The sequence below is a fragment of the Garra rufa genome, chromosome 1 (assembly GCF_049309525.1).
Source record: "Garra rufa chromosome 1, GarRuf1.0, whole genome shotgun sequence".
NCBI lineage: Eukaryota > Metazoa > Chordata > Actinopteri > Cypriniformes > Cyprinidae > Garra > Garra rufa.
In genome coordinates this window covers 6,406,609-6,478,697 of record NC_133361.1, presented here as the reverse complement: position 1 = coordinate 6,478,697, position 72,089 = coordinate 6,406,609, and the positions used below count along the sequence as shown (strand labels likewise).

At 35.8% G+C, this 72,089-nt stretch overlaps 3 protein-coding genes and 1 pseudogene across 3 annotated transcripts in view; 1 reads left to right on the top strand and 3 right to left on the bottom strand.

The window, feature by feature from the left end:
- Positions 1-6,549, bottom strand: part of LOC141336182 (uncharacterized) — a 12,745-nt gene extending 6,196 nt beyond the window's left edge. The window contains exons 1-4 of the mRNA XM_073841758.1: positions 6,489-6,549; positions 6,165-6,206; positions 5,880-6,059; positions 5,462-5,776 (exon numbers count right to left, since the gene is read on the bottom strand). Coding sequence (XP_073697859.1) covers positions 5,462-5,776; positions 5,880-6,059; positions 6,165-6,206; positions 6,489-6,549 — 598 coding nt within the window. The remainder of the gene's footprint in view (positions 1-5,461; positions 5,777-5,879; positions 6,060-6,164; positions 6,207-6,488) is intronic.
- A 17,622-nt stretch (positions 6,550-24,171) lies between these two features.
- Positions 24,172-33,101, bottom strand: LOC141336096 (uncharacterized). Its single transcript, XM_073841647.1, has 5 exons — positions 32,634-33,101; positions 32,025-32,351; positions 31,569-31,920; positions 24,823-24,975; positions 24,172-24,502 (listed from the first exon to the last, which is right to left on the bottom strand). The coding sequence occupies exons 1-5, from the start codon at positions 32,692-32,694 to the stop codon at positions 24,304-24,306; spliced, it is 1,092 nt and encodes a 363-aa protein (XP_073697748.1). The 5' UTR covers positions 32,695-33,101; the 3' UTR covers positions 24,172-24,303.
- Positions 33,102-44,027: 10,926 nt separating this feature from the next.
- Positions 44,028-48,256, bottom strand: LOC141343246 (uncharacterized; annotated as a pseudogene).
- A 10,574-nt stretch (positions 48,257-58,830) lies between these two features.
- On the top strand, positions 58,831-62,602 carry LOC141344053 (GTPase IMAP family member 8-like). Its single transcript, XM_073848783.1, has 3 exons — positions 58,831-58,990; positions 60,929-61,576; positions 61,713-62,602. The coding sequence occupies exons 2-3, from the start codon at positions 60,931-60,933 to the stop codon at positions 62,600-62,602; spliced, it is 1,536 nt and encodes a 511-aa protein (XP_073704884.1). The 5' UTR covers positions 58,831-58,990; positions 60,929-60,930.
- Positions 62,603-72,089: the final 9,487 nt, after the last annotated feature.

Genomic DNA, 72,089 nt, shown 5'->3' with positions numbered 1-72,089 from the left:
TTCATGAAATTCTAAGCATGTTATCTGCCTCGAAAAGACAGGAATGTAATTTTAAAGTTTGACACATTGCCATGGCAACAGCATTTGATTTATCATCGACCCCTTTACATATTCTCATCGTGTTTTGACATTATTCTGATGAAGTTTGAAATAAATCGAGTAAAATTAAGAGGCTGATTTCAAAGCATTTTGAAAATGACACTTCCTTCTGCCAGTTGGTGGCGCTACAACTTTGACTCATAATAGTCACGTTTATGTAATCGGCATCATACAACGAACAAAATGGTGAAGTTTCATCAGAATCAGGCAATGTGTGCAACAGTTATTAGACACTTCCTGTTTCTCATTTCTCGCCATAACTTTGTCAACCTTGTCACGGCCAAACCGTTCGAGATATCAAAAATCCCCTCGCAATTTAGCGTCCCCAATGTCTTGAGATCATGCTGACCGAGTTTAGTGACAATCCTATGGAAATCCTGGTGGGAGTACGTTAAATTCCAGAGCATGCACTTTTTAAACAGCCCTAAATATCTCACTTCCTGTTGGGTGGAGCCTATGACATAGAGTTTCATATCAATACGTGCAAGTATGTGTGCGCAGTACATCAAGTTTTCAAACTGTATTCCAGGGGGCGCTGTAGAGGCCCTGAACCACGCCCGGGTCCCAGCCTCTGTGGCGTCCGGACGACGGCAGATTCCGACATGTGTGCAAATTTTCAAGAGTTTTTGAGTATGTTAAGGCCCCCATAAGTGCCCGGAAGGTTGAAAAAAAATACAAAAAAAAAAAAAAAAAAAAAAATCCTTAGGAAAACAAGAGGGCCTTCGCCCATTCTGGGCTCGGGCCCTAATAATAATCCTTAGAAGAACACTAGGGCCTTCGCCCTTTTGCGCTCGGGCCCTAATAATAATAAGGTAGCTTAATATGGTTTTAGAACAGCATCTGGTTGACTAATCACTGGTTGTGAAGGGATAAATAAACTATGAACTATGAGAGTGATTGAGCAAAATAAGAGTTAGGTATAAAAGAGCACATAGTTATTGTGTTGGGGTGCCTTATACCTGGAATTTGCTTAGGGTGTGTTTAGGAGGCGCTGCTTCGGTGTTTACACTCAGAAAACTGGACCGAAGTGAGTCGTGAAATTTATCCATGTCCGCTCTTCTCTTTCTCCGTTCTGAATGAATCTCCTCATAAAACATCCCTCCCTATATCATTGTCATCTTGTTTTTATTCGTTGACGAAAATGTCAATAGATTTTCATCATAGATTTTGTCATTCCAAATGAGATTTCATTTCATTATAATCTCGTTTTTGTCTGTGAAAAAATGTTGACGAAAATTATGATTTTTGTTCAACAAAATGAACACTGCTATATCGTTACTGTAAAACTTGTAATATCTTTTTTTTTTTTAAATCTTCAATTGTTGCATATACATCAAACCCCATTGCACACTGTTTCCAAGAAACATGTCATTAAATCCGAAAAAACGTAGCAAAATATTGCGCACCAGTTAAAGCCTGAACCTGCCCCTGAGCTCTCCTGCCTCCTTTGGTAAAAAATAAATAAATAAATAAATAAATAGCCAATCACTATTGAGTGTTCACTTTAAAATACGTTTATTTAAGTGTGCTATTAGTATACTTCTTTCAAAATAAAATAGCAAAGTATACTTTCAGTTTTTATGTTCTTCTCAGAAATGCGTTATATACTTCTCAGAAATATACTTAAAATGACATTTAAGTATACTTGACTTATTCTTTAAAAAAAGTCCAAGTTACTTGTGCTCTGAGAATCTGTGTTTTGATTGTTATACACTAGGGGTGCTGTTACACATCCTCTGAACAGAATTTTCAAAACAAAAGTGAAGAAGAAACCGAAACAACAGATGCTTCCACTTGTAATCTAACACAATCGTCAGACATAAAACAGCATCAAAACCATAGATATGGAAAACTGTGTAATGTTATGGAATAAAATGCCCACCCATGAAGAGGTAATAATGACTGTCAAGCTTTGGGCTGTTGATCAACTCCATCTATGTTTAGGGTTTAGTACAAACTGAAAACAGATGTAAACTAGTTGTGTACTCAAAGTTTACTACTGTTTTACTTAAAAGTATACTTTTATATACTAAGGCCAATTTATTCCCAACCCAGCTGTAATGCCACGCCAGCAGAGGGAGCCCTCACCCATGCACTGACTGTTCCTGTTCCCTCTGCTGCTTCATGGCTAACTTCGTGTTTGGTGGCCATTTAAGGAGGCCTACACCAAACAGGCCCCGCGAAGTACTGTTTTGCTGTGCGGACTCTACTAAGCATTTTCTCTCGTCTCATTGCCTTGTTTTTTCCACCGTTTTGTTTCATGTCATAGTTTTGCCTTGTGTTTAGTTCTGTTTCTCTTTAATTTTGCTTACTTTCATAGCCCTGTTTATTTGTTACTTTTGGACTGCTCACTTGGATTTTTGACCTTCTGCCTGTTTAATTGGATTCTTCTTTTGTCTTGCCTATGTGTTACTGTTTGTTTGGATATCGACCCTGCCTGTCTTGACTACGCTGTGTTTATCAAAGCTCGCACCTGGATCTTACACGCTTCCCTGAGTCCTGTTACACCAGCCAACATTTATATGTGGGCCCCATATGGGTTATACCTGGACAGCATGGGTTCTATGTGGGCTAAATAATTTTACACATAAAATACTAAATTAATCTTTATTTGTGTTCTGAAAATAAATTCATTTCTTATGGAAATTGGAGTGTCATGAGATTGATTGCAAATAACACTGAATTTTAATTTTTGGGTGAATTAAGTTTAACTGTAAACTGTCGATTTGTATGTTTTGTTGGATCAGTTACATAAGACCAGTGGGTGATAGTATGGCTGCTGGTTTATTAAAATGTTATTGTTGATGCCAGGCCCCATATGAGATTCATATATGTTATATCAGATGGGGCCCATATGGAACCCATGGACAAACCCACGTAGGACCCATATTTACAGACAAATGATAGAATGTTGGTTGGGAAGGAGTATTGAAATGGTACACTTAAAATATAATAATAATAATAATAATAATAATAATAATAATAATAATAATAATAATAATAATAATAAGCAGGGATCCCCAGACCAATACAATTAGAATACCTCCTCTATTTTAAATCCCACAATGCTCTTTACATTATATATATTACGTTTGGCCGAGATACATCTATTTAAAAATCAAAAAAAAAAAAAAATTAAAATAAATAATAATAAAAAATAAATAAATAAATAAATAAATACTGAGAAAATCACCTTTAAAGTTGTCCAAATGAAGTTCTTAGCAATGCATATTACTAATCAAAAATTCCATTTTAATATATTTACAGTAGGAATTTTACAAAAAAAACAAACTTCATGGAACATGATCTTTACTAAATTTCATAATGATTTTTGGCATAAAAGATAAAACAATTATCTTGAGCCATAAAATGTATTTTCGGCTATTGCTACAAATATACAAATATTAATGTATATTTAATATTATATATATATTATATATATAAGAAAATACTATCATAAGTTAAAATAAAAATACCAGGATTATATATATATATAATCCTGGTATTTTTATTTTAACTTATGATAGTATTTTCTTATATATATATATATATATATGTTATGTTAATGTCATGTGTTGTTGTTATTCTGTTTTAGATGTTTTAAACTGTATGACATTGCTTTGTTTTTGCCTTGTATTTGCAAAGGTGATAGAAGTAATTTGAAACATTTAAGGTAAATAATGTACAAACATGTATTTTCACTTTTGCACCTTAGTGATGGCGTTGTACCTTTTGTTTCTGAGATCATACGTTTATATTCAGCTCTTTTGTTTTAATGGCAAAGAAAAGACAATATTGATTGCCATTAAAGAGAAAGTAATGTACCTAAACATGAGAGCGTAATATATATGCTCATTTTAGAAAAACATTTTAGATTCTACGTAAGGGCTTTCCCATTTATACTCTGCATTTGCTTTTAATGTTAAACTTAAAATATTAATATTCTGAATATTTTACAGTTGTTTTATAACTGTATCCCAAATGGGGGCAAGGTTTAATGAATTTAAGTGGGTTCAGTGTAATAAAACATGTTAGAAATGTGGTTTCAGCACCATATATAAAAACAATAAAGGCATAATCAAAAAAAAAAAGTTTTGTGCATTATAGGGAATACTACTATAAATAAGTTACAGTTAATTTGATATCTGTTGATTGAATTGTGTTGTTGTTTAATAGATTTATATCATTGTATACATTCAAAGTTGTGTAAAATTATTACAAACCACATAAATGGCTTATTCCAAAAGCAGCGCTATGTGCGATAACAGGGATTTTTTTTTCCTGAACATTTTAGTATTGGTTTTAGAGTATAATGTCATGTCAAAATGTCAGTTAAAATGTTTAATTAATTCAGATGGTTAATTTAAATATCACTTTCTATTATTGAAAATAAGCCTTGTGTGTCAGTATTTTGTCCTGTCTTGTTCTGTTTTCCTAGTGTTTTTCCCCCTCTGTTTCCAGTTCCATTGGTTTAGTCATGCCCATATTTGTATTTCCCCCTCGTCATCCTGTTATCTCCTTTGTATCTACGCCTTGTTTTCTGTGTATTTAGTCTGTGTCTGATCACACCCCGGTGTCCGTCGTTAATGTTACTATTGTTTCATGTGCTCCTTCTTGCTCCCGGTTTTTGTTTGTTTGTACTCATTTGCAGTGTTTTATTTAATAAACTTCTTTATATTCATCTACTCCGGTTATCCTGCTCCTTCTCCACTCCTCAACCCAGCCAGACTGTGACATTGTGCAACGAATAGGTCATATATTTCTGATTTAGTTTGGGTTCAAAACATATGCGCAAAGAGTTTCATTGGTTTGAATCCAAATGTCTACTGAATGTCAAACGTTTTACTGTACAAATAGCATTGAAATAGCAAGTTTCTGTTACAAATAGCATTCAAGTGAGGGGTAATAAAATGCATGTTTAGTGCTGATAATGTTTGTTGATGTTTTACTTTATTTACCAATATTACCAATATTTCACAATATTTCTTAATGTAATGATTTATACACCAATATGACTCTGTCTCTCTCTCTCTCTCTTATCCGAAAAATACATTCAATATGTCAACACTCACAGCCACATTAAGTTTAGCCCGAATCACCGCTGCTGTAGAATATGGCCATTATATTTTACCTTTGATCACATTGCATAATAAAATATTTTACATTTCTTCATTATTTACAGCGGCTCTTGTTGGACTGATAAACTTACAGTTCATGAGTTTGCAGCAGTGCTTTGAGTTTCTCTTCTGTCAGACTGAAAGAAGCTTTAGTGCCTTAGTTTGTTCTCCTTCAGCGATATTAATAGACCTTAGTGTTACTGACATTAAAAGAAACAAAAACTGATTGATGACATTTTCCTCACCTGAAATCTTGACAGTAAATGTGGCTTTGGTCTTGACTTGATTTCCTTGAGTAACATTGCATCTCCACTCTCTGTTGTCATCTTCATTCAGGAGTGTTGTAGTCAGATTGCTGATACAGTGTCCTGGAGCTGATATCTGATATCTGGAGTCTGATATCGTCAGTTTAACACCAGCCTGATTCACCCAGAACACCTCAATTCCCTCAGAATGACCCGAATCATCACAAGAGACTCCAGTATATAATGAATACAACTGACAGGAGAGAGACACAGAGCTGCCTGGACTGATCTCAGTCTGTGAGGATGATGAAGAGACTGAAACACAAAATAACACACAAATCACACACTTTTCAATCAGCATGAGAGTTTAAATGAAGAATTTGCTCTTTTTAAACTGAAAATATAATTGAAAAATTACCATGAAGAACATGCAGATAAACATATGTATCATTTCCATGTTTCTGGTCTCTATTCACACCCGTCCATTGTTGGCAGGAGTATAATCCATAATCTTCTTTTGTGACGTTCTTGATGTTCAGAGAGCAGTCAGACCCCAGACTCAGTCTCTCATCTCTCTCTGTGTCATTCTTCTTTATCCCTAAACATATCAGTTCAACTGTTGCTGAATGTCTGTTATTATAGTTCCATGTAGTTGATTTGCAGCCATGAAGAGCATTATTACAGGGCAGATGGACATTTTCACCAGAACTGATGAACACATGAGCATCATCCACTCCACTGCTACCTGAAACACAAGAACATTTGAATGATAATTATTTATACATTAATTATTATATATAGCGAGAAAGACAGCGGGAGAGCAGTTTGAATCACTAACACACTCTTAATATGAAGATAATTCAGCATCTGATGTTTGAGTGTGAAACTGTCTAGTTTTAGTTCATTCAGGAATAATCCAGAATGGTCTGTATATAACACAAAAATAATCTAAACATATTCAAATGAACTCTTTCCCAGACGAACTGATGATCTGAATGTCTTATTGAAAAAGTACAGCTGTGTTTACCTGTGAGAAGTGAAGAGAGGAAGATGAGTCCCAGCAGACACAGATGACACTTATCAGACATTTTCTCTTTCTGTCAGTCTTCCTCTTCATTATATGCTCACAACTCTGTCTTTAAATACTAGCAGCTCTTCCTGTGTTTAACTTCCTCTGATCTGATTGGCTGAGTGTTTAAATGCTGTTAGTGACAGAATGTCCGTCATAATGGAGAAGTGAGAGAACTGAGATCAGCTCAGGCAGTTTTAAGCTGCATTTGTTCTCTAAACGCCTCGATCGGTTAAATCTTCCCTCGAGAGCTGAGCGTGGGCTGTTACCGGTGTTGGGTTGAACTCTGTTTCTTCTATATTTGCTATGAACTGACTAACCATAAACACTAACCAGAAAAAAGCAGCTGTGAAACATGTTCTTCAGTGTGAAAACTGCATGTTGCTGCTAAAACCACATTTGCTCTAAAACCAATCTATAGGCAGTTATTTGCATTACCTTTAGTTCAACTTCTTTCTTTTAGCAGCTTCCTACAAATAAATTAATTAAAATATTACTGATAAAACTGGTTTGTTACTGAAAAGTTATTTACGTGATAAATGGTTTTTCCAAATATCTGACCAATGACTTCGGAGGAGTTCAAAAAAGTAGGCTTTCAGATATATTTCAAAATGGTGGACAGCAAGTTTGACTATGGCATTATTGATATTGTTATTAGTTCGATTCAAAGAAGGAAGTCATTGATAACATTAACAAATGTAATGGCCTGATGCCAAAATGATTTTATCCCTGCAATAAAAAAAAAATATTTGTGCAAAGATGTATTGTAGATGTAAGATGTCTAAACTGCATACATGTATGTATTTTGTACAATTACAGAAGCACCAGAATTACTAAACACAGTTATATAACACACACTCATCTGTAAGTGCAAAATGCTTAAAATCAAAATGTGTAAAAGAAGTTGTGTAATAAACGTGCAATTTTACAGCACTGTAAGCTTTTTTCTCCTCTTAATTCAATTCAAGTTTATTTAATATCTGTATAACACTTTTCATGATACAAATCTTAGCACTAATGTTCATCTTTTGTCTCGTTGTGTTGTGGTTTGTGTGCTAGTGTTTTCAGAAGCGTGTCACTGCTGGTGTGAGAACTCAGTTTGACCACACTGGGTTAAACACACACAAGTTTGGACAGATAGCTGTGAATTTTCACACACCCAGATCACAGTTCCTCTTCTTTTTTTAAACTGGTTTTCTACACCTAAAACTTTTTCCATTGTATAAATGTTAGCTGCAATCCAACTCACTGGATTTGTTAGTTCCATTGGTGCAGTTGATCTAAAGTCTTTATTTCAGTTTTTTCCATATCCAAACACCTGGCTTTGATTTTTAGGTAAAGTCAAAGACCTCGATTAGTTGATTTAGGTGAGTTTAATTAGTTTTAGTTTAGTTTAGTTAGTTGAAAAGAGTCTCTCTTGAGGAACCTGATGTAGCACATATATTTCTGCACATTTCCAATGACCAGTGGTTCCCAAAGCAGTTCCTGGAGTCTCATCAACAATGTTTCTACCACTGGAGTCTCTATTGAAGAACTGATGACAGAATCAGAGAGAAATACAGTGGCCTACTGCGATCTTGCATCTATCCAGCATTGCTCAAATACTGGAGAGTTGAGTAAGACAAATCAAGATCTGCCACAGAAAGGGCCACACTGCAAAAAATGCTTTTCTAGCTTAGATTTTTTTGTATTGTTTCCAGCCAAAATATCAAACAATTCTTAAATCAAGAAGGATTTTCCAGGCGAGTACAAATTATTTTCAGACAAAACAAATCAAAATTAAGTGAGTTTTTGCTTAGCAAAAGCAAAAAATCTTATTTCAAACAGAAAACAAGATTATTTTTCTTACCCTCTTAGCAGATTATCTGCTTGTTTCAAGCAAAAATGCACTTAATTTATTTTTTTTTTTTTTATTTTTTTTTTAAACAAGACAATCATTTTAAGAATTTTTAGATATTTTGTCTGGACAAATCTAAGCTAGAAAAGCATTTTTTGCAGTGCAGATGAAGAGGCATTCAAGCTAAAATGACACAATGTTTGTTGTTTCTTTAAAAGGAGAGGTGCTGCAAGTGTCAGCGCTGATTCTGACAACACTGTGACAAGTGTGAACGCAAGATGCATGAATGAGGAACTTGAAAGTTTCCACACATTCAAGGCTGTAAATATGTCTCATGCATGTGACGAAGACCATCAGAAAATAGAGGTATTTAATGAACACTTTTTTTAATTTCTCAGACAACATTAAGTGCAGGCTACAGATGAGAACAGAATAATTTCTGCTGCAGCTGCTCTTAATCTAAGACGTGCACATCCGATATAAGGATGAAAAACTTTGCACAATACACAGAACAATCTCACAAACAGTCCTATGCTCTTTAAGGAATTTCACAGGTTTAAGTGTCAGGAGAGAATCTGAGCAAAGTGTCTCCCTTCGGCCCTTTTACCTGCCCAGGGAAATTTTGACTGGACACTTGACATTATTTTTAGTCTCTCCCACAAGCTACAGTGACTGTCTCCTGATGCCCCTGAGTTTATCTTAGGAGATTTTAATAACTGCCCTGTGAAAAAGTGCTTACACACATATTATCAGTATGTGGACTGTCCATCCAGGAAAAAAAAAAAAGTTTTTAGACCCATGTTATGGGTCTGTCGAAGATGCCTACTCTTCATCATTGCTCCCACCTCTAGGGGCATCTGACCACAATGTTGTTTATCTCCGGCCCATATATCAAAGGCTTCTGCAGAGGAAGAAGCCCCAAGAACGTTCAGTTAAAGTATGGTACAATGACAGTATTACGGCCCTGCGAGGTTGTTTTGACTGCACAAATAGGGATATTTTTAAATGCCCTGCATAGACGAACATGTAGAAACAATATCTGACTACATCAATTTTTGTGTAGACACAGTCATACCCATAAAAACCATTAACATTTTTCCAAGCAACAAGCCCTGGATCTCCAACAAATAAAAGCATCTAATAATTAAAAAAAGAAAAAAGCATACTGGAATCAGGATGACACAGCCAAAAGGGACATACAGAGACAGATTAAAAGACAAATACAGCTGGACAAGTATAGTTAGAGACAGGAGATTGAGGCAACTCTGGCGTCAGGCAACCCCCATGAGGTATGGCAGGAGATCAAGACCATGACCAATGTCCCACACAAGCGCAGAGGCAAACCTCCTCTGACCCAGCCCAGAGGTGAGGGTCTGGAAAGGGCAAATCAGCTAAACAGCTTCTTCTGTCGCTTTGAGAGTGGCAGCCATGCCGGGGCAGGCATTGTGCTGCCCACTCCACCTCCTGTATCTGTCCTAAACATCAGACAATCGGATGTCTTTCACCTTTTTAGTCGCTGTGATGCACAGAAAAGCCCTGGCCCTGACAAAATCTGTGGTAACATCCTCAAGCACTGTGCAGAACAGTTAGCCCCTGTGTTCACTGACATTTTTAACTCCTCTCTTAACCTTTGTAAAGTCCCTATCCCTATCCAAGACCCGCAGAGCCAAATGACTTCCGACCAATAGCACTGACATCCCTGGTCATGAAGTGCTTGGAGCGTCTGGTAAAGAGGCACATTGTATCCCAAACCCACCATCTTATGGACCCCCTTCAATTTGCCTACCAGCTCTGGAGGATGCAATTTTGACATTAATGCACCTTTTGCACACTCACCTTGAGAAACCAAAAACTCACGCTAAGATTTGTGGACTTTTCATCTGCTTTTAACACCATGCAACCTGAGACTCTTGTAGAGATTTTAGCCAACGACTTCTATCTTAATACAGCGATTATTCATTGGATCATGGACTTTCTTACCAGTAGAGTCCAGCGGGTCAGAGTGGGCTCAGTTCTGTCTGATGCGATGACGATTTCCACAGGCTCTCCACAAGGATGTGTTTATCTCCTTTACTATTTATTTTATATACAAAATCATGCACTAGTACTTTTCAAAACAGGCACTTTATTAAATATGCAGATGACACAGCCTTAGTGAGTCTGCTACAAGAAGGGGAGGGAGATCAAGGGCCTGTTTTAGACGATTCTTTTTAGAATGGTGCAATAAGTCACATTTAATTTTAAATACCAACAAGACCAAAGAAATATCCATAGATTTTAGAAAATCACAGCAATCCACCGACACGGTTATCAATGGGGAGACTATTCAGGTTGTTGCAAACTACAAATACCTTGGCATTGTACTGGACAACAAGCTTAAATGGGACTCATGGACTGATCTTTTGCACACTGAGGCACAGCAAAAAATGCATTTTTTAAAGAAACTGCTTGTTTTTAATGTCAACAACAAAATGCTCCAAATGTTTTATACTGCTTTTATTGAAAGTGTTTTAACTTACTGTATTACTTGCTAGTTTGGAAATGCCACTGAGTCACAGAAAAAGACAATCAGAAAAAAAAAGAAAGAAAAAAAAATGCCAGCAAGTTACTTGGGATAACATTACCGAGCATTGAACACATTTACAAAGATAGACTGGTGAAAAAGGCCAATAACATTATATGTGACTATACTCATCCCCTGGCCTCTCATTTTAAACCACTGCCATCTGTGCGTCATTTATGTCCACTCCTCTTGATTAAGAACAGATCTAAATTCTCCTTGATGTATGGACTAATTGTTTGGTGTCATATGTCTGATGTTATGTCATAAAATGCCTATGTGACTGAGCCGCAAACCCAATTGCCCCACGGGGACAATAAAGTTATCTACTACTACTACTATTCCAGGGTCAAGTCCTTCTTACAATCTTGAGATGGTTGACAGCCGCTCTACACTTTAGTGACTAAAATAGTCTATTAATTATAGCAGAGGTGTGATCTCACTGTTGTGGTTTGGAAACTTGCTATTGCTGGGAGCTTGAACCCTTGAGTGTGAGTTAGTTTGACTATAGTAGAGCAAAGGTCATCTCTGAACTGAACATTAGACTGATGATGCTGTGAATCTAAATTATTCTGACACATTTCCTTTTTTCTTTCAGTGAACTGCTGTATGCTACTAAACTCCTGTTTAAACTGCAGACTGTTAATAATCTGATTTTAACCCTAACTATAGTGAAATTAATCTGAATTCAATGTTATTTAAATTTTTATAAAACTTATTTATTAATAATAAATAAGGACTAAAGGGGAATCTGCTTCCAAGTATCCAAATAAATAAATCATCAAAATTTAACTTCAGGAAGAATATTATCAAGAGTCTGTTTGTCATCTAGTCTCATCTTTAGACAGCATGAACACACTCTGTTGGTTAAATATAGTGGCTGGAGATGACATCAGTTCAATCTGATTGGCTGCTCACTAAATACAGATTCCATTGGTCAATCTGTGTCTGAATGGGCGGGACTTGAATTAGAGGACCATCAGGCTTCAGCTGTATAGTGTTTACCAAAGTATAATAATTTTTAATAATAATATTTTTATTAAATATTTTAATATATTGTTATAATATTTATTTAATAATACTAAATAATTTAATTATTTATTCATCTTTGTTGCTTTGCTTCACAGTTTATCACATCCTCACATTACCAGCTCATGAAGGGTGTTTCATAAAACAGGTTTATCAAGTAGGTCAGGCTTATTCCAGTTATTTTGAGCCAAATTAAGGTGACAATAAGTCAGACTAACTGAAATAAGCCTGGCTTTTTTGATAAACTTGTTTTATGGAACACCCCCCTGTTTTTTGAAACGCCCCCTGATCTGTGTAACAAACTCCACTGAGGCAAACCAGATCTAAACCAAAGTGCAGTGTATTATATTCAAAGTTAAACTCATAGAAAATAATCAAAGGCTTATCAATGAACATTAAGATAACATGACAATAGACTCACCAACAGCAGCTCCACAGAAACACAACACACAACAGAGAAGCAAATACAGGGAACATGTGATAGAAAGCAACCAATGACTGGACAGAAATAATGAACAGGAAACAAATGAACAAACAGAACTGAAACCACATGACAGGACCATGAACCAATGAGAGCATGACATGGACTAAAGGAAGACATAACAGGAACACTAAAGGGCAAGGGAGAAACATACAGCAAATTATAAAATAAAAGACATGAACAAAAACACACCTGAAAATGTGTAAGAAATATCTCAGCAAAGATGAAACATTAAACACAACCGCAGATGTTTTATTAAGAATGTTAGTAGCAATCATTCACAATAAAATAATAATAATAACAATAATAAATCACCAAAACAGAGAGAGGATTATTCTACAAACTATCTGTACATCACTGTAACTTTTGAACACTGCATGCAAATATCCATAAACTCCATATGAATGAAAAGAAAAAAAGGTCACATGGAATTTGTCTCAAAAATAAATAAAAAAAGGATGTTATCACTATTTTTTCAGGTTCTTCAGGTCAGAGTTTTTTTTTTTTTTTTTTAAACAGTGTTTTCTAAAAAGTAGATAATATAGCTGCAGCGAGCGATTAGGGGGCCAAGCACACCAAAGGGAAAATGGGGAGTGAAGTGTGACGCACCAAATCAACTGAAATAATGAGTAAAGGAAGCCACTTTGAGGTGATTTTAGTCAAAATGGGTGAAAATTCATTTAAAAAAAAACTACCACTAGTAATATGATTTAATCAGTTGTCACTTTTGACCACAAGGTGGCACTGTCTCAAAACATTTTGAGTACTTTCAGGTCATGGTCTTGGTGGTACATACAAAGGTTTGTAATGGTACACCAATGCATTGCTCCACCAAGAGGCACAATCACACAAAATTTTGTGTGCTTAGAGTGTGCCCATACATATGTGTGTAAAAAATTGGTGAAAATATCTAATTTTGTTTTGGAGCAAAAAATGATTAATGGCTGACTTTGATTGCATTTTTTTGCCACTTACTATCAACATGTTGGCAACTGGGCATTAGCATTTAGCAGGCACGCTATGTTTTCGAATTTCCTGGTTTTGTAAACAGTATCAGAGTAACGGTTTCTAAAATATTGACAAATGTTTTTAAGCACTAAAATGCAATGTTGCACAAACCATAAGAAAAAAACCTTGCATGTTTGGTCTCTACTCTGTAAAGATTCAGGAATATAAAAAGGTGACTCCCGTAAAAAAAAAAAAAAAAATTAAATAAATAATAATAATAATACACACACCCAAAAGTTATATGCACGTGAATATTTGATTTAAACACTAGGTGGCGCTGGCTAGAAACTTCTCCTTCAGGGCTTCGTGCTGATGACCCATACCAAGTTTTGAAATGTGTCAATGCATTCATAAAATATAGCATTTTACTGCAAAATGCACTGAATCTTAAGAGTTTTTATTTTTTATTTTATTTTTTTAGATTTTTGGCCAAACCATTGAGAAGTTATAAGCAAAAATAGCCATTTTTTGCATCTTCTGACCACTAGGTGGCACTGGGCCGAAACAATGCAAACCGTTGCAGAGATATAGGCTCACATCCATTTTTGCATGCTATTTGAGAACAGTTTGATTAATCAACTCTCTTTGCACAACTTTTTGCCAGCATGGTCTGAAGATGTTCTGAGCCAATTTTGGCGAAATCAGACAAACAATCTAGGATGAGTTTAAAAAATTGGTTTAACAAACTATTAAAAAAAAATAAAAAAAATCGTATGATTTTTTTTATTTTTGGGCTTCATTTGACTCTGCATGACCCAATGATTCTTAGAAGAAAACAAAACGATTTTTGATTCTGTGCCTTACGGATCATCAGATGAGTCCTTCGGATGAGACGATAAACCGAGGTCCTGACTCTCTGTGGTTGCAAAAAATCCCATGGCACTTCTCGTAAAGAGTAGGGGTGTAACCTTGGTGTCCTGGACAAATTCCCTCCACTGGCCCTAGTCAATCATGGCCTCCTAATAATCCCCTTCCATCAAATTGTCTATATCACTCTCTCCTCTCCACCTGTAGCTGGTGTGTGGTGAGCGCACTGGCGCCGTTGTACTGTGGCTGTACATATTGTTGCTAAAACCACATTTGCTCTAAACCCAATCTATAGGCAGTTCTTTGCATTTCTGTTTGTTCAACTTCACTCTTCTAGCAGTTTTCTAGAAACAAATTAAATTCTAGAAACAAATTAATTAAAATATAAGTGATAAAACTGGTTCGTTACTGAAAAGGTATTCACTCAATATCTATAAAAATATATTTTATGCAAAGATGTGTTGTAGATGTAAGATGTATAAAGTGCATAAAATGTATTTTGTACAATTACTAGAAGCACCAGAATTAATAAACAGTTATATAACACACACTCATCTGTAAGTGCAAAAAGCTTAAAATTCCAAGCGTGCCGTAGGTGTCCTGAAAAGTGAAGCCAAAAGTTTTCTGGCTGCAGTATAGGTCATAAACCCCGCCCTCTCCATGTAATCTAATGTTTGGACGTGAGCCAAACTAAATAATCGAATTACACGGCAAATATTTTTTTCCAAAGGTGATTTCCATCGTGTGAGGTAGTTCTTATAATGCTGATTCATGCTCAGGTGTTCGTTTTTCTAATAAGTTTGCTTTTAAGTAGTTATTTGATGCTATAAAAACGGGGTGTGGTGTCATGATTGTGATCGTGCGATTGGGTCTGCGGGAGTTTGGGCGGGACTTTGACACCGCGGCTCCGCCTCACGACACTACTGCGCATGCTCTGGCTCCAAACGAACCTCTACTGCGCATGCTCTGGCTCCAAATGACGTAACTTCCCCCAAGATGGTAGCGGCCATATTGAGCTGTTTTGGCTTCACTTTTCTATAGTGGAAAGAAGCGGAAACGCGTTGTCCATCTTTTTTTACAGTCTATGTAAAATTCCCATGAAGTTTATCTAGAAGCTAGTGTGCTTCAAAACAACGAAAAAAATCGTGTTTACAAGATATGGGCATTCAAACCTTACAGTCTCGTCACTTCCGCCAATATGAATGAACGATTTTGATGATATCACCGTGCACTTCAGTTTCTCATCAAACGTTCTGTCCAATCAAATGCTCTCTAGAGTCTGTAGTGTCCCGCCCCCTACATTATAAATAGACGCTGAATCTGCGGCTAAGATCTGTCACTTGTTCACAGTGTTAGTGTTTTCTGTTTGGTGAATGGCCTGTAGTGCGCAATGTAGGCGATAGAGAACGATTCAGACAGTGTGAATGTGTTTTCCACTGAGGCAAATGAGGTCTGGTTTCACATTGTGTCACGCGAACCCCAGCAGCGCGCACAGTCTACTCCGGACTTGGCTCGGGTGTTCTGAGACGCGATAGCACGGAGCAGATCATATGCGCGACTGCATGTATTAAACCACACAGCCTCAGCATGATTATGATCAACATTTTTGTTTTATCAAGAGTTTCATATTAAATCTATGGGGTAAATTTATTAGACTTTTGCTGTCATAAGCTTACAAATGCAGCTTTACGGAGCTCAACGGCTCTGGCCCGAGCAGTTATAAATGGAACGCTATTGGCTGTTTAAAATAAGTGGGTGGGGCTTGGGAAAATATTTTTGTTTCAGTTAAAATGACTGAAACAAAATACAATAACGCTGTGTGTTTCAAGGCACTTCAGTGGACCTTTAAAATCAAAATGTGTAAATGAAGTCGTGTAATAAACGTGCAATTTTACGGCACTGTAAGCTTTTTTCTCCTCTTAATTGGTGCAGTTTATCTTAAGTTTTTATTTCAGTCTTTTTCCATATCCAAAAACCTGCCTTTGATTTTCAGGTAAAGTCAAAGACCTTGATTAGTTGATTTAGGTGTATTTAATTAGTTTTAGTTTAGTTTAGTTTAGTCTGTCTGGAGGAACCTGATGTAGCACATATATTTTTATAATATGGGAAGTGATCATTTTCCAGTGATTTGTGAAATTCAATATAAGTTTCGAATGCAAAATTTAAATTTTGGTGTAAAATGGGTACTTAAAGCAGATTGGGAAAATTTTAAAATTTGTGTAAAGAACCATTTGAAAATGTGTCAGTAGAGGGCAGTGTCGGTGATAGGTATGGTAAAGTAGTGAATGGCATTTATTTTGCAGCCTCACAAACCATCCCATTATTAACTGGTACACATAAAAGGAAGAATGTACCTTGGTGATCAGAGGAAAGCTCGAAAGCAATCAGAGAAAGGAGTAAAGCATTTAAATAAAAAAAAGAACACTCACCCCAGAAGCATTATTAGATTATCAAAAGAAAAGGGTTATTAAAAATACGAAGATGTCATGGCAAAACTTTTGCAATACTATAGGGAGAGAAACTGGAATAAGTGCAGTCTGGCGTATGATAAAGAAGATGAATGGAATTGATAGCTTTAAAAGGATACCTGTAATGGAGGAAAAGGGTAAAGTAGCCATTACAAATAAAGATAAAGCTACAATGCTGGCTCAAACATTTGCTAGAGCTCACAGCATTGAAAACTTAGATGATGCATTCTTAAAGTGCCCCTATTATGCCATTTTAAAGGTAGTTAATATTGTTGTTTTAGTCTCTTAAAACAGGTTTACATGTATGCAATTTCAAAAAACACTTTAGTTTTATCCAAAAATAGATTTAATTTTACCCCGTTTCTAAATGATTTGTAAACGACTCGTGTGAAGCAGTTCGAAGAATCACTTTTAGATTGGTCTACCGCTACAGCGCAAAAACGAAACGTCCATTGGCATAACTGAATGACAGCTGCGGAGACCTGTTAATGCATAGCAAAGATAGCTTGGATTTTACCCTATCAATTCGAACCGGAGTCTGACGATGAAACGGTTGAAGTGGCACATCGACAAGTATGTTTTGCAAGCACGACTGGAGCAGGACGTTTCTCAGTGGGTGTCATATGTTAAAAGTGCTTGAAATTTGCTTTTGTAAGCGAACCGGGCACACCTCTACGTTGTGAACTTCAACATTGTATAGTGCACAACACTGCGTTAAGCCATCATTTATTATTACCATTACTTAAACTAATAAGGCAGACAGACAGTCAAGCTGCATCAATCACAATTTTTAGACTACATTGCACTCACAGCTGAACAACAGGCCTACAGAAACGCAAGTTAGCCGGTTACCAAGACATGTGTGGGGTTGTTACACACCATAACGTACACAGAGACGTATTTTGAACGATCGCTAGAAAATACAATCATCAATTATTAATCATACTTACAGGTAGAAGTTCAGAAGAGCAAGCCGGTCCAAATAAACTGGGCACTGATCCATTTTTTTAAAACCAAGCGTTTGGTGAATCTCGCGTTGTAACGTTACTCCCCAAGATTGGAAAAGCAGTCATCAGTAAAATGACGCGAACACAACACAAGATTGGAATTGGACTGCTGAGGTGTTGTTGAAAAAATGAATGTTAACCACTCATTCTTTGTAGATTCATCTTTCGGAGGGGCATATAAAACAAATTTACTCTCACAGCGCAGGATACAGCGTCTTCTTGACATGATGTAATCCACGTGAAAATTGTACTGTTTATGGGCGGGCAAGTTGTTCGCGACATAGAACGTGGGCGGACATTACGCAAATGTGTAGTTCGTGACGTGTGGCCGTAACAGAAAAACATTTGAATTGCTGACGACTCATTTAGGCGAATGTGAGCCGACTCTTTTTTTTTTTTGATAGACAAAAACTTAATGTGCAAACTTCAAAACTTCATATCTGTCGGCGTCACAACTTTGCAGATAGTTTATGTTCACATACAGCTACATGACACACTACATGAAATATCATATTTGAAAAGGCATAATAGGGACACATTAACAAGGCGGCAGCAAATTATGAATATATATGGAAATTCTTGCAAGAAAAAAATAAGACTTTAATAGTATTTTGGATGATGAGTTTAACTATTTTGAATTAAAAACAGCTATTAATAGTTCAAAGGACACAACACCAGGTAAAGATATGATAAGTTATAAAATTTTAAAGAAATTACCACGTGAATTATTAGAAACACTATTGGAATTTTATAACTATATTTGGAATGAGGGTGTCCTTCCTAAACAATGAAAGACTGCAATTCTACTTCCTCTAGTTAAACCTGGTAAAAACATAACAAATCCTAGTTATAGACCTATCGCTCTTACCTCTACGTTATGTAAAGTAATGGAAAAAAATGATAGTAAGGCGACTGAACAACATCCTGGAGAAAAGGGAAACGTTATCAACATTTTAGTGTGGTTTTAGGAAAGGTAGATCCTACAGCAGATGCTTTGATACTATTTGAAAATGAAGTCAAAAAAGCTTATATAATGAAAGAATACATGTTTGCAGTGTTCTTTGACATAGAAAAGGCTTATGACACTTTGTGGAGTGAAGGTCTGCTAATCAAACTGAATAAAATTGGTATATGTGGAAAATTCTATAATTGGGTTTTAGACTTTCTATTTGAACATACTTTTCAGGTTAAAATTGGAGAAGAAATATCAGAGTCCTATAGCATTCTAAATGGAACTCCGCAGGGTAGTGCAATTAGCCCAATATTGTTTAATTTAATGATTAATGATGTTTTTAATAAAGTTAAAACAATAGGAATAGGATTAGCACTTTATGCAGATGATGGAACGTTATGGAAGAGGGGACGTAATGTTAAAAACAGGGCCGGCGCTAGCCATTTGGGTGCCCTAAGCACAAATGCTTGGTGGTTGATTTAAGCCCGATTGTATTACTTCCGCTAAAGAAAATAGTACACTCCGTCTCTACGGTTAGAATCCTGTGAGTCCATAGCAACGCTCTGTTTTTCATGGCAATGGTCTGTTATACTCGCCACAGCGGTCTTTTATCAAGAAATAACAGACCGCATTCTACATTGGAATTCAACCAAGCCATCATGTAATAAAATAAGTTAGTAATAAAGCACTTGATGCACTGCTTGATGCAGTTATTTTGGTTATTCTAATCTAAATATATACTTGAAACTAGTAGCATAGAAAATGTTTTCAAAACATGCACATTGTGGAATGGTTTCCTTTGCTGCTCTATAAACCTAGTGAATACTAAGGAGACCATGGTTTCTGTGTGAGCTGATTATTTTGTTGACATCTTTTGAAAATTAAACAATTGCATGAGTTTGAGGAAGATAAAATTAACTTTTTAAATTATTTTTTATAAAGGAAGTCAGTGTTGCGTGTTGCGTCAAAAAAAAAAAAAAGAAACGTAATTATGAGAAGTGCCCTTTATTTCACTTGAGCCCCTGCCCCTCAAAATGTCTGTGCACGTCCCTGTGAATAACGGTGTGTTTGTACTAACCATTTGTGCAACTGGATGCAGTGTTTCATTAAAACACACTAATCATTTTCCCTGCATTTTTCAGGATTTAACACTTTGGAACAACATCTGGATGACAGTTACAGACCTCTTCATTTACAATAATCTTTATCTCTTTTATGTACTTTACCTTTATGCATTATTTTTTAATGTAATCAACATTCATTTACTTTTATTAAATATTATATTATTGTGATTAACCATGTTTAATTTTATGCTGAGCAGTTTGAGATTACAATGCACAAGATGATGTTGGTTAGCAGCAATTGTATGCTTCAGTATTAACAGTTCTGGAATTTGCTGGTCAGTCAGACAGACAGATCATAGAAAGGAATCCACCAAAGATTATTCAGTAAACCTCATTCAAGTTCCGACTTGTTTTGAATGTTTTAATTCTGACATAAAACCAGAACATTTATCAATGCATAACAAAGCCTTATGCCTTAACAAATACAAAGTCATAGGGTACCATTCTAAAATAAATGTAGTAATAATGCATGACTTAAATCAGTTTAATCTATGGAGCAAACTGTCAAAATGGATGGGTTGCAGCATGACTGTTTTGAAAGAGTTACAGTTCCAAATGAAACTTCTAGATTCACATCACCTCATAATTTGTGGCAGAGGTTGAATTAGGAGCAGCTACTTGTACATCATAAGCCTCACAATTCTGAAATAAATAGTATCTGCAAGCTGCAGCGTAAACAACTTAAATGTACATGGTTAACAATGTGTGTATGTTATTACATCGTCATCAGCTGAATGCGTGCCATCGTAGGATTTGAGACACAAGACAAGTTTTGCTCTGACAGCTCTTTCCTGTTTTCAATAAAAAACAAAACCACAAGAGACTGCTTGAAAAATATCCAAATAGATTATTTAAATGTTCTATTTATTTACATGTCCCATCTGTAAAAACCTTATTTTATGCTTTACATTGAGGTTATAATTTTAATATCTTTATGAGGTATGGTATCCACGCGAATGATTCTTTATTAAATAAACATAACAATCGATAAATATTAAAACATAATACACTCTGAGCAGCTGCTGGCTTACACTGGTCACGTTAACGAGTGTCTAACGACCGATTTTTAAGCATGCAGTATAATACAAAATGAGACGATCAACAGCTGAATCGTACAGTATCTGGATTCTGGAACTATGGACTCGCGCTGATGACGTAACGTAAGGTAGGCACGCCCACAGCGGGTTATGATTGAAGTCTAAAAAATACACACACAAAAAAGGCTATTCACACACTCACAGTCCGTGATACACTCGTGATTTTAAACATTCAAAATAGTTGTACACAGTTGTAAATCTGTGAAATGTGTTTTGCAATTTGTGAAACGTATTTTATGAATTTATATTCTTATTTTTTTGCACGTGAATTTTTTCCGTGTGCAAAATATAAGATGCATGTGTGCATCGTGTCTTTTGCGTGAATTATTAATGAGTCTATTCTGCTTCTATATTATACAGTCTAGAGCATTAAGAATATGTTGTGGAGCAATTAGAACATCCCCTGTAAATGCAATTAGGGTGGAAATGGGAGAAATGCCTCTAGAGCTTCGAAGAGTTAAATTGGCAATGACATATTGGGTGAAACTTCAGCAATCAGTAAAAAGTTAGCTTACTCGTAAAGTATTGGAGGAGTGTTGGGAATATTCATATGATGGAGCATATAATTTTGGGTGGAAGAGTAGATTATGGGCTAAGGAGTATGGTATGGATAATAAGATCTTCTGTCCTAATATAAGTAAAGTCGTAATATGTTCAGATTCTTCTTCTGCTTTAATTAGTTTAATGCTGTGTGCCAGCACATGTTGGGGTATCTGGTAATGAAGTTGCTGATCAACTAGCGAAAAAAGCACTAGATAAGAGGGAGGTGGATGTTGAAGTACCTATGGGAAAAAATTAGGCAAAGTCGGTTTTAAAGAAAAAGTTAATGAATAAATGGCAAATTAGATGGGATAATAGCAGCACAGGGAGATGGTGTTAGCATTACACACACTGTAAAGAATTGCTGTAAAAATTACAGCAATATTTTACAGCAGCAGGTTGTATTTCTTATAATACAGCATATTGCTGTAAACCGCAGTGCATTCTGGGGTGATGCGGTGGTTTGATGCAAACATACAGCTTATTGCTGTAAAATTTCAAATCTAAAGAGGCGGGATTATCTTCAACGGTCGACATTAGGGAGCAGCAAGAAGAACGATTCACAACTGTGGTAAGTGACTTATTTCTGTTTTGTTTTTCACATTTCATAACTGTAGTGGTATATTAAGGTGTCATAAACATTCGCGGTAACCGCAGATTAACGAATCCTCCATCCACAGAGTGCGAGAGAGACTTGTGCGGGGATTTGGCACCTTGGTCACGTCAGGATTTTACACATTCCCCGACCTTATGTTAAGAATTACAAGCTTCATTGACAAAAGTTATGATTCAAGGCGACGTCGTGCTATTCTTTTTCGTGATTATTTTATGATGTAAAACAAATTTGCACAGGCAGGTATCTGTTAACACGGGCGCCGAAATAAAACACGTACTGAAGCCTTGCAACTCGCGGTCAGCCGCTCACGGAGGATGTGTGTGTCACGAAAACTCTGAACGGTGCTGTTAAAGCAGTTAAAGTAAGCAGTGAGTGTGCTAGGACCTTTGATAACTTGCTAATTCGCTTATTGTTTGAATGTAACGTTAATGCTTTTTGCTAACTTTTATTTAAAGAATGAGTTAATCCAGCCTATCTTCCTGTCTGTCCTGTTGGCAGCACATTACATATTCTGGACTAACGTTACCAAGAGGAGACAGACGGAGCTGTGGACTTCATTCAAAGGTAATAGTTGCATTCTAACAATCTGAGCACCTGCATTTTACATGTAGATAGAGAAAAGAGGAAAGAAAAGAGAAATTTTTTTAGGGAGAATAATTAAGATGTGCAAAAGCTAAAACTAATGTGAATTACATATTGTCTGCTTTCTGACTGTTTTGTAGATATTTATCCTGAGAGAGAAACTAAGAAGTTGAAAGGCAAAGACCCATCTAAAACGACAGGACACAGAAGAAACCAGTTAAAGTGAGCCCAAGTTACCAGTCTTCTCTGCAATGTGAAGGATTTTCAGTGGAATTACTGACATGTAAGTACACATACACCAAGATCTTTTTACTTTTATTATGTTATTTTATCCTTTATCTACACTAGCGTTCAAAAGTTTGTGATCAGTAGGTTTTATGTTTTGAAATAAGTATCTTCTGCTCATCAAGGCTGCATTTAATTGATCAAAAATACAGAAAAAAATATAATGTTGTGAAATATTATTACAATTTAAAATAATGTTTTATCTATTTTAATATCCTTTAAAATGTAATTTATTTCTGAAATTTCAGCATCAATACTCTAGTGTCACATGATCCATGAAAGTATTGTAAATGCTAAATTATTATCAATGTTAAAAGCAGTTGTGCTGCTTAATATTTTTAATAACCTGTCATACTTTTTTCAGGATCCTTTCATGGATAAAGTGATCATAAAGACTTAAATGTTTAGATAAAAGCTATATTTTAAATAACTGCTGTTCTTTGAAACTTATTCATCAAAGAGTCCTGAAAAAGTATCACAGGCTCTAAAACATACACTGACAACTTAACATTCAATAACACTGGCAATAAATCAGCATATTGATAATAAATGAGATTGATCTGTAAAAGATGCTGAACATTCAGCTGTGCATCTTAGAAATAAATTATATTGGAAAGTATAGTAAAATATAAAACTTATTTTAAATTGTAATAATCTTTCACAAGTTTACTGTTATGTTTAAATAAATGCAGTCTTGATGAACATTTAAAAAACTTTAAAAAACTTTTTTTAAAGAACAATAAAAATCATACTGATCTAACTATAACAATCATCACTCTCTCTGCCTTTGACTGTATCTGTCATCCCTCTGTCTGTATCTGACTGTATCATTGTTTTGTAAAATATCTAATGTATTGCCCTTTTTGTTATTTTCTATATTTTTAGCCACTCTTTGCATCCTGGGATGGGGGAGCATCTGGAGCTGAACTGTTAAATAAAATTGGACCTGTTTTTCAAGATTAAGATGTGTCAAATTATTAATATTTTTGTTTTTTATTAAATAATAGGTGCACTAAGTTTACATACTATACAACACTTTATGCAGTTAAATATTGTTTAAAGCTTATGCAGTTAATAAATTGTTTAAATTGCAAGTCATTAATAATCTGGAAAATAAATACTGCAAATACAGAATACACAAATTAAAGTAGTATACTGTAAAAAAACTCAACAATGTAAAAAATACAGTTATTTGTTGTAATCAGGAAATACAGGATGATGCTGTAAATTAAAATTACAGCAATGCTGCTGTAAATGTTACAGTAACCGGCTGGCAACCCTGCTGCCAGTATTTTACTGTCAAATTTACAGCAAATTTTTTGCAGTGTAATACACAGATCAGACATACATCTATGACTGTAATATGTACAACAACAGCTTTCAGTGAATCACATTATAGAACAGACAGTGAACTGAATGCTGAACGTTTAATTGATTCACATTGTCTCTTGCAGTAGAATTGGACATGTTTATTGTTTCATATGTCACTTTATCTTCATTCTCAGCTTTGCCCTTCAGAAAACAAACCATTAAAAACTGCAAAAATAACACTTTTCTGAGCTTTAACAAGAAATCAAATCTAAATCACGGGCATTACTAAACTCACTGATGGTCCACCAGTCTCTCTTTTATTACCCTAAAAAAAAAGAATAAATAATACTCATATGAGATAAACAATATGAGTATTTATGATAAAACACACTTGCAAAACCCTGGAGGCTAACAATGCGAATGACATTCAGATTTCAAAACTGTTCAAATGAATGATAGAAACGAATTTAGAAATTTACATTACATTACTAAACCGGTTTGATAATCTCAAATGTTTCTTGTTTGCTCTTCAATAAAGTGAGATCTAAACTTTTTCTGTAATTGTTAGAAATTAGGAAATCTGGAAACTCGCCAGCTCTTTTATTTCTCCAGATCAGCCAGAGAACAGCAAGAATGAAAACAACGAATGCAGCGGCGGAAACAGAAACATAAATCACTTTGCCCGAAGAAGAGATAGTCACAGTCAGGTATTGATGACTATTAGAGTCCAAATCAATGCATCCACAATAACATCAATAATAATGGCTTAATCAGCAGCACTTTGATCTGTAGAAGTTTTTGGTGTTTTTAGAATTGAGGAATCTTGAGATTTTGTGGTGCAGACTTGAATCACTGCTGTCGTTGTTGTATCTTGAGCTGTAAACATGAATGTTAGTTCAATAAATCATACTGTAGGATTTGACAATCATACAATTATATTTATTTTTTATTTACAATCATATTTGATTTAGTTAACAAGCAAGATAACTCTAGAATTATACACTGCAATGCACTGATGTGAGAAAGACCGTAATAATGTACCTTTAGTTGTGCGTGTGGTTGTTGTTGTTTTATCTTGAGCTGTAAAATATGAATTAGTTCAGATGCATCATACTGTAGAACAGGGGTTTTCAAAGTGCCTGAGAAATAATTTGCTATACCGCATTTCCTATCATCTGAAACTATCTGAAACTCCTATGATTTATATTTCAAAGGAACTAAATTCATATAAATCACTTCACGTCACGTCAAATAAGCAAAACGCAGACACGCGTTGATACACTTCAAAGTTTCTTGATAGATTTCTCAAGTTTGTGTGAAATTGGCAGTATTGCTGAGTTTTTATTTATTTATTTATTTTATTTTATTTTTTGTGATGCCCTTCGGATTTGTGGCAAGCACATTTTGTTTCTTTTCTTTACTTTACCCTCACATTGACACCATTAAAGGCCCAGTAAAAGCTGTACTTTCTTCACCAACTGAGGAAGTTCAACCAGCCACAGGAACTGTTGAAACAGTACTTATCCGCCATCATTCAATCCGTCCTATATGCTCTATAGCTGTCTGGTTCAGCTCAGCCACCAAATCTGACCTCAGAAGACTAAGTCTGATATCATTGGTACGACCCTCCCTATTCTCCAAGAACTGTACTCATCCAGAGTAAGCAAAAGGACTGGCAAAATCACTCTGAACCTCTCACATCCAGCATCCCTCACATCCCTCTTTGAGCTGTTACCATCTGGTTGACGCTACAGACCACCGAGCACCAGAACGACCAGACACAGGAACCGTTTCTTCCCACAGGAAAACCATTTTATGAACACTTGACAATAATTGTGAAACACAACGCTATTAATACACTTATACATGTATTTATCTAACACACAAACTTGGTTTGCAATTTGAATGTGCACATAATATACTTGTACATACAATTGTCAATTTGTTTATGTTGTTCCATATTTACTGTTTTGTCCTGTCGCTGTCATTTTGTTGCACTGTGGAAGACTTTGTCATAAAAACAAATTCCACGTATATGTAAACATATCTGGAAATAAAGCTCATTCTAATTCTGATTCAAAAGAAGGATGTTTTGCTGTTATTTTTTAAGGTATACCTATATATAAAAAAACCCGACTTTTTGCCGTTTTGGATGTTGTTTTGACATCGCAGCCTCTTCATCTTTAATCTGGTGTTTGACAGCAAATTTTGATTTAGTCTTAGTCATAGTCTTTTGACTAAAATGACATTTAGTTTTAGCTATCTGAATTGTTTTAGCTTGTTTTAGTCTAGTTTGGGAGATCTTCATGAGATTTAGTTGGCTAAAATCTAACGAAGGTATTTACATTGTAATGCATTTATTATACATTTCTCTAAAATTAACAAACTCATTGTATACAGTTAAATATTAAGTTTTATCATGATAGACACATATTTATTATATTGTAATTAAATATGATTTATATTATAATTAAATGAAACCACTTCTCATAAAGAAACAAGAACATAGTCTTATTTTCAATGCAATACCAATGGTTATATATGCTGATTATGCAGTCTTTATAACTTGTTTCTTCATTCTTTTAAACAGACATATTTATTTACAGTATATAAATACATTTAGATCTGTATTAACAGTCTGTATTAGGGCTACTAATGTGATTCAGTCTTTGACTTTATCTCTTTATTTTGCTGCTTGATTAAGCATATAATAATAATAATAATAATAATAATAATAATAATAATAATCAGCAGGGATGCCTATTAGATCCTGTACCCACTAAATTACTAAAAGAGTTGTTGCCTGTAGCAGAAGTACCACTTCTTAATATTGTTAACTCGTCATTATCTTTAGGTCATGTCCCAAAACCATTCAAACTAGCGGTTATTAAGCCTCTTATTAAGAAAGCACAACTAGACCCTAGTGAACTGGCAAATTACAGACCCATTTCTAATCTTCCATTTATGTCTAAAATTCTAGAAAAAGTTGTGTCTGCTCAATTGTGCTCCTTCTTGCAAAATAATATTCTCTTTGAAGAATTTTCTATTAAATTCAGATAAGACAGTGATATTACTTATTGGACCAAAAAACAGTAGACAGAATCTCTTAAACTGCAACTTGCAACTAGATGGATGTACTGTTATTTCCTCTACAGTCAAAAATCTGGGTATTATATTAGACAGCAACCTGTCCTTTGAAAATCATATTTCCTATGTTACTAAAACAGCATTCTTTCATCTTAGAAACATTGCTAAGCTACGGAACATGTTTCCTGTTTCTGATGCAGAAAAGTTAGTTCATGCATTCATGACGTCTAGACTGGACTATTGTAATGCACTACTAGGTGGTTGTCCGGCTTCTTCAATAAATAAGTTACAGGTGTCCAAAATGCAGCTGCTAGAGTCCTTACCAGATCAAGAAAATATGATCATATTACCCCAATTTTACAGTCTCTGCACTGGCTACCTATTAGTTTCCGTATCACTTACAAAATACTACTTCTTATAAGGTCCTTAATGGTTTAGCTCCTGCATACCTAACTAGTCTCCTACTACGCTTTAAATCCCTCACGCTCCCTAAGGTCGCAAAACTCTGGACTTTTAGTGGTACCTAGGATAGCAAAGTCCACTAAAGGAGGGAGAGCCTTTTCACATTTGGCTCCCAAACTCTGGAATAGCCTTCCTGATAACGTTTGGGGTTCAGACACACTCTCTATGTTTAAATCTAGGTTAAAGACTCATCTCTTTAGCCAAGCATTCACATAATGAATCTCATAACGTACTTCAGTTACATTTGATCAAAAGCACAACTTTCTTCGGCTTGGGCTAAACACATATATATATATATTTTTTTTTTGGTTGGAACAGCAGCTACGCTTATTATTTGTCTGTTTGTTTCTCTGTTTCTGCCATGGGATTTCCATCCTGTGGGAACTAGGAATAACACAAGATTCAGTCTGGAATCAGAAGAAGAGATGATGCCAACCCCTCAGAGGACCGCAGATGATGCCAGCCTTGAAACAACAAACAGCACTACACAATTTTTCTACAAGTTTGATGGCAAACACATAATCATTACTATTAGTGTTCATCATCTGTTTGATTACATCATTACTAATTTCAATATTTATATCATATGTACTTCGACTTAACATACAGTAGTCACCACTAACAAGCTACTAAATGTATTGTGGTAGCCTACATTTTTGTACAGCTGCTTTGCAACGATTTGTATCATGAAAAGCACTATACAAATAAACTTGAATCGAATTGAACTGACAATACAATTAGAATGCGTCCTCTATTTTAAAACCCACAAGCTGCCAATGCTCTTTACATAATATATATATTTATATGTGTGTATGTGTGTGTTTGTTTTTGTGACATATCAGGACACAAATGTGTGTAATAACATGGGTATGACATAGGTATTACAAGGAGAGGGTGACTTATGAGGACATTGCCCATGTCCCCACTTTTCAAAAGGCTTATAAATCATACAGAATACATTTTTTTGAGAATGTAAAGATATGCACAGTCTCCTGTGAGGGCTAGGTTTAGGTGTAGGGAAGGTGTAGGGTGATAGCAAATATCGTTTGTACAGTATAAAAACCATTACGTCTATGGAATGTCCCCACAATTCACAAAAACAAACATGTGTGTGTGTGTGTGTGTGTGTGTGTGTGTGTGTGTGTGTGTGTGTGTGTTTGTGTGTGACATTGGGCCACAAAACCAGTCATAAGGTTACATTTTACAAAACTGAGATTTATACATCATATGAAATCTCAATAAATACGCTTTCTATTGATGAATGGTTTGTTAGGATAGGACCATTTTTGGCTGAGATACATCTGTTTGAAAATCTGGAATCTGAGGGAGCAAAAATAAATAAATCAAAATAATGAGAGAATCACCTTTAAAAGTTGTCCAAATGAAGTTCTTAACAATGCATACTACTAATCAACATTTACAGTTGGAATTTTACAAAAAAATCTTAATGTAACATGATCTTTACTTAATTTCTTAATGATTTTTGGCATAAAAGAAAAATCAATCATTTTGAGCCATACAATGTATTTTTGGCTACTGCTACAAATAAACCCCAGCGACTTAAGACTGGTTTTGTGGTCCAGGGTCATATATATATAGACTCTTATCAGGCGATAAAAAAAAATATCGCCGTTAATCTATTCTCAAAGTTGGGTTGGGAGCTGGGTCTAAACTACGTAAGTTATGATGACTTTCACCTTGATATTTTTAGCGCGGATGACGTATACCTAGTCGAATTGCACTGTAGGAGGCGAGAACAAGTCTTCAACTTCTGTGAAATTACCACATCAAACGAGTTGTGCAAACATGGATGCAGTTATGAAGCCGCTTCAGGGCAGGTGCACGTGCCCCAGTGAAAATCTGCTGTGCCCCAGTAAAATCTCAAATTTGAGTTATAATCTACTTTGATAATGCCGAAATAAAGACATTAATCTATATGCAACAACTGAATTGACGCTTCTAAAAGCAATGCAGTTTAATCAAAGACTATGCACGCAGATAGGCTATCCATGCCCGTGCGCGTCTGTGTATTTAAGGGGAACGCGCACGTCGTGCAGCCTTTTGCGCAGAAGTACTTACAAGTTTGTATAGGTAATTATGTTGTAAATGCAATTGTCAAGCAGTTTGTGATTCATTTTGGAAACTGGTTAGCGCCTGGTCTAATGCGCCACCTGGCCTGTTCTCGAAGACTAACTTTTAGTCATTATTTGGGTAGCACACATATTCTGAAAATGCCTTCAGCACAAATCAAATTAGCAATTTTAATCTCGATTAATTCCAAGATTTAATCTAGATAAAAAAATTTATCTATGCCCACCCCTAATATATATATATATACTTCTCAAAAAAAGGGAACACTTGGAGGTACATGTGTTGTTTAAGTGTTCCCCTTTATTTTTTTGAGCAGTGTAGTTTAGAAACCCAATGTTCCACTGCAACTAAGGATTCATTCATGTAAACGAATCATGCGGAACGAGATGTTTGTGAGCAGTTTCCGTTTCGCTTACTGCTGCAAAATTGACATTCATTAGACATTCAGATTCATACAAGTTAAACTCTTTGCGCTCGTTATGTTTTGAGGCCAAACTAAATCATATAGACAGAAATATATGCCCTTTAAATTGCACAAGAAAAAAAAAAAAAAAAAACGAGAAAGAAAGAAAGAAAGAAAGAAAGAAAGAAAAATGTTTTTAATATGTGGTACTGAATATATATATATATATACATTTTAGATCTATTTTATGTTAATGTCATGTTGTTGTTGTTGTTATTCTGTTTTAGATGTTTTAAACTGCATGACATTGCTTTGTTTTTGCCTTGCTTATAATGTTAAGTTTAAAATATTAATATTCTGAATATTTTACAGTTGTTTTATAACTGTATCCGAAATGGGGGCAGATTTTAATGAATTTAAGTGGGTTCAGTGTAATAAAACATATTAGAAATGTGGTTTCAGCACCATATATAAAAACAATAAAGGCATAATCAAAAAAAAAAAAAAGTTTTGTGCATTATAGGGAATACTACTATAAATATGATACAGTTAATTTGATATGTTTAGATTGAATTGTGTTATTGTTTAATAGATTTAAATCATTGTATACATTCAAAATTGTTACAAACCACATAAATGGCTTATTCCAAAAGCAGAGCCTTTCCTGAACATTTTAGTATTGGTTTTAGAGTATAATGTCATGTCAAAATGTCAGTTAAATTGTTTAATTAATTCAGATGGTTGATTTAAATATCACTTTTCTATTATTGAAATTAAGCCTTGTGCAACGAATAGGTCATATATTTCTGATTTAGTTTGGGTTCAAAACATAAGCGCAAAGAGTTTAATTGGTTTGAATCAAAATGTCTAATGAATGTCAAACATTTTAGTGCTGATAATGTTTGTTGATGTTTTACTTTATTTACCAATATTACCAATATTTCACAATATTTCTTAATGTAATAATTTATACACCAATACGACTCTCTCTCTCTCTCTCTCTTTTATCCTAAAAATACGTTCAATATGTTCAACACTCACAGCCACATTAAGTTTAGCCCGAATCACCGCTGCTGTAGAATATGGCCATTATATTTTAACTTTGATCACATTGCATAATAAAATATTTTACATTTCTTCATTATTTACAGCGGCTCTTGTTGGACTGATAAACTTACAGTTCATGAGTTTGCAGCAGTGCTTTGAGTTTCTCTTCTGTCAGACTGAAAGAAGCTTTAGAGCCTTAGTTTGTTCTACTTCAGCGATATTAATAGTCCTTAGTGTTACTGACATTAAAAGAAACAAAAACTGATTGATGACATTTTCCTTACCTGAAATCTTGACAGTATATGTGGCTGAGGTCTTGACTTGATTTCTGTGAGTAACATTGCATCTCCACTCTCTGTTGTCATCTTCATTCAGGAGTGTTGTAGTCAGAGTGATGATACAGTGTCCTGGAGCTGATATCTGATATCTGGAGTCTGATATCGTCAGTTTATCACCAGCCTGATTCACCCAGAACAGCTGATATCCCTCAGAACGGATCCAATAATCACAAGCAGCATATGAATATGAATACAACTGACAGGAGAGAGTCACAGAGCTGCCTGGACTGATCTCAGTCTGTGAGGATGATGAAGAGACTGAAAAAACAAAATAACACACAAATCACACACTGTTCAATCATCATGAGAGTTTAAATGAAGAATTTGCTCTTTTTAAACTGACCATATAATTGAAAAATTACCGTGAAGAACATGCAGATAAACACGCGCATCAATTCCATGTTTCTGCTCTCTATTCACACCCGTCCATTGTTGGCAGATGTATAATCCAGAATCTTCTTTTGTGATGTTCTTGATGTTCAGAGAGCAGTCAGACCCCAGACTCAGTCTCTCATGTCTCTCTGTGTCTTTCTTCTTTATCCCTAAACTAATCAGTTCAACTGCTGCTGAATGTCTGTTCATATAGATCCATGTAGTTGATTTGCAGTTAGCAAGAGCATTATTACAGGGCAGACGGACATTTTCACCAGAACTGATGAACACATGAACATCATCCACTCCACTGGTACCTGAAACACAAGAACATTTAAATTATAATTATTTCTACATGAATTATTATATATAATGAGAAAGACTGCAGGAGAACAGTTTGAATCACTAACACACTCTTTATATGAAGATAATTCAGCATCAGATGTTTGAGTGTGAAACTGTCTAGTTTTAGTTCATTCAGGAATAATCCAGAATGTTCTGTATATAACACAAAAATAAACTAAACATATTCAAATGAACTCTTTCCCAGACGAACTGATGATCTGAATGTCTTGTAGGGAAAGTACAGCTGTCTTTACCTGTGAGAAGTGAAGAGAGAAAGATCAGTCCCAGCAGACACAGATGACACTTATCAGCCATTTTCTCTTTCTGTCAGTCTTCCTCTTCATTATATGCTCACAACTCTGTCTTTAAATACTAGCAGCGCTTCCTGTGTTTAACTTCCTCTGATCTGATTGGCTGAGTGTTTAAATGCTGTTAGTGACAGAATGTCAGTCATAATGGAGAAGTGAGAGAACTGAGATCAGCTCAGGCAGTTTTAAGCTGCATTTGTTCTCTAAACGCCTCGATCGGTTAAATCTTCCCTCGAGAGCTGAGTGTGGCCTGTTGCTGGTGTTGGGTTGAACTCTGTTTCTTCTATATTTCCTATGAACTGCCTAACCATAACCACTAACCAGAAAAAAGCAGCTGTGAAACATGTTCTTCAGTGTGAAAACTGCATGTTGCTGCTAAAACCACATTTGCTCTAAACCCAATCTATAGGCAGTTATTTGCATTACTTTTAGTTGCACTTCTTTCTTTTAGCAGCTTCCTAGAAATAAATAAATTAAAATATTACTGAAAAAACTGGTTTGTTACTGAAAAGTTATTTACGTGTTAAATGGTTTTTCCAAATATCTGACCAATGACTTCAGAGGAGTTCAGAAAAGTAGGCTTTCAAATATATTTCAAAATGGTGGACAGCAAGTTTGACTATGGCATTATTGATATTGTTGTTACTACGACTCAAAGAAGGAAGTCATTTATAACATTAACAAATGTAATGGCCTGATGCCAAAATGATTGTATCCCTGCAATTTACACCAAACTTGTGTCTGTCTCAATATCAACACTTGAGACAGGAAGTAAAACATTGCTGTTTAAGTTCATTTCAATAGAAGATGACATATTATGAATTAGCAAAACGGAAATTGTTAAAAAATATATTGGTGCAAAGATGTATTGTATATGTAAGATGTCTAAACTGCATAAATGTATGTATTTTGTACAATTACAGAAGCACCAGAATTACTAAACACAGTTATATAACGCACACTCATCTGTAAGTGCAAAATGCTTAAAATCTAAATGTGTAAATGAAGTTGTGTAATAAACGTGCAATTTTACAGCACTGTAAGCTTTTTTCTCCTCTTAATTCAATTCAAGTTTATTTAATATCTGTATAACACTTTTCATGATACAAATCTTAGCACTAATGTTCATCTTCTGTCTCGTGTTGTGGTTTGTGTGCTAGTGTTTTCAGAAGCGTGTTTCTGCTGGTTGTGTGAACTCAGTTTGACCTCACTGGGTTAAACACACATTATTTAGGACAGATAGCTGTGAATTTTCACACACCCAGATCACAGTTCCTCTTCTTTTTTTAACTGGTTTTCTACACCTAAAACTTTTTCATTTGTGTAAATGTTAGCTGCAATCCAGCTCACTAGATTTGTTAGTTCCACTGGTGCCGTTGATCTAAACTATTTATTTCAGTTTTTTCCATATCCAAACACCTGGCTTTTATTTTCAGGTAAAGTCAAAGACCTCGATTAGTTGATTTAGGTGTGTTTAATTAGTTTTAGTTTAGTTTAGTTAGTTGAAAAGAGTCTCTCTGCAGGAACCTGGTGTAGCACATATATTTTTCTCCACATTTCCATTGACCAGTGGTTCCCAAAGCAGTTCCTGGAGTCTCCTCAACAATGTTTCTGCCACTGGAGTCTCTATTGATGAACTGATGATGGAATCAGAGAGAAATACAGTGGCCGTCTACTGCGATCTTGCATCTATCCATCATTGCTCAAATACTGGAGAGTTGAGCTAAGACAAATCAAGATCTGCCACAGAAAGGGCCAGACTGCAAAAAGTGCTTTTCTAGCTTAGATTTTTTTGTATTGTTTCCAGCCAAAATATCAAACAATTCTTAAATCAAGAAGGATTTTCCAGACGAGTACAAATTATTTTCTCGTTTCAGACAAAACAAATCAAAATGAAGTGAGTTTTTGCTTAGCACAAGCAAAAAATCTTATTTCAAACAGAAAATAAGATTATTTTTCTTACCCTATTAGCAGATTATCTGCTTGTTTCAAGCAAAAATGCACTTAATTTAGTTTTTTTTTTTTTTTTTTTGAAAACAAGACAATCATTTTATGAATTTTTAGATATTTTGTCTGGACAAATCTAAGCTAGAAAAGCATTTTTTGCAGTGCAGATGAAGAGGCATTCACGCTAAAATGACACAATGTTTTTTTGGTGGAGGTGTGGATGACTTTGCAGGCCTTACGCCTGTTTCTTTAAAAGGAGAGGTGCAGCAAGTGTCAGCGCTGATTCTGACAACACTGTGACAAGTGTGAACGCAAGATGCATGAATGAGGAACTTGAAAGTTTCCACACATTCAAGGCTGTAAATATGTCTCATGCATGTGACGAAAACCATCAGAAAATAGAGGTACTTAATGAACACTTTTTAATTTCTCAGACAACATTAAGTGCAGGCTACTGATGAGAACAGAATAATTTCTGCTGCAGCTGCTCTTAATCTAAGACGTGCACATCCGATATAAGGATGAAAAACTTTGCACAATACACAGAACAATCTCACAAACAGTCCTATGCTCTTTAAGGAATTTCACAGGTTTAAGTGTCAGGAGAGAATCTGAGCAAAGTGTCTCCCTTCGGCCCTTCTACCTGCCCAGGGAAATTTTGACAGGACACTTGACATTATTTTTAGTCTCTCCCACAAGCTAGAGGCACTGTCTCCTGATGCCCCTGAGTTTATCTTAGGAGATTTTAATAACTGCCCTGTGAAAAAGTGCTTACACACATATTATCAGTATGTGGACTGTCCCTCCAGGAAAAAAAAAAAGTTTTTAGACCCATGTTATGGGTCTGTCGAAGATGCCTACTCTTCATCATTGCTCCCACCTCTAGGGGCATCTGACCACAATGTTGTTTATCTCCGGCCCATATATCAAAGGCTCCTGCAGAGGGAGAAGCCCCAAGAACGTTCAGTAAATGTATGGTACAATGACAGTATTACGGCCCTGCGAGGTTGTTTTGACTGCACAAATTGGGATATTTTTAAATGTCCTGATATAGACGAACATGTAGAAACAATATCTGACTACATCAATTTTTGTGTAGACACAATCATACCCATAAAAACTTTCCAAACGACAAGCCCTGGATCTCCAACAAATTAAAGCATCTTATAATTGAAATGAAAAAGGTATACTGGAATCAGGATGACAGATCGAGGCAACCCTGGCGTCAGGCAACCCCCATGAGGTATGGCAGGGGATCAAGACCATGACCAATGTCCCACACAAGCGCAGAGGCAAACCTCCTCTGACCCAGCCCAGAGGTGAGGGTCTGGAAAGGGCAAACCAGCTAAACAGCTTCTTCTGTCGCTTTGAGAGTGGCAGCCATACCGGGGCAGGCATTGTGCTGCCCACTCCACCTCCTGTATCTGTCCTAAACATCAGACAATCGGATGTCTTTCACCTTTTTAGTCGCTGTAATCCACGGAAAAGCCCTGGCCCTGACAAAATCTGTGGTAACATCCTCAAGCACTGTGCAGAACAGTTAGCCCCTGTGTTCACTGACATTTTTAACTCCTCTCTTAACCTTTGTAAAGTCCCTATCCCTATCCAAGACCCGCAGAGCCAAATGACTTCCGACCAATAGCACTGACATCCCTGGTCATGAAGTGCTTGGAGCGTCTGGTAAAGAGGCACATTGTATCCCAAACCCACCATCTTATGGACCCCCTTAAATTTGCCTACCAGCTCTGGAGGATGCAATTTTGACATTAATGCACCTTTTGCAAACTCACCTTGAGAAACCAAAAACTCATGCTAAGATTTGTGGACTTTTCATCTGCTTTTAACACCATGCAACCTGAGACTCTTGGAGAGATTTTAGCCAATGACTTCTATCTTAATACAGGGATTATTCATTGGATCATGGACTTTCTTACCAGTAGAGTCAAGCGGGTCAGAGTGGGCTCAGTTCTGTCTGATGCAATGACAACTTCCGCAGGCTCTCCACAAGGATGTGTTTTATCTCCTTTATTATTTATTTTATACACAAATTCATGCACTAGTACTTTTCAAAACAGGCACTTTATTAAATGTGCAGATGACACAGCCTTAGTGAGTCTGCTACAAGAAGGGGAGGGAGATCAAGGACCTGTTTTAGATGATTCTTTTTAGAATGGTGCAATAAGTCACATTTAATTTTAAATACCAACAAGACTAAAGAAAACTCCATAGATTTTAGAAAATCACATCAATCCACCGACACGGTTATCAATGGGGAGACTATTCAGGTTGTTACAAACTACAAATACCTTGGCATTGTACTGGACAACAAGCTTAAATGGGACTCATGGACTGATCTTTTGCACACTGAGGCACAGCAAAGAATGTATTTTTTAAAGAAACTGCTTGTTTTTAATGTCAACAACAAAATGCTCCAAATGTTTTATACTGCTTTTTTGAAAGTGTTTTAACTTACTGTATTACTTGCTGGTTTGGAAATGCCACTGAGTCACAGAAAAAGACAATCAGAAAAAAAAAAGAAAGAAAAAAAAAATGCCAGCAAGTTACTTGGGATAACATTACCGAGCATTGAACACATTTACAAAGATAGACTGGTGAAAAAGGCCAATAACATTATATATGACTATACTCATCCCCTGGCCTCTCATTTTAAACCACTGCCATCTGGGCGTCATTTATGTCCACTCCTCTTGATTAAGAACAGATCTAAATTCTCCTTTATACCACAAGCCATAAAAGCTTTAAAACAGTCAATAAGCTTGATGTCCAGTTGGCTGTATAGTGTAATGTAGGGTGTGATGCATGTTCTCCATGTTATGTCTGTTTGTGTCTGATGTATGGACTAATTGTTTGGTGTCATATTTCTGATGTTATGTCATAAAGTGCCTATGTGACTGTGCCGCAAACCCAATTGCCCCACGGGGACAATAAAGTTATCTACTACTACTACTATTCCAGGGTCAAGACCTTCTTACAATCTTGAGATGGTTGACAGCCGCTCTACTCTTTAGTGACTAAAATAGTCTATTAATTATAGCAGAGGTCTGATCTCACCGTTGAGGTTTGGAAACTTGCTATTGCTGGGAGCGTGAACCCTTGAGTGTGAGTTAGTTTGACTATAGTAGAGCAAAGGTCATCTCTGAACTGAACATTAGACTGATGATGCTGTGAATCTAAATTATTCTGACACATTTTTCTTTCAGTGAACTGCTGTATACTACTAAACTCCTGTTTAAACTGCGGACTATTAATAATCTGATTTAAACCCTAACTATAGTGAAATTAATCAGAATTCAATGTTATTTACTTTTTTATAAAACTTAATTATTAACAATAAATAATGACTAAAGGGGAATCTGCTTCCAAGTATCCAAATAAATAAATACACAAAATTTTACTTCAGGAAGAATATTTTCAAGAGTCTGTTTGTCACAGTGTCACTAGTCTCATCCATAGACAGCATGAACACACTCTGTTGGTTAAATATAGTGGCTGGAGATGACATCAGTTCAATCTGATTGGCTGCTCACTAAATGGGCGGGACTTGAATTAGAAGAGCATCAGGCTTCAGCTGTATAGTGTTTCCCAAAGTATGATAATTTTTAATAATAATACTTTTGTTTAATATATTATTATAGTATTTATTTAATAATAATAAATAATTTCATTATTTATTCATCTTTGTTGCTTTGCTTCACAGTTTATCACATCCTCACATTACCAGCTCATGAAGAGTGTTTCATAAAACAGGTTTACCAAGTGGTTCAGGCTTATTCCAGTTATTTTGAGCCAAATTAAGGTGACAATAAGTCAGACTAACTGAAATAAGCCTGGCTTTTTTGATAAACTTGTTTTATGGAACACCCCCCTGTTTTATGAGACGCCCCCTGATCTGTGTAACAAACTCCACTGAGGCAAACCAGATCTAAACCAAAGTGCATTGTATTATATTCAAAGTTAAACTCATAGAAAATAATCAAAGGCTTATCATTGAACATTAAGATAACATGACAATAGACTCACCAACAGCAGCTCCACAGAAACACAACACACAACAGAGAAGCAAATACAGGGAACATGTGATAGAAAGCAACCAATGACTGGACAGAAATAATCAACAGGAAACAAATGAACAAACAGAACTGAAACCACATGACAGGACCATGAACCAATGAGAAAATGACATGGACTAAATAAAGACATAGCAGGAACACTGAGGGCAAGGGAGAAACATGCAGCAAATTACAAAATAAAAGACATAAACAAAAACACAACTGAAAATGTGTAAGAAATGTCTCAGCAAAGATGAAATATTTAACACAACCGCAGATGTTTTATTAAGAATCTTAGTAGCAATCATTCGCAATAAAATAATAACAATAATAATAAATCACCAAAAGAGAGAGGATTATTCTACAAACTATCTGTACATTACTGTATCTTTTGAACACTGCATGCAAATATCCATAAACTCCATATGAATGAAAAGAAAAAAAGGTCACCTGGAATTTGTTTTAAAAATAAATAAAAAATGATGTTATCACTATTTCTTCAGGTTCTTCAGGTCAGAGTTTTTTGGGGTTTTTTAAACAGTGTTTTCTAAAAAGTAGATAATATAGCTGCAGCGAGCGATTAGGGGGCCAAGCACACCAAAGGGAAAATGGGGAGTGAAGTGTGACGCACCAAATCAACTGCAATAATGAGTAAAGGAAGCCACTTTAAGGTGATTTTAGTCAAATGGGTGAAAATTCATTTAAAAAAACTACCACTAGTAATATGATTTAATCAGTTGTCACTTTTGGCCACAAGGTGGCACTGTCTCAAAAACATTTTGAGTACTTTCAGGTCATGGTCTTGGTGGTACATACAAAGGTTTGTAATGGTACACCAATGCATTGCTCCACCAAGAGGCACAATCATGCCAAATTTTGTGTGCTTAGAGTGTGCCCATACATATGTGTGTAAAAATTTGGTGAAAATATCTAATTTTGTTTTGGAGCAAAAAATGATTAATGGCTGACTTTGATTGCATTTTTTTGCCACTTACTATCAACATGTTGGCATTTGGGCTTTAGTATATAGCAGGCACGCTATGTTTTCAAATTTCCTGGTTTTGTAATCAGTATCAGAGTAACGGTTTCTAAAATATGTTTTTAAGCACTGAAATGCAATGTTGCACAAACAAAGATTTTCTGAGCCAATTTTGGCGAAATCAGACAAACCATCTAGGATAAGTTTGAAAAAATTGGTTTAACAAACTATAAAAAAAAAAAAAAAAATCGTATTATTTTTTGTTTTTGGGCTTCATTCGACTCTGCATGACCCAATGATTCTTAAGGCCCTTTCACACGGGACGCGGCAGTCGCGAGTGTCTAGTTCATTTTCAATGGGAGACATGCGGCAAGCGGCAAACCGCGGGCTGTTGCGCTGGCGGCGCGGAGGCGGAGCGCAAGCGGTGCTCGTGCACCCAAAATCATGCCGCTTCCACGGGCACGGCGCTTCGCGGCAGGCGCCGCCAAAGATAAAAATATTTTATCTTTTTGTGAGCGGCAGCGGCAGCCGCGTCGGCTTTAACCAATCAGTGAACAGATTTTTAAAAACCAATCATAGAATATTTAACTGAATTTATAACGGATAGTTGAAAATAGAGGAGAAGATTGTTTTAAGTGTGCTTGATTTCCCAGAACTGTATGAATCATCTAAAATCTCCTATTTGGGGTGAGCACACGAGTTAGTTTGCCAGGTAAAAATACAAATATGTACAAAGTGTCCAAACAATACATTATTATGCCTGGTGTAAACTATATCTTTCAGAAGTTTGAATAATAATAATGACAATAATTAATGACAGAATGACACAAACACAATTTTCCGTTTTATTTAGACTTTTAAGCAACTGTAACTATGGCAATGTCCGCCCCCAGACCGCGTTGCGAACACCGCCTCAACTGCACAAAACGGCAGCCGCGCGGCGATTTTACCGCTTGCCGCGTCCCGTGTGAAAGGGCCTTTAGAAGAAGACAAAACGATTTTTGATTCTGTGTCTTACGGATCATCAGATGAGTCGTTCGGATGAGACGTTAAACCGAGGTCCTGACTCTCTGTGGTCACAAAAAATCCCATGGCACTTCTAGTAAAGAGTAGGGGTGTAACCCCGGTGTGCTGGCCAAATTCCCTCCACTGGCCCTAGTCAATCATGGCCTCCTAATAATCCCCTTCCATCAAATTGGCTATATCACTCTCTCCTCTCCACCTGTAGCTGGTGTGTGGTGAGCGCACTGGCTGCCGATGCATCATCCAAGTGGATGCTGCACACTGGTGGTGGTTGAGGAGAGACCCCCCATATGATTGTAAAGCTCTTTGGCTGTATGGAAATACACAATGACAGCGCTATACAAATGCATCATTCATTCATTCATTCATTCATTCATCATTTTGGACAGGTGGTGGCGCTAGAGAGTTTGAGTTAGAGACTTCAAATTCACTATGGTAATTGTTGATACAGTCCTCTATCAATGTGCCAAATTATACAACTTTCCCACAAGCGGTTCTATGGGCTGCCAAGAGCAGCAGCAGCAGCAGAAGAAGAAGAAGAAGAACAAGAAGAAGAAGAAGAAGAAGAAGAAGAAGAAGAAGAAGAAGAAGAACGGCAACAGTTACAATAGGTGCTCGAGAGAGAGAGAAACAATGAAGTCAATCAGTGAAACTGCTAATTAAATTAAAGGTATAAAACAATGCAAAGACGTGTTGTACTTCTGAATAATGATCCAGCTGCTGAATCTGTGATCATGTCTGTTAGTTCACTTCAAACATATAAAACAAACATAATCAACATCATCACATCATACTTGAGCTTCACATCAAAGAAATGACTCGTACTGGAGCCTTTGTTAAATTATCTTTTATGATTTAGGATATCACTTGGGGGCAGCCGTGGCCTAATGGTTAGAGAGTGGGACTTGTAACCCAAAGGTTGCAGGTTCGAGTTTCAGGTCCGGCAGGGATTGTAGGTGGGGGGAGTGAATGTACCACGAATGAGGTGAGTCCCTTGAGCAAGGCACCGATCCCCCAACTGCTCCCCGGGCGCCGCAGTAATGGCTGCCCACTGCTCCGGGTGTGTCAGCGGTGGTTCCTGAGTAAACCTGTTCTCAGTTGTGCTCATTCATTGGTCCGAGCTTCTAAATGGTCCACTCTGTGCAAAAGAAACAAGTAGCGTGGTTTTGTTATGATTCTGTTTCATTTGCTTTTTCATGTTTCTTATATGCAACAAAAAATGGCACCGCTTATGAGTTGGGCCGACAACAGAAGCCAGAACGTTTCGATAAGTAACAAAAAGCACAACAAAAAGATTTTGAAGAAAAGTTGAATTAACAGATTAACCATGATGGCAGTCTGAACAGAGACAGATTCTGATGTTCTGCAAGCATCTCAGCTTTGTTTTTATTTTTTGGCATCTGGAACTCTGCATTTTGGTTCTTCAAAAAGAGAGACAACATTGACTGCACTGTCCTGATCGGTCCAGTTGAGGAAGTGTTTGGAGTTAAACCGCAGAGGTGAGATGTGTGGAGTGTGGAGAACTGGAGCAAGGGTCACTTTTGCTGCTCTTTTGCTGATTTGCTGGTGAAGTGTAAAGATACACTCCACACTACGGGCTTCTCGCTATAGAATTGTCTTGATCCTCTTACTCCATTTCCTTAAGTACCCAGACCAAGACAAATAACCCCCGAAATGGAGACAGGAACTAACAAATGGAATTCAGATGATGTCAAACATTATTGTGAATAACACTTGCGTTCATGTAGAACACTATATGTTGTTATAGAGCATTCTGAGTCAGCTGAGTGACAGGAGATGAGGGGAAGTGGGTGGAAAGGATAGGTGATAATATATTTGTATTGTCCGAAGATCAAAGTGTCTGAGCTTCCGTAAACTTTACAGTTCACAAAAAAACAGTAAACTACAAGAAAGAGATTTCCTGAGAATGCAACGAACATAAACATCAAATTATATTTAGAATTGAGTTGCATGTGTACACCAGTAGGGGGCATTACTGCTTTCACCTGCTATCCAAGTCTTAATGATGGACAAAAGCAATCCAAAAATTTCACGTCATTCATTAACCAGAGACATGTGCATGCACAACTGACATTTAATTTTCGATTTACAGAATATTTGATGAAAATATAATTTGAACAGAAACTGAAGTAATACTGTCTTCCTGGCATCTTTTCCTACAAGAAACAGACGATTTACATGCTGCAGTATCTACTGAATTTGGTTAAAAATATATATATTTTTTTTACTTAAGTTTGAAGTGTCCCTATTATGGATTATAAAAGGTTCATATTTTGGTTTGGGAGTTCGCAACAACAGGTTGACATGCAAAGCAAAAAAAAAAAAAAAAAAAAGCAAAAAAAAAAAAAAAAACATTCATTTATTTTTACCTTATTTGCTCAACGATTAATTTCCTCCTTTGCCAGATGCTCATTTGCGGTGATTGGTCCAATGACCATGATTGCTGTGTTTGGTCTATATTGCGTGCAGTGCATTTTGGAAACAGAACAGCCATCACCATTACATTAAACTCCCAAACAGCTATGGGATATGCATTAGCCCAACGCAGAAACATATTGATTAAACACTGCAGTTTGTACACCAACGTATTGCTCTATACTGTAGCATAACTCCAAGTAATAACCACGACAAACATTCACTATTCATCAACACATTTCTAGACAGTTGCGAGTGAACAGATATTGCTGTTAGCCGGTTAGCCAAAGACCTCCAAACTGCGTGGAGCAAACACAGTACACACAACTAAATGCGCATTTTGCATGCTACAGAGTACATGAGAGCAACAAGTTATAAAGGATTGCTTCATTTTAAGAATAAAAATGTCTTGTCAATTTACTCACCCCCATGTCATCCAAGATGTCTTTCTTTCTTTTTAATGTTTTAACATCCACGTTAAAAATATATATGGCAAAACGTTGGGCCATTTTCTTTAAACAAATACATATTAATACACTTTTTATACTGTGGGTTCCAGTTTCCCAGGTATGCGCCGACAACAAGTAGGCAGGTAATATGTTTAAGTTTCTTTTGAAAGACAATTATTAACAGAGACTTTAGACATGAAGCACTTTCAGATTTACAACTTTGCTAGATGTTTTCATTCACTTAGAGCTGTGTTACACACTGCATGAAAGGACATTTTCAAAAATCCATATTAGAGGCACTTTAAAATTCAAGAAGTATTTGACAACACAGTTCTGCTTGTTCACATACATCTAATTCTTCCAAACAGCAAATACATGAATCTTAGCGTCGAGAGAAAACATCCCGTCTGCTGCTGTTGTGATGAGCTCATGCTCATTAAAGTTCATCCTCCGGCTCGTTTTCTGTTCATCTGATGGCAGCGTAAGTCACTGTATCATTATGATCCTGAAAGAATAGCACAGATTTTCTCCATCAATGCCATTATTACTATTAGCAAATGCACTTTATTTATCTGAGACTCAGATTCAGAAGTACATTTTAGCAGCATATAGATAAGAGAAGCTGATGTGTTTTATTCAGGACATGACTGGATAGCAATCATTAATGAAGAAGAAGGGAATGAGCTTCAGTCTACTCACAGTGAGTGATTTTACTGGCTTTTTACTGGAAGAAGTGACCTCAGAATAAGTCACTTCATCTGTCTGCTCCTAAACATCAATAAAAACATGCATTGAAATCAAGTTTAATACACAGATCAGACATATCTCTGACTGTAATATGTACAACAACAGCTTTGAGTAAATCACATTATTGAACAGACAGTGAAATGAATGCTGAATGGTTTAGTTGACTCACTTTGACTCTTGCAGCAGCAGGATTGGACATGTTGATTGTTTCATACGTCACTTTATCTTCATTCTCAGCTTTGACCTTCAGAAAACAAACCATTAAAAACTGCAAAATTAACACTTTTCTGAGCTTTAACAAGAAATCAAATCTAAATCACAGGCATAATTGAACTCACCGATGATCCACCAGTCCCTCTTTTATTACCTGAAAAAAACAACATGCTTCATGTAATTTTTTTTGTGTGTTTATGATAAAACACACTTGCAAAACACTGGATGCTAACAATGGGAATGACATTTACATTACGAAACCATTCAAATGAATGAGAGAAACGATTCAAACACTTGTTGCTGAGATTACAGGAATAAACCTCTGTTTGAGAATATCATAGTCACATAATGCAAGTTATATGATGCATAAAATCTAAACTTGATGTGCTTGTTTGCTCTTCATTAAAGTGAGATCTGAACAGTTCATTTTTAGAAAGGAGGACATCTCACCAGATCTTTTTCTCCAGATCAGACAGAGAACAGCAAGAATGAAAACAGCAGATGCAGCGGCAGTAACAGAAACATAAATCACTGCGTTTGAAGAAGAGATACAGAGTCAAGATAAAAGCATCACCAGTAACATCATCATGACTCAATCAGTAGCATCTTAATTTGTAGAAGTACCTGCTGATTTTGTAGTTTCGTTATCCTGGGAGTCTGGAATCAAAATGCATTTATATTAAAATTAAATTAAACCACTTCTCATAGAGAAACAAGAAATACAATTTCTCTTTTTTTTTCTTCTTTCTCAGAACTGTGAGATATAAACTCACAATTGCGAGTTTTAAAGTCAGAATTTTGGGATATAACTATTAATTCTGGATTGTTCTCGCAATTGCGACTATGCATCTCCAAATTCTGACTTTTCTCACATATGCGTGTTTGAATCTTGAAATTCTGACTTTTTTCGCAATTGCAACTTTGTATTGTTCAATTCAATTCAATTTTATTTGGTATAGCGCTTTTCATGATACAAATCATTGCAAAGCAGCTGAACAAAAAAAAAAGAGTATTGTGAGATTGCAACTGCAAGAAAAAAAAGACTGATATGTTCACAGAATTGCAAGTTTATACCACACAACTCTGACTTTATTTCTCAGAATTGCTTTATAAATCAGAAATGTGAGTTTATATCTCTCAATTTTGAGAAAAAAAAAAGTCAGAATTGTGAGAAAACACGTCGAAATAACCTTTTAATTTTTTTGTTCAGATGGGCTTTCGTATGATTCAGTCAAGAGCAGCGATTTCCTGTCTTTCTTTTGTAGCATGTTTTACATCAATGCCACAGACAATAGCAACTAAATAAGGCAGCTGTCCTTTTAAAACCAAATGCAATACAGTGCCGTAGTGGATGGTCCCCGCAAAATACTCCTCATCTTGAGTTGCGTCATGTGTCGTCAATAGCCAGAGATATTGTCAAAAACATCAACAATTGGCAATATTATAAGGATTTTTTTGTTTGTTTGTTTTTTAATGAACGTCATATTCTTATTTTTAGGCCTTTTAGGTCACTTTTATTATTAAATTACAATTAATTAGCCCTGTAATAATTTCATAGCGCATCACCACATGATGAAAATCAGGAAGGTGGCCAACACTTTTTCACACCAGAGGTTTTTCTGAGATTATCATTTATATGCAGCTCTATAATTTAAATGGAAAATAAAATAAAATATTGAATCTCATTACTGTGAAAGTAATGTTTCTAAACATGGGAGCATAATACAAATGGTTATTTTAGAAAAAAAATCCAGATGGTACTTAAGGCCTTTTCCATTTAAACTCCTTATATGCTTTTAATACAGAAACAAACTAATGACATAATCTGATAAATTAGCCCTGTGTATCATAAGGAATGATATTTTCCATAATTTACAGTTGGTTTGATACATTTATCTCAAGCAACGGCAGAGTTTAATGAATTGAAGTATTTAAAGTATATTAAACATGTCACAAATATGGTTTCAGTACTATATACATATACTATATACAGTACTTTTATATGTACTACATATAAAAATAATAAAAATATAATCAGAAAAAAATAAGCATTGCGCATTTTTAAAGTAAATTTTATATCTTTATCACAAACTCTGGCAGAGTTAAATGAACTGAAGTGAGTTCAGTGTAATAAAACATAAAAGATGTGGTTTCAGTACCATATATAAAAATAATAAAGATATAATCAGAAAAAAAACAAGCCTTGTGCATTATAGGAAATTAAATAAATTCTGAATATCGTACAGTTACTTTAATACCTTTAGATCAAATGGTGTTGTCATTTAATGGATTTAAATCATTGCATACATTTAAAGCTGTTTAAAATTATTACAAAACACATATAAAAAAAAAAGCTAATTCCAAAAACTGAGCCGTGTGCAATAATAGGGATGTATTTTTTCTGAAACTGAATTCTGATGTTTCCCTGTTATTTTTTCCCTTCAAATTAAGCCTTGTGTGGTGTAAAAGACACATATTTCTGTCTATCTGGGGTTTGGGCTCAAAACATAACAAGTGCAAAGAGTTTAACTGGTATAAAACCAAATTTCATTCATCACATCGCATAATACATTATTTTACATTTGTTTATTATTTACAGCAGCTTTAGTTGGACTGATAAACTTTACTGCAGTTCATGAGTTTGCAGAAGTGTTTGAGTTTCTCTTCTGTCAGACTGAAAGAAGCTTTAGTAACTCAGTTTGTTCTACTTCAGCGATATTAGTGTTACTGACATTATAAGGGTCTAAAACTGATTGATGAGATTGTTTTCTCACCTGAACTCTTGACAGTGTATGTGGCTGAGGTCTTGAGATGATTTCTGTGAGTAACATTGCATCTCCACTCTCTGTTGTCATCTTCATTCAGGAGTGTTGTAGTCAGATTGCTGATGCAGAGTCCTGGAGCTGATATCTGATATCTGGAGTCTGATGTCATCAGTTTAACACCAGCCTGATTCACCCAGAACAGCTCAATTCTCTGAGAACGGATCCATTCATCACAAGAGACTCCAGTATATGAATACAACTGACAGGAGAGAGTCACAGAGCTGCCTGGACTGATCTCAGTCTGTGAGGATGATGAAGAGACTGAAACACAAAATAACACACAAATCACACACTTTTCAATCATCATGGGAAATACTGGCACTTTTTAAATTAATCACATAATCATAAAATTACCATGAAGAACATGCAGATAAACACGTGCATCGTTTCCTTGGTGTTGTCCATCAACATATTGTTGGCAGGTGTAAGATCCATAATCTTTTTTTGTGATGTTCTTGATGTTCAGAGAGCAGTCAGACCCCAGACTCAGTCTCTCATGACTCTCTGTGTCATTCTTCTTTATCCCTAAAGCAATCAGTTCAACTGCTGCTGAATGTCTGTTATTATAGTTCCATGTAGTTGATTTGCAGTCAGGAAGAGCATTATTACAGGGCAGACGGACATCTTCACCAGAACTGATGAACACATGAACATCATCCACTCCACTGGTACCTGAAACAGTACATTTACATTTGTTCAGAAATAATCAAGTATGTTCTGTATGTAACAAGAATAGAACTAAGAACTAATGACAAAAATGAACTGTTTCCCAGTCTAATCCCACTCAATGTCTTATTGAGAAAGTACAGCTGTGTTTACCTGTGAGAAGTGAAGAGAGAAAGATCAGTCCCAGCAGACACAGATGACACTTATCAGACATTTTCTCTTTCTGTCAGCCTTCCTCTTTATTCTATGCTCACAACTCTTTCTTTCTTACTAGCAGCTCTTCCTGTGTTTCTTCACTTTCTCTGATCTGATTGGCTGAGTGTTTAAATGCTGCTAGTGTCACAATGTGAGTCATAATGGAGAAGTGGAAAAACTGAGATCAGCTCAGGCGGTTTTAAGCTGCATTTGTTCTCTAAACGCCTCAATCAGTTAAATCTTCCCTCGAGAGCTGAGCGTGGACTGTTACCGCTTTTGGGTTGAACTCTGTTTCTTCTATATTTCCTATGAACTGCCAAACCATAACCCCTAACCAGACAACAGCGCTGTGAAACATGTTCTTTAGTGTGAGAACTGCATATTGTTGCTAAAACCTGTAACAGCCCATGGTTCTGTCACTTTTGGTTTGAGTGGGGTTGTAGTTCCACTACCATCCTCTAGGGGCTCTAATCAGTATGCCTCCTTTAGATATAGGCAGGTGTAGTAGTAGAAGGAGAGAATTGTTTGGTGCATGGGAAGAATCATGGTAGTCTTTCCATGTATTGCTTCATTATGAAGAGTCCAGGTTGAGAAACTATAATGTTTCACGCTCAATCTATGTAAGTGTTTGCTATTATGTATTCAGTTATCAGTTTGATCAGAGTTATGAATGGTAATTGGTCTGAATTGATGTGAATGTTCTGGAAAGCCTGCTAATGCTCTGCTTGTATGTTGTATTCTAGAAGGACTCTTCATTTGTTGGTAGTTTTAAACCACTAGTATACTGACAGAGCACATATGGAGATATATCAGCAATTGGGACTGCTGCTGGATTCGACCTATCTTTGGGAGCACATATGAACTGGTGAAATTTGGACACCATGGTTGCTTCTTGGACTCTTTTTCGACTCAAGCCTCTTCATCATCATCAGCATCATCAACATATTACATTCGTCTTTGATGAGTATCAAGAGACATTTATAGAAAGACGATCCTGACTTATCTTGTAGAATTGAATCTTCCTGAGGTTGTTTGGGTGTTTGATGTTTGTTTGTTTTTTTATGTTCAACTTAATAATGATTTGGTAACCTGCTCTTTGTTTGGTATCTTTATTGGTTATGCATTCATGTTTACTTATTGAAGTTTTTTTTTAAGGTACTATATTAAGATTGGTTGGCGGGCCCCTCCCTTATTAACACGTGTAGCAAGCAGCTTCTTAAAAGAGAAGAGCAGTTACAAACCACATTTGCTCTAAACCCAATCTATAGGCGGTTCTTTGCATTACTGTTTGTTCAACTTCACTCTTCTAGCAGTTTTCTAGAAACAAATTAAATTCTAGAAACAAATTAATTAAAATATAAGTGATAAAACGGGTTCGTTACTGGAAAGGTATTCACTCAATATCTATAAAAATATATTTTATGCAAAGATGTATTGTAGATGTAAGATGTATAAAGTGCATAAAATGTATTTTGTACAATTGCTAGAAGCACCAGAATTAATAAACAGTTATGTAACACACACTCATCTGTAAGTGCAAAATGCTTAAAATTCCCATGAAGTTTATCTATAAGCTAGTGTGCTTCAAAACAACGAAAAAATTCGTGTTTACAAGATATGGGCATTCAAACCTTACAGTCTCGTCACTTCCGCCAATATGAATGAACGATTTTGATGATATCACCGTGCACTTCAGTTTCTCATCAAACGTTCTGTCCAATCAAATGCTCTCCAGAGTCTGTAGTGTCCCGCCCCCTACATTATAAATAGACGCTGAATCTGCGGCTAAGATCCGTCACTTGTTCACAGTGTTAGTGTTTTCTGTTTGGTGAATGGCCTGTAGTGCCCAATGTAGGCGATAGAGAACGATTCAGACAGTGTGAATGTGTTTCCACTGAGGCAAATGAGGTCTGGTTTCACGTTGTGTCACGCGAACCGCAGCAGCGCGCACAGTCTAGTTGATTTAGGTGTATTTAATTAGTTTTAGTTTAGTTTAGTTTAGGCTCTCTGGAGGAACCTGATGTAGCACCCCTGCTGAAAAAACCAGCATATGCTGGTTAGGTATGTTTTGGTGCTGGGATGCTGGTTTTAGCTGGTATATGCTGGTCCTTTGCTGGTTTATGCTGGTCCCTTGCTGGTTTTTGCTGGTTTATGCTGGTCATGTTGCTGGTTAATGCTGGTCCTTTGCTGGTTTATGCTGGTCCTTGACCAGCAACATGACCAGCATAAACCAGCAAAGGATCAGCATTAACCAGCTAAGGACCAGCATAAACCAGCAAGGGACCAGCATAAACCAGCAAAGGACCAGCATAAACCAGCTAAAACCAGCATCCCAGCACCAAAACATACCTAACCAGCATATGCTGGTTTTTTCAGCAGGGACATATATTTTTCTCCACATTTCCATTGACCAGTGGTTCCCAAACCAGTTCCTGGAGTCTCATCAACAATGTTTCTACCACTGGAGTCTCTATTGATGAACTGATGATGGAATCAGGAGTGTTTGATTAGGGAGAGATACAATGGCCATCTAATATGATCTTTATCCAGCATTGGTCAAATGCTAACGCTAAGAGTTAGGGTTGAGCTAAAACAAATCAAGATCTGCCACAGAAAGGGTCAGATGTAGGGGCATTCATGCTAAAATGACACAATGTTTTTTGGTGGAGGTGTGGATGGCCCTGCAGGCCTTACGCCTATTTCTTTAAAAGGAGAGGTGCAGCAAGTGTCAGCGCTGATTCTGACAACACTGTGACAAGAGTGACCGCAAGATGCATGAATGAGGAACTTGAAAGTTTCCACACATTCAAGGCTGTAAAAATGTCTCATGCATGTGACGAAGACCATCAGAAAATAGAGGTATTTAATGAACACTTTTTTAATTTCTCAGACAACATTAAGTGCAGGCTACAGATGAGAACAGAATAATTTCTGCTGCAGCTGCTCTTAATTTAAGACATGCACATCCTACATGAGGATGACAAACTTTGCACAATACACAAACAATCTCACAAACAGTCCCATGCTCTTTAAGGAATTCCACAGGTTTAAGTGTCAGGAGAGAATGTGTGCAAAGTGCTCACTGCTGTCTCCACACTTCCATCAGTGAACATCCACAGATTATTTGCTGCATTTTTGCAAATGATTATGATAATAGTGATTATGGGATCATCGTATTCCATGTAAAGTTTTACAGTGATGTTTAGCTATTTAATCTATTCCAGGGTCAAGACCTTCTTACAATCTTGAGATGGTTGACAGCCGCTCTACACTTTAGTAACTAAAATAGTCTATTAATTATAGCAGAGCTGTGATCTCACTGCTGAGGATTAAAACATGCTATTGCTGGATGCAGGATCTCTGAACCCAGATTAGACTGATGATGCTGTGAATTTAAATAATTCTGACACATTATCTATTTTTCTTTCAGTGAGCTGCTGTATGCTACTAAACTCATGTTTAAAGATGATGACATCATGCTCACTAAATGCAGATTCTATTGGTCTGTTTGTGTCTGAATTAGATGAGCATCAGACTTTGGCTGTATAGTGTTTACCGTAGGTGCAGTGTGTGGAAGCCAATAGTTTATCTAAATGGATTTCTGAACTAACCACAATAAGTTACATTAATTATTATAACCATTAATTAATAATTTCATTATTTGTTCATCTCTGTTGCTTTGCTTCCCAGTTTATCACATCCTCACATTACCAGCTCATGAAGGAAAATCACCAGAGGTGGATTCAAAACAAGTTTACCAAGTAAGTCAGGCTTATTTCAGTGTTTTATTTTTTATTTTTTTTTATTTTTTGCCAAATTAACGTGTTAATTAAAAAGTCAGACTAACTGAAATAAGCCTGGCTTATTTGGTAAACCTGTTTTATGAAATACCCACTGATCTGTGTAACAAACTCTACTGAGGCAAACCAGATGTAAACCAAAATGTAGTTTAATATATTCTAAGTGAAACTCATAGAAAATAAACAAAGGCTTAGCAATGAACATAATAGCTAACATGACAATAGACTCACCAACAGCAGCTCCACAGAAACACAACACACACAAAGAAGCAAATACAGGGAACATGTGATAAAAAGCAACCAATGACTGGACAGAAATAATGAACAGGAAACAAATGAACAAACAGAACTGAAACCACATGACAGGACCATGAACCAATGAGAGCATGATATGGACTAAAGAACAAAGCAGGAACACAAGAGGGCAAGGGAGAAACATGCAGCAAATTACAAAATAAAAGACTAAAAAATAACTAACTAACTATTTGTAAGAAACATCTCATTCAAGATGAAATATTAAACACAACTGCAGAGGTTTTTATTAAGAATACCAGTAGGAATCATACACAATAAAAAAGGAACTCACCAAAGCAGCTTTATCACACAGAAAAGAGAGATGATTATTCTACAGACTAACTGTCAATTACTGTGTTTTTTATATTACATTTAATGCAGTTTAAAAGCCATTTAAACTCATTCTCAGCATCTTGTACGTGTGTCTTGTACGTGTGCCGGTGGCCTTTCTTAATAGTGTGACAAGTTGGCAAGTTTTGCAGCTAAACTTGGCTAAATTAACTAAAATAAACCTTTGTAATCCACAGGAGAGAGGGGCTGAAAAACTCACCAGCTCTTCTTGCACAGATGATCTGAAGAAGAATCACAGTAGGAGCAGCAAACACTGCAAACTCAACAATAACCACAATCACTGCAGGAAAGATGATGGACAGATGAGAGACACAATCAGGAGAAAAAAAAACAATCTGTAAAACTCAGAATGAAATCAAAGGTATAAAACAACAAACAATGCAAATACGTGTTGTACCTCTGAATAATGATCCAGCTGCTGAATCTGTGATCATGTCTGTTAGTTCAGTTCAAACATATAAAACAAAAATAATCAACATCACATCATACTTTTTTGTTCAGAAGCAGCAGTGGTTACCATATGACTACATGAAGCAATTATGGCTCATTTATGTGCAACCCTTAATTTTTTGAACAAATTATATTACCAATCCAGAGTCTTCTGAAAGTAAGTAAAGAAGGTTAGTTTCTTACCTGAACTCTTGACAGTATATGTGGCTGAGGTCTTGACTTGATTTATGTGAGTAACGTTGCATCCCCACTCTCTGTTGTCATCTTCATTCAGGAGTGTTGTAGTCAGAGTGATGATACAGTGTCCTGGAGCTGATATCTGATATCTGGAGTCTGATATCGTCAGTTTAACACCAGCCTGATTCACCCAGAACACCTCAGTTCCCTCAGAACGGATCCAATAACAGACTCTTGAGTGTGGTGTGCCACAAGGGAGTTGCCTTGGGCCACTTTTATTTTCTATTTTTACAAATGATCTGCCTTTTGTTTTAGAGAATTCCACCATGGCTCTATATGCAGATGATTCTACAATTTATACATCTGCACAAACCCCTGTTGAACTTAATAATATTTTACAAGTTGAACTGAAAAGAATTGAAAATCGGATTAGGGACAATAAAATGGTGATTAATGCAGGGAAAAGTAAATGTATGGTGTTAGGATCCAAGTATCTGTTAAAAGATCCGCCTTCGTTGAGTCTGACTGTGGGTGGTGTGGTAATAGAACAGGTTACTGAGGTAAAGCTACTTGGTGTGATTGTTGATAGTTTGTTAAATTGGAATTGTCATATAAATCAAATATTATTGAAAATGGGCAGGAGTCTGGCAGTTGTGAAGCATTGTAGAAAATTTATTCCAAATCGTGTGATGAAAATATTAGCAGAATCATTAGTTTTATCACATTTGGATTATTGTTCAATTATTTGGTCAAGTACAACTGAAATGAATTTAAGAAAATTGCAAGTTGCTCAATATAAAGCAGCTCGTGTAGTTTTAAGTTGTCCTTTTAGGACTAGTGTTAAAGAATTGAATACCAGGCTAGTTTAGCTAAGTGTAAAAGGCAGGATTAATTATTGTGTTATTAATTTTGTTAGAAAAATTATTGTTTCAAAAATACCAGTAATACTTTATCGTAGACTGTCTTTTTTTAGTGCTGTCCATCAATATTCCCCTCGTCAGTCAACAGAGAGTCGTTTTTTTTTTGTTACCTCCGTGTTGAACTAATCTAATGCAAAGGACAGTGCTGTATAGAGCAATGGTGGCATGGAATTCTCTTCCACAGTTCTTGATTTTGGGAATGAGTGCAATGACTTTTCGTCAAAAGATTAAGACTCTATTTATTTACATTAGAATAACTGTTATTATTTATGTGTTGCTTCTTTTGTCAAGAATGATTGAAGAGAGGGAATACACTGAGATAATTATGAACCCTATAGCAGTACAGTTGTAACTGTGATAATGAATAATGTGGAGCTGTTGTTGTATTGGTTTATTGTTTATTTGGTTTTATTTTTTAGTACGTTGTTGTATTGTTATGTATGAATGTGTGCACTCCATTTTGTCTGTATAATGTATTGTTTCATGTTATATGAATATTTTTTTCTGTTAAAGTCTATAGACCCCAGCTAATGGGGATCTTAATAAACCAAACTAAACTAAACTAATAATCACAAGAGACTCCAGTATATGATGAATACAACTGACAGGAGAGAGACACAGAGCTACCTGGACTGATCTCAGTCTGTGAGGATGATGAAGAGTTTACTTTTCAAACATCATGAGAGTTTAAATGAAGAATTTGCTCTTTTTAAACTGACCACATAATTGAAAAATTACCGTGAAGAACATGCAGATAAACACGTGCATCATTTGCTTGTTGTTGGTGTTGTCCATTCCCAGCCATCCATTATTGGCAAGTGTATAATCCATAATCTTCTTTTGTGATGTTCTTGATGTTCAGAGAGCAGTCAGACCCCAGACTCAGTCTCTGTCTTTTTTTCATTTTCCCTAAACCAATCAGTTCAACTGCTGCTGAATGTCTGAATCTGTCATAGTTCCATGTAGTTTATTTGCAGTCATGAAGAGCATTATTACAGGGCAGACGGACATTTCCACCAGAACTGATGAACACATGAACATCATCCACTCCACTGGTACCTGAAAAACAACAGTTGAGTAATCATTATGTTATATATTATCAAATCAAGCTTCATAAACAATCCCCTGTGACAGCAGGTCATTCTCAGTGTCAGATGTCATTCAGGAATAAAACAGTATTCACAAATGACATGACATGAATAACAAGCATGTAGAGATACCTGTGAGAAGTGAAGAGAGAAAGATCAGTCCCAGCTGAAACAAATAACACTTACCAGCCATTTTATCTTTCTGTCAGTCTTTAAGATCCTCAGCAGCTTCTACAGTAGAAATCTTGAGACAAATACAGAATTCAACCTGCTATAAGAAAGAAGAGGGAATACCAACAGAATGCATTCCCATCAGTCTGGGTTCAGAGATGCTCTTGGTTCTATTGTGGGTTAAACCAGTGTGGTCAAACTAACTGAGTTCCCACGGCTGACTTAAACGCATTGCTCAATTTAAACTAGACAAAAGATTGTCCCAAGGGTATTGCCAAAATACACAGACTACTTGAGGAAATATGTGACCCTGGACCACAAAACCAGTCTTAAGTCGCTGGGGTATATTTGTAGCAATAGCCAAAAATACATTGCATGGGTCAAAATTATTGATTTTTCTTTTATGTCAAAATCATTAGGAAATTAAGTAAAGTTCATGTTCCATGAAGATTTTTTGTAAAATTCCTACTGTAAACATATCAAAATGTAATTTTTGATTTGTAATATGCATTGTTAAGAACCTAATTTGGACAACTTTAAAGGTGATTTTCTCAGTCTTTTTTATTTTTTTGCATCCTCAGATTTCTGATTTCAAATAGATGTATCTCAGCCAAATATTGTCCTATCCTAACAAACCATACATTAATAGAAAGCTTATTTGTTGAGCTTTCATATGATGAATAAATCTCAGTTTTGTCAAATTTAACCTTATGACTGGTTTTGTCGTCCAGGGTCACATATTTAATATACTGTTTTCAACAGGGTTTATAGCATTTTTCAAAATGTCAGTGGAAGCTAAACTGGATGGATTTATAGATACAAGAATCAAGACAAGATGAGATCTGGATTTGCTGTGTTTGGGTCAGAGGATGTACTTTCTGTGGAAACTGAATACGTTTAGCCCACCAAAGATAATGATGGTGCACTTCTACAACTCCATCGCCACTGCTAAGGACGAGAACAGACTGTAATGTGTTATACACTCTATGAGAAGTTGTTTGGCTGCAATCTGACACCTTTACAGAACCTCTACATTTCTAGACCCTGAAGTAGTTAAGACTGTGTCTTAACTTAACTACTCACATTTTCGGTACCTCCGTTGAGACATTGGTCGAGAAGTTTAAGAAGGCGAAAGCATGCTGAGGGCTAGTACCTGGACTGTGGAACTAGCACAACTGTTGGTTACCCGAAGGCCCCCTCTTCTGAGGGCTGGCTCAGGGGCTCGACTCAGTTAAAAAAAAAAAAAAATAATAATAATAATAATTGCTGGCGCTGGCACACTCTGTGCTCATCTCAGGACCTTGCAGTGCTCCCCTCGCCAAGGCAGGGTTTTGTAGCACACTGTCCAAAGGTTGTTTGGGTAGGTTCTCCCCTCCATGGAAGGCTAGACACCTACCTTCTCCATGTGAGAGATAGGTATTTACTCTGCAGCTGCTAATATTTGACTAAACTCTATAATCCCATTGGATTGGTGGAACTTTCTTCAGCTACCTGCTCCCCTCAGTTGTGAGTGTCTCCTTTGAGCATGCTGTTTCCTGTCAAGCGTTATTTCTGAGGTTAGTATTCTTTGCTCCAGGGTGTTCCACCCTGGCGGTGCTCTACCAGAGCATTTTAGTGTTCCCCTCTCCAAAGGGTCACCTTGAGCACGGCCTGCTCCCTAGAGACTCAGAATTTGCCTGAAGTGGGAAAAAATGCAAGGGAAGAAAATATGTATTTTGACTGCATTATTGTCATGTAAACATAGTTTAAGATTATATTTTTGTTTCCATTTTGTTTGTAATGGTCAACAGTGACCAATAACAAAACTGTTTAAAGATGGAGGTCTGGGCAGAGACAGATTCAGATGTTCTGCAGGCATCTCAGCTTTGTTTTTCCTTTTGTTTTTAGTTTTTTGGCATCTGGAATTGTGGCTCTTCACATTGTTGAACACTGACTGCACTGCCCTGATCGGTCCACTAGAGGAAGTGTTTGGAGTTAAACCATATGTGAGTTGTGTGGAGTGTGGAGAACTGGAGTGAGTCTCTTCTGCTGATTTTGCTGGTGTTTGTGGTTAACTTCTTATAGTAAAATGCTGGAAAAAAAAAAACATCCTTAGTCCTCTTGTAAGATAATCTTTTTAGCCCAAATGTGATTAATTGATTGGTTAAGTTGATTATGATTTAGTTTACTTTCTGTTGTAAGTTGCCAATTGTTTTGCTTACATTTTTCTCCTGTTTAGGTTTAGACAGGGATAGAGTGTACTCTCTTTACTTTTCACTATACATGTTTACTTTTTTTAGCAGTTTCTGTATGTGTTTACAGTTTTTGTAGATTGTTTTCTGAAGTAAATTTTGTTTATGTTCTTTGACTTGACCCTTCTTGAATTTCTGTCTGCTTCCTAGTGGTAATAAATTGTATTCTGTTTTGCGCCTGTATCAGTGTTGTGTCCATGCCAGCAGAAGAGTAAACTTCCTTTTCTTTTCCTCTTTCTTTGATGCACTCAATTAAAACTAAATGTATTATTTTCATTTCATTGACCGAAGGCACAACGTAACTTATTATGCAAATCGGTTTTGGATTCAAACATCACCTAATGAATTAGCTTGCAGCCAGAGAAACAAACAGAAAGTGTCAATGGACAAGAGTCCACATAAATGAAACATTAACCGCCATAACCGCAACTTTACATGAAACAATTTTAATAAAATTTAAACACATCTCTGTAATTCCTACTGAGAACTGTTGTAGATGTTTGATAGAAAGTCCATCTGGTTGTTAATGAGTAAATGTTTATTCGAGTGCACTTGTAGGGAATAGTCAATGAGGGTGTAGGGTGTGATTTGGGTCTTTGAGTGTCAACTCTGAAAGCTCATAATTAACAGTATATTGCTTTCCCCCCCCCAAAAAAAAAAAAAAAAAAAAAAACATAAAATGCATTGTTAATGTGTTAATGAAAAACAGCATGTTACTGTCAAAATATGTTTTTTTTTAAAACATCAGATGTTTTACATTGTGCATTTTTTGCACATTTGAATGATAGCTATTTAAATTCATATTTTAACATTATGATAAGTTCTGTTTTCGCTTCAGCTTGTTTTTGTTAAAGACAAAGACTTTAACATCTTACATACACTTCATAAAGTTTTTTTTTAGTCTGTTTATGTGACTGCTACTGTAATAAATCTTTACAGTATCAGGTAATCATTAGCTCAAGCAGGTCATGGGTCAATGTTTGATCATGTTTGTTCAGGGTTCTGCACCAATCAGGAGCCTCCTCTAACAGTAACAGAAGAAAACAGCATTAACATTAAGTGAAAGTAAATCTAAACTCAGCAGCTGCTGTTCACTCCGGTTTCCTTTGGACCGAATCATCATCATGTTTCATTTAAAGAGTGTGATTTAAAAATGTTTTGTGCTAGAATAGTTTTCTAAGAAACATTATTCTTACAATCCGTGTGGAGTCACTTTCACTAAAGCCATCTTCGACTACTGATTAAAGATCTTCAATCATCAACACCTACAGGTCAGACACATTTCTCTACACGGACTCAAAGATGTTTTTTTTTTTTTCTAATGTTTACCTTAAGTATAGTATACTTATTTAATATAATTCATTCCTGTGGTACAATTTAATAATTGTGAAAATTCTAGCTAATTCAGCTTTAGATGATCATGAAATTAAGTTGTAAAAATGTAGAATATTGCTTTTAAGACTTTAAGTTGCTTTAAAGTTTGCATCAATATGAAAGTTTATATATATATATATATATATATATATATATATATATATATACACACAAACATTAGAGAGGCTGTTCATGTCCAAATTCCGACTAGGAAACTCACATTTACACAAATTTAATTGTTTGTCACTATTAGCAATTTAGGCATGAATGCTGTCAGTTTCCACTATACCCTCATATCACTATTATAAAATTCAGCCTACTTAATTTGCTTAACTTATTTATAATTTCACAAAGTGACCAACAGCTATTTATCCTATAACATAATTTAAATTGCAAGTAACTAGAGAGCTGCTTTATATTAGAAATTAAACTGTAATGTTGTAAGCACATATTTACATATTCATCTAAATGTGGATATCAACAGATGTTCGCAAAGAGTGAAAAACGGCAGAAGTATTTCCAACTTCATTTTACCCCTAAATAAAGAAGAACTTTGCTGTGAGGTTTTTTTTTTATTATTATTATTTTTTTTTTATGGCATCTCTCATGATCTCAGCAGAGGATGATTAAACAACTCCACAAACGACATTTCCAGCTTCACACATTAGTAACTACACTGACTTTTTTAACCAGAAGTTCTTACTGAGAATAAATATAGATTTAGCTGTTGATGTTTTATTGAAAATAATAGTTTTATTTGCTTTTGTTAGGTTCTTGACTTCTCATAAATGATTTCTCTTACAACAGTTACAGTGGTGCTTTACTAAAGCACTTGCATGTTGTGACAAAGAGATTGAAAGAGAAACAGATCATTTTATGTCACCTACAATAAAATAAGTTTTATTACACTGGAGTGAATGTCATAAAATGCTTACATTTTATGACATTCACTCCAGTGTAATAAAACTTATTAAAACTTAGTTTTTACTGAACTATAGATAACACAGGTGTGGTTGAAAGATCACTATAATGAATCAACAACATAACCAGATAAACAGACCAACCTTGAATATCAGCGTCTAAAAACGAAAAACAAAAAAAAAAAGCAAATAATGAGACTTGACAGTTCAGAAGCATAATGTATTCATGCTACAATGCATACTGGGATTTTATAGTGGCACAAATCATGCACTGCGACATGAAGCCCAAGAGTTCTATTAGAAGAAAATAATTAATAAATGAATTACTCTAAAGCAGCTCATTTTCTCCCTTTGAATCACAATGTCTCTCTTAAATCCTGAGCTGAACTTGTCTTAGGCCTGGTTCTCCAGTGCAGTCGGAGCTATAACCATTAGCAATCAAAAAAAAAAAAAAAAACAGTTTTGGTATTGGGAGACTCTCCTTTTAACTTAAGTCAAGTGTGTAGGAGAATTTCTTTCACAACAACGTTAAGACGTATGCTGCTGTTGGATAACAGTCAGGTATTTATGCTGAGATATAACTCCATATAGATTGCCATCTGTATAATTATGGTGGGATAAAGGCCACAATATACTCACAATATTTTGCTTACAGTACCTCAGGAACTTGAGGGTAGTTCCAGCATGTGCTACATTTGTAGAAGACTAGCGTTAAAAGTAGATGTTAGTACTGTCAGTCAAAATTTACCCAGCAGATGTAAAGTATAGTAAAGAATAGTAAAGTGAACAAACATGCAAACCCTACTGTTGAATAAATAAAGTAACCCAGCATTTTTTAGAGTCTGTATTTTGTTTTTTACTTACATCCTGCATTTACCTGACCTGATCCTCCTCTTAATCCATACTTTCTTTCAGATATGTCAGCGATCTGCTTCAGTCCAGATGATCCAGTGATCCGGATTCTTCTGATGGGCAGATATGGTTCTGGGAAAAGCTCATCTGGAAACACAATAGTGAGAGAAAAGAAGTTTCAAATTAGAGAGCATGAGACTAAAGTGGTATATGGTGAAACACAGATCAGTGGGAGGCAGGTGCATGTGATTATTTCTCCAGATCCACTGGATACAGATCTGAATGAAGAGCAGCTGGAGCAGATGAAAGAAAAGCTGGACTTTCAATGTTCATCAGGTCTCAGTGCAGTTCTGCTCACAGTTCCTTTACTGGAACCTGTGCAAAATGAGGAAGAGATGCTGGATTACATTAAGTGTTTATATGGTCCTGAAGTTGAGAAATACATCATGATTTTGTTCACACGTGGAGATGATCTGGAGGAGCTGGATCAGACCATTGATGAATATCTAAAGAAGGAAAGTAATGCAGATGTCAAACAACTGGTGACTGACTGTGAAGGAAGGTTTCACATTTTCAATAACAAGAGTAAATCAGAGAAACAAGTCCAAGAACTACTGCAGAAAATTGAAAAAAATATGAAGAATAATGGAGGGAAATTTACCATGATACAAATGAGGAGAAATGACAGCAAAAGAGCGACTCCTGTCACGTGTAAGTTGTGTGTTTATTATGCCATTAATAATGACTTTCAGACAAGTATATATAATTTGTTCACATCACTAGTTTGTTGCACTAGTTATGCAGGGAGAACCTGTAGAGTGTGTTTTATTTCTGATTTGATCTGTAGTTTCAGGAGAGTCTCCAGCAAACATTTACGAGAGGACAGATTTCAGGCTGGTTTTGCTGGGAAAAACTGGATCTGGGAAAAGTGCCACAGGAAACACCATCATCGGCAGAAATGTGTTTACATTTTCAGCCAGTTCAAAATCTCAGACCAAACAGTGTCAGTCAGTAACTAGAGTGAGGTTTGATAAAGAGATCACAGTGATCGACACTCCTGGACTTTATGATACTGAACTTAGTAAAGAACATGTTCAAAATGAAATAATGAAATGTATAACATACGCTTCTCCAGGTCCACATGCTTTTATTATCGTCATTAGAGTGGGTCGATTCACTGAGGAGGAGAAAAATACAGTGCAACATCTCAAAGAAGTGTTTGGAGAACAGGTACTAAAATACACCATGATCATCTTCACTCACAAAGATCAGTTAGAGAAGAAAAATCAAACCATTGAGCAGTATATGCAGTATGGTGATCCAGATCTAAAAAAACTAGTAGACAGTTGTGGGAAGAGATTCTTCTGTCTGGACAATGACTCTGCCAGTTTCCCACAGTTTAAAGGTCTGATCAGCAAAATAGAGATGATGGTGGCAGAAAATAGAGTGACTCACTTCACCAATGAGCTGTTTGAGAGAATGGAGAAACGCATTCAGAAGATTCAGAAACAGAAACTGGATGAGAAAGTGAAGCAGCACAAAAAGCAGTACAAACAATTCACTCAATCAGAATGGAAGGAAATACATCAGAGTTTAGTTGAGAAATCACGAAGGGAAGCTGAGCTAACATTGACCAGTAAGGAGGGAGTGAACGCCACAAAAGAGGCTGAGATCAGAGGAGCCCATGGTTTTAGGGCAGTTATACATGCGTTCAGAAAGATGTGTGCGATTCAGTGAAAAAACAGCCATTCTCCGACAAGCGGAAGTGATGAGACCTGTTTTCTGGGTTTGGTAAGGTGACGTTTGCGGTATGCAATATTCATCTCAAGTGACCATTTTATTAGATTTTATTTAATTTGTTAATTTTTTTATTGTTTTCTTTTATGTAATTGCATTGTAAAACAAACATGGTAAATTAAAATTTTCCACCTTTTCCTATAGATGATCAATTGTTACACATAATCAATGACGCAAACTTCACCAAATATGAGACTAATTCAGATTCTGCTGTAAAGCAGCTCTACAGAAGACAATAGTGCTATTATTCACTTCAGGTCAGTGTTGATGCAGTTCAGTTGAGAAAAAAAAGAGAGACTGCATTAATTTAATCAATTCTAAAAACAAATTTGATTCAGCTTTAAAGCAGTAGACAATATTCATTATTTAGCTCATGTTAGTACGCCAAACATGTAGACAGCTTCAGTCTCAACTCAGCTGAGACTGAGGCTGGACCACAAGTTTTTATTATTGGCATTAAATGGACATTTACAGTTTGATTCACTGAGGAGGAGAAAAAGAGAGCAGTTTAAAGAAGTATTTGGAAATACTTCACTTACAAAGAGTTTTAACTCACAATCAGAACTACTGACACCCTGCGTCCCATTGTTCATACTATCCATCCTAAATAGTATTTGAGATTACAATAAGTGTGTCCCAAAGCATAGTATGCTGAAAAGAGTATACCAAAAGTCCCTGGATGGTCAACTATTTCAGGTTTATTTTTATAGTGTGGATCTGTGCACACTCTAATGGCTAATATTGCCTACAATCCATTGCGCTTTGGCAAATGATTCAGCCCAGAACTACAAACACGAATAAAACACATTTAAAAAAAGCATGGCGGATGTGCATGACCAGCGGATGGGTAGAGATGTTTAGAAAAAGTAGTAAAAGTATCTATTTAATGTTATCTGTGTTATATTTCATCTGCAGCAGCAATGTGAACTTTTATAAACACTCTTTTGGTTGTTAACTTTCAATATGCATACTTATGCAGAAAATATGATTTTTCAGCATGGAAGACCTGCAAATGGCAGATCAACATGCTACTTCTTTTCTCTTCAATACGATAGGATGTTAAATTGAATGAAATGTTAACTGTGACTAGATGATTGACAGGCCTGTTTAAGACACAGTTGTGTGTCGTGTGTGTGTCCCAAAGCTTGCCTACTTATCTATTACACACTCAAAAGTGTGTACTTTTTCTTCACCAAAAGAGTACATACTTTAAGGGCATAGTAAAAGTATGAACATTGGGAAACAGAGTCAGTGTTGGTCCGTGTTTTACCTTTGACTTAGATCCTGGTTTCCTTTTATGGTCATGTCTCTTGTTCTTGTTTAGTTGATTGTTTGATTCCATGCACCTGTATTGTTAATAATCCTATGTGTTAGTTCCTGTTTGTTCCTTAGTTGCCGCCTATGTTCTACTATTTTACTTGTTGTTTGTGTGCATTAGACAAATGTTGAATTTCTCCCTGCGTTCGTTTAATAAAGACTGTTTGAGATTACTGTTGACTCCTGCATTCTCCAAGCAAAGACAAATCATGACAACTATGGAGACACAGAAAGTGTGTGTGATTCAGTGAAAGACACACAAGACTCTGAAAACTAAAGCATTCGAAGAATTCTTCTTCAATTGTCTTGTTCGGGAAGAGTTTAAATATTCTTTGTTGCCACTGACAATAAAGAATGAAAATCATAAATGTTAAAATCACTGTATATGTGAATAATTGTAGATTTAACATGTAATGTATATGTTGATTTAAATAAAATGTACTATAATACATTACTGAACATCTACTGCGAATATTTTTTCACAGGTCTTCTTCATTTGATGTTACTACACAAATAGGCAAATATGTTTAGGATTCAAACTTTAAACCAGACTGTGTTATGATGAAAATGTCACTATCAACATCACCTGATGTCATTTGACTTTAGGTTGCAATAAATGAATGTGTCTTTCAAACACATTACAGCAGCGAGAGAAACAGAAAGTGTCAAGGGACAAGAGTCCAACTGAATAAAACATTATCACATAAACCTTTGTATTTACCACTGAGTACATTTGTAGATTTTCTCCTCGCAGTGACAGAAAGAACAGCATTAACTGCATCAAAGTGAAGGTAGATCTAAACTCAGCAGCTGATGTTAGCTCTATTTTTCTTTTGACCAAATCTTCAACATATTTCATTTAAAGAGGGTAATTTCTTTACAATTTGTGCTGGATTTTTTTCTTAGAAGTATTAGTTGTGTGATCTTTCTGAAGATAAAGAAACAAGTACAGGTAAAGAAACACCTCACAGACTCAAAGACTGTTTTTGCTATTGCTGAATTGATTTTTGTATAATGTATAGTTTATTTAATAAAGTAATTACTGTGGTATAATATAATCCGATTAAAACAACGACAACAACAACAAAAACTTATTCAGATTTTTTTTTTTTTTTTTTTTTTTTTTTTTAATTCAGTTTGACTAAAACCAAATACGTTTTGATTTATTAAAAGCACAAAACAAATTTAACAGTTTGAACATTTTGTATTGTTGGCACACAGCATTACTTAAAAAAAACTTTTAAAAAATCTGAATCATATGAAAAATGAATTACATCTTCAGTTACTAATAAAACAACAACAAGAACAAACATAAATAAATAAATAAATCTCACAACAATGTCTGCATTACAAGTTGTCTTTATATGGTTTAGTAAACTTCCTTTTGTGTTATGTATGAAGCACCTTACATGGAGGCTCTGCAATTTTGTTGTATTCTGTGTTCAGTGACAATAAAGCATTCTATTCTATTCTATTCTATTCCATTCTATTCTATTATATTCTATTCTATTATGTATATGCCTCTGAAACCTTGGACACCCAGAAAATGGTAGATGATACAAGTTATCTTTTGAATAAAATAGACTAGCAGGTAGTTTTCTACAATCAAAACAAGTGTTATAAAAACAGTAAATAATTGTGGAAAGTACTGGTAATGCCATGTCAAATAATTATCTATGTGCTCATTCAACAATGACCAATAATGCAACTATAAATATGGCAGTCACGGGTATCATGTCAGAGGCAGCCCGATCAAGAATACTAAACATCAATATTAGATATTCACGATTTGAGTTTGGGGACGCTCCATCTCAACCTGGAGCAGTTAAATAATCATAATGGCACCAAACAATGGAGGATTTTTTTAGACCAAAAATCATTTGGACAAGCCTTGAATCAGGCCAAATCAGACTTAAAATCATCTAGTGTGCAGCCAGCATTACATGTTGTTGGTTATACAGGGAGAGAGTGTATTTTTCTGTACTTTCTCTTTACTCTCTATGTGAGCGCAATAAGCTGACTCACTAGCTTAGGACTTCAGAGTTCTTTTGTACTCAACGCAAAAAAGTAAGTGAATAAAAGTCTTGAATCCAAAGTTCTTCGTTTGACTGTTTAATTATAAATATTAAACATAAAAACTTAGGATATTTACTTTTCTTACAGTTAACTTGCAGTTTTGCATAGGTCAAAAGACTGTGTTGCTCAAAAAGTCCAGTGGCTTCTGACTGATTCGCGGGGGTTCTATTTCTTTCCTAACTAAATCTAACAGCCAATCAAATTACGTTATGCTACATCACTGGTTAATTGTTTACATTCCAATTTCTATGTCTCATTTGCAACACAGGCTTTTTCTTAGATTTTACTAAATAAACTCAAAATAGTATTACTTCCATAGAAATGGCTTCAACACTCTTTTATCTAGTTATTCCACTCTATGCTATTGCAGTGTATGTAGATTGTTAGTATGGAGTTAGTATGTTTTGTTTATGATCTTGGCCTTTGACATTCCCAGAATTCCCTGCATTACATTTTAAATTTGCCTTTTTTTTTAATAATTGTTTCTTCTTAGTATTTTTTTTTCTTGCCAGTTGTGAACATTAGGGTTTAATCTTATATCTAAGTTTTTAAATTCAATTTTATTGTATTATTTTAGTTTGATGTGTGTTACCATGATGGTGCGAAGTGTTTGTGTTAATGACACCATGCTCCGTCTACAAGTATTATCATTCTGCTTGTGATGCGGCAAAGTATTTTGTCTGCAGCAAAGTATTTTGTATCCCACTTGACAAATTTTCTTCCTTTTGTATGTGTCTGTATGTTGTGCTTTGCTTTGTATTTCTGCCACGTGGCTATTGTATATAATCTATCAAAGTGTCTAATAAACCCATGAGGGCTGGGCACCAATTAAAGGTGCAGAGTGTAATATTTAAGATGATCTCTAGACAGAAATGAAATATAATATATTTAACTATGTTTTCAGGGGTGTATAAATACCTTACTTAATTAACCATTATGTTTTTATTACCTTAGAATTAGCAGTTTATATCTACATACACCGCGGGTCCCCTCACATGGAAGTCGCCGTTATGTTTCTACAGTAGCCCTAAACGGACAAACTGCTCTACAGATCGCGTTATATCACTGTTGTTCTTTGTGAAAAACACTGACACAATGATGAACAAGTAACAGTAATATTCACAATAACATATTTTTATTGAATGCAGTGTTGTTTTTGACAACCATCTTAGATTTAGTCTTAGTCTTTTGGACTAAAATGGTTATTAGTTTTAGTCAAATTTTAGTCACTTCTATATGTGACAGTTTTAGTCCAATTTTAGTCGACGAAAAGTCAAGAAGGTTTTAGACTAGTTTTAGTCGACGAAAAGTCAAAAAGGTTTTAGTCTAGTTTTAGTCAAAAAAGGGGAAAAAGTAGTCTTTCAACAAATTAATGTAGGTCAGTAAGTATTTTGCTGTTGGGAAGTGTCACTTATAAGTTCTGAAAATAGCAGATCTATAGTTCAACACAATGTGAGCTTCCGGATCGACTATTTTTTACCAATATTACAATAATGAAGGAATGTCTTAAAACATAAAAGACAAACAAGGATGGAATGCTAAAACGGCTTGCCATACTAGTATGGCAAAGAGCATTTAATGCTAAAACGGCTTGCCATAGCGGCAGGTACTTTTTTCGGTTTTAATTGGCATGCACAATAAGCAGAAATGTCATGCATTTTAAACGTCTGACGGACCACCCACTAACATTTTTGTCTATTCTCGTCTCGTCAACGAAAACTTACACACGTCTCGTCATGTTTTAGTCATCAACGAGCCATTTTTATCTCGTCATCGTCTCGTTTTCGTCATGGAAAAAAGTGGCATCAACGAAATGATTTCGTCATCGTCATCGTTGACGAAAACAACACTGATTGAATGATTAAGTAAATATAATTCCCTTATTTAACGTTTTAAAAGAAACCTCATTATTGAGGTTTGCTGTCTAAAACGACGACATCTTAATCCTGCGCGGCTGCCGTAGCTTCTGTAAAAGGGAGGGGTGAGCGCTGGACTAAACCGTTGGTTGCAATTCACAGTGTCACCGCTAGATGCCGCAAAAATCTACACACTGCACCTTTAAGGTGTTTGACACTTAAATAAAATATATAACCATCATCATCATCATGTGATGGGCTGTGGCTCATCATGTGACTTTTCCATCACTTTCTGCTTCTGGTGGTTTTGAGTGTATTACAAAGCATGAAGTATTTTGACGGAACTTCCGCAGGTTGGAATATACAGGTTAATGAAATTACGGTGTTTAAATGTAAATTTGCACCGTGTACAGCTCCTGGAAAAATACCGGTATTTAATATATATCTGACAGTTCGATATCATTTCATTATTTCATATGCTGCTGTTCTGAAGTTCACCTGTAGGCGGCAGTCCTTCCCAAATTTCTGTGAATCCGGTAACAAGACGACAGAAAAAAAATAAAAAATAAAATCAAACAGATGAAACTGCATCAATGTGCTCGAAAATAGTAAAACTAGACAACGGTAGAAATGAAATGTGGCATTATGCTGCATACAAAACATATGATCAATGTTGATAATGATAAATGTGTTGCCACAGGAGGAAAAACATCAAATATTGCTAAGCGTTTGTCACTTGCGAATTTAGACAGGTGAGTGCATTATTCATCATTCATGAATTCAGATTTCATTAATGTTTATTCACAACTGATCAGAAGTGGACAGTAGCTAAATATGTTTACTTTACTCAAAGACATTTAAAAAGTATCTGTAGTTTACCACAGTGTTTTTCTTTGGAAAAATAATTACTTCATTACATTCCAATGCATGTTATAATTTTCACAACACTACATTTCATCAAAAAAGTAGTAATTTATTTTAGCTTTAATACTTAAGAACATTAACAATAGGGTATTTTCTTGTACTCAAGTAAATATGTGAATTGCTTTCACTTGAGTAAAAGAAAGAAGGTGATAGATTTCTAATGTAATTAAGTATTAAGTGACGTTTAATCTGAAACGTAGTGCAGTAAAAAGTGCAATATTATGCTTTGGAATGTTGTGAAGTAAAGTTTTCTAAAGAAAACCACATATAAAGTACAGACACTTGAAAAGTAATTTTAAAGCAGACCTTACAGTATTACAGCACATAGGTCAATAATTATTTATAAATGACAAATTAACTAATACATGTTTAGTATGTTAACAAAACTTACTAAATTGTTTTCAGTTGTCATATCTTTTGAGGCTGGTTATTTGTCACCTAAGGTAATGATTTGGTAGAGAGGTATTAGATTCTGGTATTGTACCGAACCCAAAATGATTGTATCAAGCCATCCCTAGTACAGAATGAAGCTTCTTGAAAATGCAGAAAGTTTTTTGTGAGGGCTAGGGTAAGGTAGGGTAGGTGAGTTCAGTCCTAGAGGGCCTCTGTCCTGCAGAGTTTAGCTCCAACCCTAATCACATGAACAAGCTAAACAATATCTTCAGAATTACTAAGGTAAACAGGTGAGTTTTTTTTTTTTTTTTCTTTCTCAGGGTTAGGACAGCAGCTTTCTAGGAATGAACATTCCTACCCCTGGGGTAAAGGCTAGAAAATTCAGTTTGTACAGTGGAAAAACCATCACGTCTATAGAATGTTTTCTTAAAACATGAAAAACGAATTTGTATGTGTGTGTGTTCACTGCTCACTGCTGTGTGTGTGCGCTTGAATGGGTTAAACACTGAGCACAAATTCAAAGCATGGGTTACCATACATGGCTAAAACTGTATAGCTACTGTAGAGGAATAATGAACTATTTAATTGAAAAATACCTATTTATGGTTTTTAATAGGAATTTTACTAAATTATTGATGCTGACACATTGTTATAGAATATTTGATATGTAAAATATTAATTGGGTCATATGATGTTGCCAAAAAAGAGCATTATTTTGTGTATTTGGTGTATTGCAGTGTCTTTATGCAGTTTGAGGTTAAAAAAAAACATATTATTTTCCAAATTCTGTACATTATTGTTGCTCCTCTCTGCCCTGCCTTTCTGAAACACTTTTCGCATGCAGTGAAGATTTTTACAAAACTTATTGTTGACATAAACCTAGGTGTTCTCTGATTGGCCGGCTATATGGTGCGTTGTGATTGGCCGAATACCTCAAGCGTGTGACAGAAATGTTATTCCCCTTACCATGCCATTTCTCAGCGTGATGAGACAGAAACAATAAAAGACGTTTTAAATGAGGCATTTGTTGCATCCAGTGGAGACATAACTACTGATTATAATGACTCATATGGTCTTTTTATGAATTGCATAAACATAACACTATGTTTGCATTTCTGATCGTAGAACGAGAAACAACAAGCACTACTCTACTCTGCTCAAAACTCGCCTCTGAATAGTCAGCACTGAATTCATTAAATATGAAAACGTACTTACAGGCCGTCAGTCAGAAGCGAAGCCTGTCCTTGCAATGCTGGAATTGCCCCACTTTAGCCTTAACCCTTTGTGTAGAGCCAGCATTGTCAGCTACTCTCCCAGGTTCAGGAAATAGTCCTGTTTGAATTGTACTGTTCAGGAACAGTGTTGTAAATATAACTTAATCGCTGATTTAGTTGTGTCCTCATTTGGAAGGCCAAACAAAGTACTTTCGCTTTTGCTTTCACAATGATGGCAGCTGCAACAGTACAGCCGGTAAAAGTTACGCCTTCTTTCTTTCCATTTACATATGGGCAGTGTTACGCTAATCTATTCGGCCCGTGTCGTGGACTAGTGGAGGCGTGTTTGAAGGAGCCATTTTAGCGAGGTGTGGCTGAGTCTTAATTTTTATAATAAATATCTTTTTGGTTTTAAGACTTTACAGACCTTAAATATCCACAAACAGCTTGTAACACTCCAAAGACAAAGGAAATCAAGAACCCACATCATATGACCTCTTAAATTAATCTAAAGTGTATGAAAAAAATGCAGAAGGAGTGAGGCTTCTAAAAATGCTCTTACATGACAGTACAATAAAAACATACTTACATTTACACATGCAGAATCACATCAATTTACTAATGCATGAGAATGCATGAAGCAGCCTCGCCTCTAACAAATTTCATTCAGTTCAAAAATTCATTCTGTCTCTGGATAGCAGCATTAATCTGATCTGTTCACATATAAGAACATTCACATTGTACACTAGCAGATGTTGTTCCTTCACAAAACAGAGTCTGTTACAGGGGTCATCGGTTGCCCATTTTCCACTAGTTCATATGATTTGTTATGGTCTTAATGGAAATGTTAAAAATGGTCAATGGTAGTGTAAAGCACGCCATTTTTGCCTTGTCAATATCAAAACTCATTTAAAAAAGGGTATATTACTTTTAAAGACAAATAAATACAGGATGAATTTTTATCATAATAGGTTGGTTGTGTAAACAAACTGCCAACAAACATGTATGTCCACACAAAATGTAAAGGTGAGTTTTGCATCTGATGACCCCTTTAAAAAGGTTTCACTTTTGACAATGCCAGCTGTGCATTCAGCACCTGCAAAGTTTTTTTTTTTTTTTTTTTTTTTTTTTGAATATTCAAACTTTATACAAACCCTTTTTGGGAGTCAAACCACAGTCAATTATTCACTACAGAAACTGAAAGCAAAACTGACCAAGCTTTTGGGATCTGTTGCATTACTTCCCCGAGAGATGAAAGCTGAATCTACCTCAACATGATGAATATGAACATATGATAAATCAGTGTTTAAAGGTGATCATAATGATCCAAAATAATGAAATCCAAAATATAAACAAACAAGCACTTATAAACAGTCTTAATTTGGCTTGGCATGAACAGAAACCACAACTCACCAAAATATATTATAATGGCAACTGGAGGGCTATATAGGGTTTTTACATTAAGTGATCAATCTGGAAGTCAGCCATTGTGGCGGTACTGAATGTAAGCAATGCCATTTAACCAAACAGAACTCAAAAAATATTGCTGTTGAAAAATTATCAATTACTGTCATGTTTTTGGCTGTACTAATTTGTCAGATCATAAAAACCATTACAGATTGCCAAAATTCATAACACAACAAGGAG

Excerpts from the sequence above, each read along its gene's own strand:
- LOC141336096 (XM_073841647.1), bottom strand. The coding sequence starts at position 32,694 with ATGGCTGATAAGTGTCATCTGTGTCTGCTGGGACTGATCTTTCTCTCT. Across the intron at positions 32,352-32,633 it reads TCTCTCTTCACTTCTCACAG|GTACCAGTGGAGTGGATGAT; the intron begins GTAAAGACAGCT and ends CTTGTGTTTCAG. Across the intron at positions 24,503-24,822 it reads AGAAATAAAAGAGCTGGCGA|ATTTGATTTCTTGTTAAAGC; the intron begins GTTTCCAGATTT and ends CCCGTGATTTAG.
- LOC141344053 (XM_073848783.1), top strand. The coding sequence starts at position 60,931 with ATGTCAGCGATCTGCTTCAGTCCAGATGATCCAGTGATCCGGATTCTT. Across the intron at positions 61,577-61,712 it reads AAGAGCGACTCCTGTCACGT|TTTCAGGAGAGTCTCCAGCA; the intron begins GTAAGTTGTGTG and ends TTTGATCTGTAG.